General features: G+C 34.4%; 2 protein-coding genes across 13 annotated transcripts in view; both read right to left on the bottom strand.

Moving 5' to 3' along the window:
- LOC110806609 (ARM repeat superfamily protein) overlaps positions 1-9,212 on the bottom strand; it is an 11,402-nt gene extending 2,190 nt beyond the window's left edge. The window contains exons 1-8 of one of the 7 annotated variants that reach the window (XM_088206938.1): positions 9,087-9,212; positions 8,471-8,677; positions 7,470-8,284; positions 6,534-6,728; positions 6,341-6,443; positions 4,254-4,912; positions 3,005-3,713; positions 2,394-2,555 (exon numbers count right to left, since the gene is read on the bottom strand). In XM_088206938.1, the coding sequence (XP_088063064.1) occupies positions 2,394-2,555; positions 3,005-3,713; positions 4,254-4,912; positions 6,341-6,443; positions 6,534-6,728; positions 7,470-8,120 (2,479 nt within the window). In that variant the 5' untranslated portion in view covers positions 8,121-8,284; positions 8,471-8,677; positions 9,087-9,212. The other 6 variants (XM_088206936.1, XM_088206935.1, XM_088206937.1 and 3 more) reach the window with 6 other exon arrangements.
- Positions 9,213-11,714: 2,502 nt separating this feature from the next.
- LOC110811369 (cycloartenol synthase 2) lies at positions 11,715-69,483 on the bottom strand. 6 transcript variants are annotated; one of them, XM_088206943.1, is made up of 20 exons: positions 69,343-69,483; positions 68,911-69,217; positions 68,703-68,804; positions 67,234-67,419; positions 54,473-54,562; positions 52,077-52,271; positions 51,890-51,974; positions 51,296-51,462; positions 50,361-50,549; positions 49,645-49,758; positions 44,736-44,858; positions 44,547-44,669; positions 44,368-44,466; positions 41,240-41,296; positions 41,110-41,156; positions 40,876-41,019; positions 29,438-29,615; positions 12,903-12,998; positions 12,624-12,707; positions 11,715-12,114 (listed from the first exon to the last, which is right to left on the bottom strand). In XM_088206943.1, the coding sequence occupies exons 2-20, from the start codon at positions 69,106-69,108 to the stop codon at positions 12,001-12,003; spliced, it is 2,391 nt and encodes a 796-aa protein (XP_088063069.1). In that variant the 5' UTR covers positions 69,109-69,217; positions 69,343-69,483; the 3' UTR covers positions 11,715-12,000. The 6 variants fall into 6 exon arrangements, with proteins under 6 accessions (XP_088063069.1, XP_088063068.1, XP_088063070.1 ...); XM_088206942.1 differs by lacking the exon at positions 69,343-69,483 and having other exon boundaries at positions 68,911-69,308; XM_088206944.1 differs by lacking the exon at positions 69,343-69,483 and having other exon boundaries at positions 12,903-12,983; positions 68,911-69,307.
- Positions 69,484-72,089: the final 2,606 nt, after the last annotated feature.

The raw sequence follows: 72,089 nt of genomic DNA, 5'->3' as shown, positions 1-72,089 counted from the left end.
CATTCAGAGATTAGCAGAGAAGGGAAAGGAGAGGCAATGCTTGATTACCGAGTTGTATCTGTTGGGCATTCAGAGATTGGCAAAGAAGGGAAAGGGAAGAAAGATAAGAAATATAAGAAGGCTAAGAGGTAGAGGAGAGAAAGATTAAATTCCTCATTCATGCATAACTTTCTTGACATGATCCCAAACATAACAAGTACTCAAAGTGCTGACAAAGGAGAAGCTGCAAGCAAGTCATCCTTAATTCCTGTTCCGTTTCAAGAAGGAAAGGCTACAATTGTCCAAGATGGACTTTGGCAAATCAGAATCAAATTCAATTGCCCCTAGGTCCAATTACAAGAAGCTGGACCAAGAAGTTTTAAAATATTTTCAATCTCTTAATACAAGAATGGGTGATTAACAAGATCACAATTGAAGCCCAAAAGAAGGTACCCGTTTGAAAAGACATGCAGACAACACATGTCACACATGTGACCCTCCTTTGGCACATGTGCGGGCAACCACATGAGTAGGAAGGATCACTCGCACACGCAGGATTGCTTCCCATGTGAGGCAGCGCACAGGGCGTGCGGGCAGCAGTAACCGCACGCCACAGCGATGGCACATGTGTGATGTAGCAGCTACACATGTGCCATCGCACCCAGGCAAATGCCCAGGCGACTGCGCACGCGAGGAGGAAGCTTCCGCACGCCAAGCGCAAGCTATCCTGCACGCCACCAGCACGGTTAGGCTGGCAGGCACATGGTAAGTCCTATTTGGGGTTCTTTTCTCCATTTTTTCCTAATTTTCCTACAATTTTAAGTTGCAAGGACTTTTATAAATTATCCTATGTGTTTAAAGTGCAAAATTGAAGATGAAATTTGTAATGAATACAAATATAGAAAGTGCAGCAAGCATAAAAAATTGACGTTCAATTAAATATATAATTTTAATTAGTATTAAATTTCTAAATAGTTGAAATTCTAATTAATATTAAATTCCTAAATAATATATATATTTTTCATTAGTATTTAATTCTTAAATAGTGTAAAATTCTCAATATTTTAATAGAGTATTTCTAATTAAATTTACATTCTTAAATAAAAATTGTAATCTCTATATAAAGGAGAGTGCTTACTATTAATGAAAAAAGTTAGAATATTATTTTAAAGTACGAGATTGGAACTCTCTCTAATGAAATCCAAGGTAGCACCTCTTTTTGATGAATTGTAATTTATCTTCACAAAATAATCCGCTCAAGAAATCGCAACAAAGAGAAGAAGCAGATTATGGAACCAGAAATTTCAGATAAGCACACAGTGACAAGATCTTGGTATCGGAAACATAACAAAATTCCACTCAAATTGGAAGTTCAAGGAAGATAAAGCTACATGGAGATTTGGATAAGGAGATGAGAATATTTTAAGTATTATTTTAATTATTTTTTATTATTTTAATTAAGTTTAGATAAAACTTAATTATTTTAATGTTTTTGTTTAAGTATTTTAGTTAAATTATGTTTAAGAGTTCAAGTAAGAATATATAATCTTATTCCGAATAGAATTAGTAAAATACAACTTATAAAAAGGCTTGTAATTACAACTTGAGTTCAATAAAATTTTAAAAATTTTGCGTTGTTTCTAAATTAGTTTTGACTAATTTTTGAGAGTGTTCTTCAAGTTTTTTAAGATAGGGAGCTTCGAAAGACTTGTTGAGTCAGAAAATCTAAATCGACTTATTAGGTAACCTGTGACTTTTTTCTTATTATTTTTATTTTTTCAATTATCTTGAATTTGTATTCATACTGTTGGGTGTATTTCAAGTAGGGGGAGGAGGAGAGAGGGGAAGGAGGTAAATTAGGTGGTTAAATTTTTTGATGTCACGTTGAGTGAGGTTCCAGGAGTTAAAACGATCCATTCCCGTTCCCCACCTATGTCACTTCTTTGCATCTCTTTTTCCATTTATACATCTTTCTAACGAATCTAATACCTTATCATGATATCAGTTATAATCGTTTAACAGCTTCTTAACTAACTAATTTCAGTCTAGCACTTCAAACTTTTACTTGTATCAATGCTTCTTGCTATGTAAGCCTATCATTAATAATATTTAGAAGTATATTTACTATGAGAAAAAGAAAAAATTCTAGAAAGAAACTATGCAATTTCTTAAATTTTTTAGTTATATAAAACTTTCAATTGAAACTAGTGCTTTTTTATATTATATTTTTCCTACCGTTATCTTGCTTTGGAAGTAAGAAGGGAACAAACAGATTTTGCCTTTAACTGTAATTTTCAAGTTTAATTTTTTCCTTTTAGTAGGACAAGTTATACGCACATAAACCAGATTGATAACTAGTACTTTCATATCATATAGGCATTAAGAAACTGCATAATTGGAAGATGTTTCCTTACCCCATACTTGACGCAATTTCATGGCAAGTTGAGCGACTGATCTTCTCTCCACTGGATTAGAAAACTCCATGTTCAAAGCCTCCTGAACTGCAGACAAGAACTCATGCCTTGCTTTTGCAGAGGGAACAAGTAGATTTGGTCCATTGATTGTGCTCAACTCCACTACCTAAAATTAAGAATTTCATCTAGTGAGTTTTGTCCAAAATATTTTTACGAAAATGCTGCTAGCATAGAACATGCCTTATATACTAAATAAATAATTAAACAAATTATCACCTCTGCCTCAGCTAACATGACCGATCAGCTTTACAACCTAAGCAAGTTAAACTTTTAGCTAAAACTATCCAACTTGTGGTACAAACTATCTCAGTAGAATAAGATACAAGACCCAATTTAGAAGAGATACATATATGGAAATATATATGTACTTTCAGTTTTCCATCCTAGGTAAGCACCATATAGCAATTTGCTTGCTTCACAACTAGTATTGTTAAGTTCAACCATCCAAAAAGCCCACTGTATATATCCAGCATTACCATCAAAAACTGAGTGAAACCAGGGCATACAGATGTCAATTACTTAAGTTTAATTAAAATAATGAGCATAGTAACTTGCCTGATGCAACCATGGGATGATGGAGTTGATGAATCGTTGTTCTAGGAGGAATGACGCCAAAGTACCAACTATCTCGCTTACAGTTTCTTGGGATAAACTTTCCAATACTGGACCTGTTCTATCCAGAAGCTCAACCAAAATCAGGTCATCTCCTGATGAGAGAGCTTCAATATATGCAGAGTCAAGATCCCCTTCACAAAGAAAACTTTTCACACGTTGCCATAGGCCATTATTTCCGTTTGTATTGTTTTGTCTGATATTCTGACCCAAAGCTGAACCAAAGATATTATCAGTTTTTCTCATCTGGCCTATGGTTTGCGTTCCTGGTCCTGTGCTCTTCTGCATGTCCTTCCTTATGGGATTTCTAATAGCCTTTACGGTATGATTGGTCCACATCTCTGCTTTCTGTTTAGCAACATTGCTCTTTCTTCTTGTCTCAAGCACATTTTCCTCCCAAATCTCAGAGTTCTTGGCAGGCAACAATGAAGATTGTCGATTACGAATGTCTATAGAAGGCCTTGGAGTGCATGTAGAGAAGCAGGGTGAAGCAACATTTTGATTCGGCTTAATAATCTTAGAGCCAGATAAATCAGAATACCTGCCACCCTGCACAAGGTCTTGAGCTATTCGATCCACTACATACTCTAAATTTAACACCTTAGACTGTAACATGGATAAGCTATCCATCGTGCCAGATGAAAACACCTGAAAAAACAATTTAGGATTTTTTAGATGGATCAGAAAGCTTCCAGGTATTTTGAGATGCATCAGCAAACATTTATACTTTCAAAAAAAAAAAACTTTGAACTTCAAGATTGTAGACTGAAAGAATAAAAAAATCTCCAGTGATGGATTACGTATGAGAACTAAAGCAAGCAAATTCTACCATTCTATAGTGGAGTGGCATTTACATCAAGGCCAAATTAGCCAGAATCAAGAAATCAAAGTAGATAATTGTAAGTATAGGCAACAAAAAACCATAATCATGGTTTACTGGATAAGAAAAAATCAATGAAGCAAACCAGGACATTTTACTATTGGTTGCGACAAAAGCCATGCTGGGCTGTTCATCTCTGCCCCAAGTCGCGAAGCTAACCAAAATGGAACTTAAAACTAGGTGCTTGGTTAGTGTCTTAAGATCATTCAGACCTACATATGCAACAACAGAGAGTAATGCAGAGGAGTTTACACCATAGATTATCTAGTCCTTTTGAACTGATATCTAAGAAATACTAAGGTACTTACCCGTAGATGATCCATTAAGCTTAACTGTCTTGCTTCTATTTCCAGAAGTTGTTTACGAATGGAAACCATTTCATTGGCCATATGTGAACAGCATCCACGAGTAATTTCGGAACCAGAGTCTGTTACAGTAGAGTCAAGGCTTCTACTATCCCTCATCTTTCCCAAGTACAACTGGTCCTCACTACTAATCTCTGCAGATTTAAACTGTTGACTTCTTCCCATTTGCTTCAGTAAGCCAGCCTCCTGAAGACAATCATGAGAAATTGTAACTGATTTTGTCTCGTAGTTTTCACTAACAAGGTTGGACACAGAAGAACACTCTTGTTTATCATCCATTGGTATATATTCATATGGAATATCTTGCATACATGAAACGTCAGCTGTTATTCTTTCTAGTGTTTTTGTGACACAACTACCCTCAGATTCTTCATTGTGAAGGTCTGGCAAAGAAACATTATGGCTTTTTGGAACAGCAATCTCAATATGCCACTCATCTGTCTTGGAATGTTGAGGGTCTTGTACATAATGTTGAGATGTTTTCTTAACAGAGAGAGGAATTCTTTTAGCCGAGTCCACAGCAGCTTTCTTGAGACTAACACCCTTCTGTCCAGAGTCACTGGTACTGATGAGATCATTACAGTCACCTCCGTAGAAATTTTCTGTAGAAAGGAAGCCAACAAGTAAATGGCAAGAAATGTATCTTCTCAAACATGAAACGTAAGATCTGCTCAGTAGTATATACTAGCTCTTCCTAGTTCTCTGTCAATACAGTTTCATTAAAATATTTCACTTCTGTTAATACAATTTTATTAAAATTTTTCAACATTCTATCATTACCACAATCAAGAATTCTGAGAATATTGACCAGGTCCAACTGGTACGAACAATGAAGTACTCAACGGTCAAGTGAACTTTTCAAGTAGCCCAAACACTTGACAAGGAGATACTATAGGTAACATGGGCAACCATCACCCTATGATCAGCTTAATAACTAAACAGGATATTTTACAATCACATTCAACTCAGTTTATTCAGTTCTCTAGACTTCAACAAGTTGAGACAGAACGTGATGTTCCACAAAGATGTTATAATATAATTTCTGATACTTTTTAGACGCTTGCAAACGTTTTGCCAACAAGTCTGAGTTGAAAAGTTAGCAAAACAAGCAATAAAGCATCCTGACCATTAAGGGCATCAAGACTCAAAGAAACATAAACCCACATGTGCATTTGTTTGGCCATTGACAAAATCCTGCAGTAAGTAATTCCTTACAGAAATAAAATAAATCAGAAAGAAAATTTGTTTCTTATGAGTATTTTTCTCAAAACAAACATTGAAGGCGGAAGAATTCGGACTTCGCCGTGCATGATATAAAATTGGGATCCATTGGTGGTGCACCTTGAGTTGCTTCTCAAAGTGTAATCTTACTTTTGGAGAATTAGTATTTGATGATGTGCGTCTTAATTGGCTTTTCTAAAATATCTAACTAGAAAAGGAAAATATTGGCTGCTTTGGGAAGGCATCCACATGGCTGTTTTCTGAAGCAACAAAAGTTGCTTCCAGTCCCGGAGGAAGCAAATTAATTGTCAAATATAGATACAATCTTTTAAAAGAGATTAGAGTTTAATATATTTAAATGTAGTTGATCCTATGTAAAAGGAAACTTTTCTTATATAAAGTACAATCATATCAATTGTCTTCTCGTAATATCTTTAAATCCAGTATTACCAAACACAGATACAAAATACAAGATCCTAAACAATTTTTTTGCAAGCCAATTTACAAAATGCTTTACTTGCTTTTACTAATATTAAGCCTTAATGACAGCAACTAAAAACAAAGTCTTTTAAAAAGAAACTCTTTCCTGCAGCACCACCAATCTGAGCCATTCTAATGAGATATGAAGAGAATCATTAGCTGCAAATGGTAAACATTTTTTTTTCGAGTTCCAGCAATCAAATGCCAAAACAGGGGTAATTTTATTTTCCTTCTCTTATCTTTACGAACAACATCAGGCCCCAAACATAATCCTATACATTATAAAAATATAACTGTTCTGTCACATGAGAATCAACAGCAAATAAAACCTTTTATAGATGATCCAGCTTCTGAAGGTTCAGGCGTATCAGGTCCAGGAAGGCTTCTCCAGTATTGTAAGGAATGCAGCACTGAGTCCCTAACTGGTTTCACCTATAAGAAAGCAAAGAATATCCTAACTAATCCAGTATAATTACAGTAAGATGATGAAATTCACAAGAACAGATCTTAAAGAACACCAACCTTGTCAAAGCGACAAGACTCGAGAGAACGGATACAGGAAGCTCTGAGAGTTCCCAAAAAGGAGCCACCAGCTGAAGCAATTTCACCCAGTGCTATGGAAGCAGCTTTACGTGTTGTCCAGTCACTGTTTTTGAGAGCCTCTTGGATGCTAGCAATTGCTGTTGACAGTATACTTTTTGTGGCAGCCCCTCCAGCCTGCATTGGAAGTTAAGATAGCATCAGTTTGATCGTGCACTCATATTCTGAAATATTTACTAAACCAATTATAAAATTAACCAAGCTTACAAATATGCAGTGCACTCAAACATAATCTATTATCAAAAACGCCAAATTACTAATGACAATATCTTCTTGTACTATTAGAATTCAAAATAGCACCTACTCATATTTAGAAGACGTGCTAAAATGTTGTCTTACGAAATACACAATTCCATGAAAAAACATTCAGATAATTGAACAAAATTCCTTCAAACAAAAGGTGTCCAGTTTCATGAATTAATGCATTAAGAATTAAAGAGCTAAACCTCAGATTCAGATGTTGCTCAGAATGTACAAAGTATGTGTCAAAACCTATCCTATAGACTTCAAAATGTTCACCTTCCCCAGTAAATGATAGACAGTTTTTTCTCTTAACCAAATGCTAAATAATCTTAACGAGGATCAAAACTTTTTTATTTTAACAAAAAAGGAAAAAGAAAGGTGACAATAAATTATACAAAGAACAACTATAATATGAGCAAAACTAGCTAACATATACAGAGCCCAATTATCGTACCTATTTAGAACAATTAGAACCACTTTAATGTAATACAAGCATAGGTGTATGGTATCATATGTGTAGCAGAAAAAGAACAACAGAATTTGGCAACATCAATGTCAGGGAACATCCATAATAATGGCGCAGCTGAAGTTATGCACATACGGTTTGAAAATAACCTGAATGATGCTTCTATTCAACTCGATTACTGCTGGTTTTGCCATAAAATGTGGGTTATTCAGCAACTTTGTAGTTCGAGTTAACATTCGCTGCAGAATTGAAATGGGAGGATCACGGGTGCTATCAATAACTTTTGCCAAGCACAGTGCTGAACCCGACTGCATCTGCTTACTTTGTTCACCCAAGGCTTCAAAAAGTGGTTTCACCAACACAACAAAAACCCCATCATTCTGATCTTCATAACTACTCAATTTAGAAGCCAACATTCCCATTGTTTCCACACAAGCATCCCTCACAACAGAGTCTGGATCCTTGAGCCGCTTAACAATACTAGTAACCATCTTAGCAAGATGTGGACCAACAAGACCCTTGTGAATCCTTGCTAATGTACCCATCAATCTGATACATTCCTTTCGTACCGCACTCTTTTGCTCTGAGTCAGTATCTAATATACAAGATAGAAATGTGGAAACCTTATCTGGGGTCAAATTTTCAACTGTCTTTTCAAGCTCCTCAACCCCAATTTGATAGGTGTCTCTATCCGCTAGTTTGTTCAGTGCAAGAAGAACCTTATGCTTGAGCTCAAAAATCACCTGCTGGGAGTTGACCTTAGCAGGTCCCCTCACTTTCATCTGCGAATGTGCCTTCATTTAGCTATCAGATACTAATCATGCCAAGACTTTTATCTCCAAAGTAGGCATTGTTCGAGGGCTACAAGAATAATGAAAAAACTCCTGAAATAGCCATCAATTTTCACAGCCTAAATTGTATCTGCAAAGTGATGCCAAATGTTGGTTATTCACTGTACCGGACCCTGCAAAGTCATCCTGACAAGAGTTATAAAAAGCAAATAAAGCTTTACATTTGACGGATCAAAGGAGGGAAAATAACACTTGCTTAGGCAAAAGAGCCTTTTATCTAAACGCTTCATTAATTTTCTCAAGATGGCAATAGAGGACAAGAAAAAAAAACAGCCAAAGAGAAAAATAATAAAGCTTACGCTTTTAGACTTAGCGAGAGTCAAGACGCAAAGACACTACATAGCTCCCTTAGGACCAAGAAACCAGAGTAAACACAGATGTTATCCGTCTTCTTTTCTACTATTTCTCCCAAATGTCTCAGAAAACAAGCAAGAAACTCGTCGACACCATCCAATATGATCACTCAAAGGAAACCCAGGAAAAGCAAACACTGGATTTCAGTAATACTAGACAAAAAGCCAGAAGAGAATCAATAATAGAAGACAATAACCAATTTAAAGAGAAAAACTCAACTGTTTATCTTCAAAAAAAAAAAAAAAACTCAAAACTTTAAAATGGCAAACATATAACGAAGATAGCGGCAGCACTTACAGTTTATTACCACAAGAACAGATTTGTGAACTAACAAAAAAAATCAAATTCAAAAACAAGACAGCAAAAAACTAACTTCTTACAGTCGATTAGCAGTAGCAGAAGAAGAGAAACCAAAAATGTATGGAAAATCGTTCAAGTATACTAATTAATAGCTTTGAGATCAGCGAACTGGAAATCCATAAAGAGGAGACTTGAAAGAAACAAAGGTAGATATTCAAATGAAATAAATTTGAACTTAGATTGATTGGTTTTTTTGAAAACCTGGTGGCAAACTTCGAGGAAGAGAGAGAGAGAGAGAGAGAGAGAGAGAAGTTCTTCCAAGTTCCAAGTCCCCGCGCTCAGTCTCGCGTTTCGAATTTTGGGGAGCGTCGCGATGGGGGTTGTGGGTCCCAGTAGTTATCCAGCATGTATGAATGCATTTGTTTGTGTTATACGATTCCGATTCTCATCTCACGTGACAAAATTTAGTCACAATTTAAAATTTAAAATTACAAAGTAATGACAAATAATTTATATTTTGGTTAGATAATCAGTTTGTTTTTTCAAATTACAATACATATATATATATGACCAACATATGTTAAGCAGTAAAAAAAACATAACAAGAAAACAACAAATAAATATTAAAATTGAAGGGGGAAAAAGTATGTCTTCTTTTATATTTATTAGTTTAAACAGTTTTTAAAAAAAATGATAATTAAAAAATTTTTTATTCTTAATAAACGTCACTATAAATTCATACTAAAATATATAAATTATACCATATATAATATAAAATTATACGAAAATTTTAATTTTATGCTATCACATATATTATAAAAATTATTACAAGTATTTATAGCTTATTATCTTATATTTTACAAACATTAGTAAGTGAATATATATTATCATTTACATGTCACAAAAAGTTTACATTTTATTACGAAAAATACCATTGCATATTTAAATTTTACTATATTTTTTATAGTGTATCATGCATTTAAAAGTCATGTTACGTGACTAAATTGTATGAATAATATTTTGTATATTTTCAAAGTATATAAAATAAATAATGCCTAAAGATTTATGAACCGATTATAAGTGGATTAAATATTAGTGTATGACGGAGCAGATTGATAATAATTAAGAGTGTCAATTATTTGTAATTGGAAGTCAATTGATTTTGTGGATTTCATAGCATATACATGGTAATGAAACAACGCAATGCAATGTTATCAAGTTATATTGTTTATTATCAGATGTGTTATGATGAAGTGTTATTATTTATTTATTTTTAATTATTACAAGTACTATATAATAGTATCAAGTGTTTATTATTAGCTACCACATATTTTAATGAATTATTATAAAATATATGTAATATAAATATTATGTAATGTAATAAGAAGCTATTGTTGTTACCTTTATTAAATACTTATAAGAAACTAGATTTTACTAAAATATATATGATATATTTCAACTAGAATTTATGTTTTCTTACCATATATACTATAAGATTGTAAGTTTTGTTGTTAAGTAAAATAATAATATTACAGATAGTATATATTTTCTTATCATGTATATTTTACTAAAGTGTTAGCAATCATCAAAATATTATTGCAAGCATTGTTGTTTAAAAATCATACTTTTCTCTATTCATATTACGCGTTTAATTTTGGTTCCTAACAAAATGATATGAATTTTTAATGAGAAACTGAATTAGATAGAAAAAGACTTGAATGGGGTCTAAATTAGACCCAACTTTTGACTCCAATTTTTTTTACTTCATTTTTCATTTTTTTTTTCAAAAAAAGTGAAAATCAATTATTTTTTTGTTCCTTCCTCAAAGATAATATGTAAATCTACTTACACTAATTAACACTACCTTTCAAATTTCCAAAAAGTAAAGCAAAAAGTTTTTTTTAAAAAAGAAATCTCTCAAAGTACTATCAAACTAATATTCTTACAGTTGTATAAATTTTGAAGTATTAGTATGGAAATTTGAAATGGTAATATATTTTAAAAAGTTCCAAAGTTTTATTTTAAATATTTTGTGTTTACATAATGTTTATGCTTATAACATTCAAATTTAACTTGCTGACTTATGTATCAGACCTTACTAATCTTTTTGATTATCATACTACTGTCATTTTGGTTAACGATTCTCAACTCAAAAGATTAGAATTCATTTGACATCTCAATTCAACAACTACAGAGAAAAAGTCTTTGTTTTGTTACCATATGATGAATTCTGTTGATATATTCTTATTAATGCAAAATATGCGTTTTGCTAATGTCTTTGTGTTTTATTTATAAGATATTAAGTGTTGGATTAAAATGTTTATGAATTAAAGAACTAACGAAATGACCAAAAAGGACATATGATAAAATTTTAATATTAGTAAAAATACTTCATTTAGCGAAGTAGAAAGGAAAAAGCAACTTAACTTAATTGTATAGCTTACAAATAAGAGAAGTAAATTTAGAAAACTTTTTATTTTGAACATGTAACCAAAAAGGTTAGTTTATAGTCCAGACTTATAAGCTTCTAACTTATAATGAGTAAACTCAGCTTATGAACTAATTTCATATAAGAATAATCAACCTAAACCAAACAAATTATGTACATTTATTTTTTAATAGACTCAATATATAAGCTGATTTAATACAAAATAAACTACACTAAACACCCTTTTATTTTCACCTCCAAAATTCCAGTAGCTCACTTGTCAGGTCATTGCTTCTACATGAAAAGACTTATAAAATTGTTTTTTGTTATTTCTGATTTCTCTACCAAGGGGATTATAAAATTGATCATGTTTATTCAGTTTTGACAATTTGAAAATGGGTCAGTATAGTCCTTATTGACTGATTTGAGCTTTTTTCTTTTTGAAAAAAACTGATTCGAGGTTTTAGAATATTTTATGTTCTTACTTAACAGTATTATCTGCCACTCCAGTTCACCTTCATAACATCTATATAGGTAAAGATAAAAACAATACCAGACAAATTACAAATTGCTTTATACCTTTCATTCTGGATTGTTCCAAATAATCTCTCAACTCGCACCTGATTCTAAATAAGCTCATTGCACAAGGTGGAACTTAATTTCCAAGATCTGCCATGTATTTTGCCGAAAAGCCTTTCTGGGTAAGAAAATTCGAGAGGAGTTCAAGAAGACGGTAAGAATATTTTGCTAAGAAGCTTTCAACACCCGACATCGGTATTCTCCCAAGGCCCATGTAGGGAAAATGTTTCGGTATGCGGAGTAACTGATCATACAATTTTTATTGAACACTCCCATAATTTCCTGTAGCAAGAGAATGTCAAACTGATTCACCATATGCATTTGGCATGACAAGATGTGCAGTAGGAATCTGACTAATTTTCTTTTTCCACATAAATCACCCACACACAAAAAAGAGTTTGAGACTAATAATAACTAAAAAGACCATAAAACACTACGAGTGTGTGTGTGTACGTGTGTATAAGGAATTGACACTAAAAAAGCATGCCTAAACATATGAAGCATCACTATGAAGATCGAAGACTCCAAAACACCAGTTTCAGAATATGCAAGTAGTTATTCTTTTTCTAAAAAGTTGTAAAAAAACTTTTTGTTTATCACTATATTATAATTTATTTTTATCAAGATATTTTATTACTTAAAGTTACTAATGGGTGAATAAAGATATTTTAATATTTTATTCTTCTAGATACCCAAAAAACTGTACTCAACTGCTATGCAGAAGGATGGATGATGCAAGTTAAAATGCATGATATTGGAGAACTTTCAACATGCAGATTTTTCAGACTTACCTCCTGTGGGAAATCCCCATTTTCCATTTGGGAATTTATCAAAAAATTTGCTGCACGGTGCAATGGAGTTGGATCTCTCTTAGTCTGCTCCAAAAACGTGGAAGAAAATTTGAATATTATTGCATGTTTTGGAGGTTGATTATGTCATAAAATTTCAATAAAAAATGCTAGACGGAAGAACACAGTAATGAAATAGGCAAGGAAACAAATCCCTCTTTTTCTTTGTTTAAAAAAGAGCATTAGGAAAGATATTATGCAGTACAGTAAAAACTAGCTTACCTGCTCAACATCAATAAGAGCCAGCATAGCCCAGGCAGTATTAACAACATGAGATCTATTGCCTTTGAGGCTTGTATAAACCTGTGCACAAAACAACTATTAAACAAAAATGGGACGTAAATTATGTTGACTTGAAATAGGACAACAGAACTTTGTCTTTTTCATTTATTTAGTGCACTGTATATTGAGAACCAATTTGTCAAGAAAACAAGAAGAAATCAAAATCCATAAATTTGATATATTTGTTAACAGATGTTAAAAGTCGATCCTTGTATCTTCTTTACGTATCTATTTTACGAATTTTAATTTCTTTTTTTCAGAAGTTTATTTATTTGATTATCTACTTATTTTTCCAGGTTCTTTTTTGGGGATGGGAAGAGGAACCATTAGGGGTTCAGTAGAACACAGTTTGTCTAAGACAGGTCTAAAGATACATTCTGTCTTCTATTCTGACTAAGTTGAGAGTCAGATTTTAAGCGAAGTGGATATCATAAATAAAGCCCCTTATGTAAAACAAAGTAACAAAATGAAGTCTTGGTTGTTCAGCCATTTTCACCTGCAATTGCCAATCGTTATATGAAAAAGAGACATAAGCAAAATGCAAGAACAATTCTTTTCAGGGCGAGCAATCAGCGTGCCATTAATGTAGGGTTTTCTCTGTATAGAAATCAAAGATACTTCTAGGGATCGCCTTTTTTTATCGTACTTCTCGGGATCACTTGCTTAGATGGAAGGTGTGCTGTCACTTGAGAAAGGATGCAGGAATTGGTGAGACTTTAGTTTCAAAAAGTAAAAGAAAACTTCTAATTGCTAAGCTGTATGGCGCTTTTTCTCTGGAACCTTCTTTTGTATGACTGAAGGTGTCGAGTAGCAAGTTTGGGCTGTACCAAAATGGTTACGATACCAAAGCCCAGTTGATCATGGTTCACGTAAGTCCTCGGGAATTCATTGCTTAGGTATATGTATCTTTTTTCATCTTAAATCGACGGTAGGGATGGTTCGTGTTTTACTTACACAGACAATTGGTTGGGAAGATCACTTTCCTCTCATTTCCTGGGCTCTACAGACTCTCCTCTTAGCATAGTGCCCCTCTCTTCATGAATCAATTACTGTGGTGCTTAGCTTCAATTCGGTATTAGTTATAACTAATAAAGAAAAAAATCAAAATAATTAAAGAGGAAATAAGAAATTTCTCTAACTTAAAATCAAAATCTAACTGAAAAGCCTAAGTTTCTAATAAAGACCAAAAGTTTCATACAATACCTCATATGTATGAGGTAAATTACCCGTACTTTGTTGGATTACATGCTGCTTTGAACATGATTGTAAGGTATAGATTAAACCAAACTGACCTTAAAAATGGGTAGAATATGTGGAAAACCTTAAGATCAGTCTGAATCCCTAAAGAACCATTCTGAATTGGTTAACAAGTTGTCTGGAGGGAGTTGAACTGGAATTGTCAAACTAGATTGGTCAAAAAGTGTGTATTGGTCAAAACAGAATGATAATGCCTGGTTGATTCAACATGTGGGAGCATTCAAGCACCAGTCTCCAGTCACTAGTGAGAGTCGGTCTTCAGGATCATTGGTTGTCTCAGCGGATGGGAAGGCAGAGATCTAGCAAGATAGTAGTCATCCAGTCTCTATATGATGAGGGTTGCGTCTTTTGATGGATCTTATGGCTGTTGGTAAGCAGGTCAGAGTCCCAGTGGAGGGAAACGATGAATATAGTGAATACGTGTGACTCTTTGGGATTTGTTTTATTTTTCTTTTCTGATTCTGGCATTTTTCCCAGAAAAGGATTTTTTTCTCAGAGAGATTTTTTTTAAAGGCAGGATGTAGTAACCTAGATTTTCTTCTTGGGGGTATAATAGTAAATTTACGGTAGAAGGTGTATATGGCAGCTAATCACGATACCAATTAAAGCAGGATAAGTCGAATAAAAAAATCTGATGCAGAACAAGAAGATTCTAAATTAGACATATTCAGTAATAAAAGATGTAATGCAAATCAATAATGAAAAGCAAATGTGTTGAGAAATTTTACACTAAAAGAAATTAAAAGATTTAAGTTCCTTTTCTAGTAGAAGTAAAAGTTTTGGAAAGTTTTACAATAAAGATGAACAAGAACATTTAATTTCCTTTTCTAAGTATTTTCATACTTCTATCTATTTAGCTTATTATCTCATTTAATAGATAAATATATCAAGTAACCATTCAGGACCATGGTTCTCTCAAGTATACTCTAAGGAAGAATTTGGATCCTGCATCGAAGCAAATTCAAGCATATATATCGAGTTCTGGAAACAAGGTTAGAGAGACCGACTTTGTTCATAAGCACTTAGACTTAGGAGAGTTACAGTTTTACTGGTTTATGTTGATGATATTATTGTGACAGATGAGATAAAAATGAGAGGTTGGTGCCAAAACAATATTTTGCTAAAGAATTTGGGATTAAGGAAATGGGGAAACTAAACTATTTCCTTAGAATTTCAAGCTGTTTCAGGGCTGAATATTAACTTGCACAAATCTGAAATAGTGAAGTTGGGAAGCAGGGGTGATAGTGACAGATTGGCTAGGCCCTTGGGTGCAAGTCAGTCAATTGCCTATTAAGTATTTGGGGCTACCTTTAGGTACTACATATAAAGATGTCAGATTTTGAGATCTAGTGACCGAACTATTTGAGAGGAGACTTGTGGGATGGAAAAGGAACTTTCCTTCAAAAGGGGAAATATTAACTCTTATCCAAAGTATTCTTATTAATCTCCCTATTTAATTTTTATCAATTTTAACTATTTCTGTGAAAATTGCCAAGAAATTGGAGAGTATTCAATGTCGATTTTTTTAGAGAGATGATGATAAGAGCAGAATATATTATTTGATTAAGTGGAAGTGAAGCAGCCAAGGTGTAGTGGTGGTTTGGGACTCCAGTCTTTAGTAGATTTTAATAGGACTTTACAAGAGAAGTGGTTGTGGAGATTCTTATCTGAGGGAAGGTTATGGGGTCGAGTCATTGGGTCAAGGTGGGACAGTAGGGAGATGGCAAGGCCTCATGGTGTGGGCCTATGGAGGAGGATCAGCATGCCGAGGTCTCCGTTCCTTGAATGCATTTAATGGAAACTTGGGAGGGGTAATATCATTAGCTTTTGGGAGAATGAATGGATTGGAAGGGGTAAACTTAGGGACCAATTCCCAAGAATATGCGCTTTAGCCATTAGGAAGAATGTGGTAGTGGAGGTATTAAGAGGGGTGGATGAGAAGAGTGGTTGGGTTATGAATCTGGTTAGAAATCTTAACGATTGAGAGATTGAAGAGTTTACTAGGCTTGTTTCGGTACTGCCTGATGTGCAGCTGGAAGCTTACAAAGATAAGGCTGTGGAAATTAAAAAAAGATGGTATCTTTACAGTCAAATCCTTCTATGATTATTTCATCAGTAGAGAGTGTGAATGATATAAACAAGACTAAAAACACTCAAGATACTCAAAGAGTATCAAAAGGTGACCTGGAGCAAATTTCAAATGACGTAAACACAAATAGAGTTCTAAACCTGAAAAGTTTCAGCAGACCAGTAACAAGATCAAAGGCAAAGAAGTTTAAAGAGTTACTCCAAGTTTTCACTTAAAAACATGTGGATGATAGGCTGGCTAAGTATAGAAAGTTCAAATATGAGTTTTTTGAACAGCTCAAATTCCTAACTTTAATTAGGTTTATATAATTTGTGATAATTTAGACTTGTTTGAGTCTTATTAGTAATGGGTGAATAAGTCTTGTATATGAGCTGTATTAGTTGATTTGTTTTAAATATTTTGGATTATTTTATTTTATTTCGAGTTAATTAATCCCATATAGTCAAATCTAACTCATTTGGGCTTAAATATTATTTTAGTGTTATTACAAGAATGAGTCCATAACTATATGGTGCCACAAACAATCAGTGGTGTTGGTTAAGAATATTAGAGTTACAAGAAGTTACATAACAATTACATGCCTATAATTAGCTTATTTATTGTTGGAGTTACAATTATAATTATCACATAATTAACCTAATTATTGTAGGAGTTACAATTGTATTTATTATGTTGTAACTTATCATTGATTTCTTTAACTATAAATACCAAATGAACTCTTCTTTGTGGATATCAAGAGTGGTCATCAAATATTTCAGAATTGAGTTAAAAATGTTTTGTCTTTCTTTTCACTTTATGTATAAGGTGTTGATTTGGAATATAATTGTTATCACTTGTATTCAATTTTGATTCTTTATTTCAATTGTTCTTGGTGCTTGTTTGGATTGAGTTCAAGGGATATCATTTATTTTTCTTAGGTTCTATTTAACTTCTACCATTTGGGTGATTGAACAAATTTGCTTATTTTTTACTTGTTATTTAAATTCTGTTATAAACCGATTGAATAGTTCTAAGATTCAAGCAATGGTCTTGGGGTTACGCATCATTTGGTATCAGAGCCAGGTTTACCAAGTAAATTAGTCTATCCTTATTTTGTTGTCTTTATTTTCATTATTTCTTTCTAAAAAAAAAAAGACAAATTTGCATTCAAAAAAAAAAAAAAAAAATCAGATTAGCCTAATTTGCTTAATTGTGCAAAACACACTTCAACCAATTCTACCTTATGTAATTGAAACACCTGATGCTATTTCCCTTTTATTTATCTCATATAACATTCAAATATATTTAAAATTTTAAAAAAAAAAATTCGTTTCAAGGCTATTTGTTTAGTTGAGATTATTTGTGTAATTTTTGGGGCTGTTTGGAACAATTCACCTCAATTGAGTTTGTTTTCATCCAAAACTGTTTGTTTCACTTAATTTTAGTATTTTTGGTGATAATTTGTGGTTCGATTAAAGAATTTTTGTGCATTAAATTTCAGATTCATCATTTTTTTTTACATCTTTAGTTTTCATTTAATATTTCTGTCAATTTACTTCTTATTACATCTTGAGATAATGATATTGATTCGTTGTTGCCCAATTAACATAAAAATCATCATACACTTATTTCTATATCAAGTGTGTGCTCTTCATTATTTAGAACGTTTTAGTTTGTTTATAGAGTTGAATTCGTGTATCTTATTTCTTTAGGAATTCTTTATTATCTCTAATTAAAATTGAGTACATAGTGATAATTAATTGTTGTTTGAATTGACCATTTTGTATAAAGTTATAAAAGATTACTTGAGTGGTAAAAAGCAAGAGAGTATGAGCTCAAAAGAGGATAAAACCCAAAATTGAGTGAAACACGAGTACCCATACTACGAGAGTAAACACGTGAGAGAGTGATTTGTGAGGTTGCAATCTATTTTGTTTGTCATTAAAATTTCAAATTTGAAGATGGAGCCACAAAAGAGTGAAAGAACATCAAAAAATCAAAAATTCATCCTCAAAGAAATGCAACAACAATTTGAGAAGATTCAACTAGCTATTGGCAACATGAATGAAAAACTAGAGAAACAACAACGTGAGTTAAATTCCATGAGAGGGGAAGCTTCCCAAACCAATCCAAGGGCAAGAAGACTTCCAACACCACCTTTTGATGAGGAAGTGGAGGAAGAATTTGATAACCGAGCTACTTTGATCAATGAATGTCGAAATTGTGGTAGGGGTCGAAATGATCTTGATAAAAACATTGGGAGTATCAAAATGAAAATCCCATCGTTTCTAAGCAAGAATGATCTGAATGCTTATCTTGATGGGAGCGCAAGGTGGAGCTTATTTTTGAGTGCCACAATTATTCGGAGGAGAAAAAGATAAAACTTTCGGCCGTGGAGTTTGGAGAGTATGTCATTGTGTGGTGGAATCAACTCATCACAAGTAAAAGGAGAAATAGAGAGAGACCTATTTCCACTTGGGCCGAAGTGAAGACTATCATGAGAAGGCACTTTGTTCCTACTTACTATTATAGAGACTTACATCAAAAATTGCAAGGCCTTATTCAAGGGAACAAGAATGTAGAAGACTACTACAAAGAGATGAAGATAGCCATGATAAGAGCTAATATTGAAGAGGATAGAGAAGCTACTATGGCAAGGTTCTTAAATAGTCTTAACAAAGACATAGTCAACATTTTAGAGTTTCAACATTATGTGAAAATTGATAATATGGTGCACATGGCTATAAAGATTGAAAGACAATTAAAGCGAAAGGGGAACACAAGGCAAGCCAACACTTATTTGGCCCAAAATTCCAATTGGAGGCCGAATTGGAGAGGAGATAACAAGGCTGTCCAATTCAAAAGAGATGACAAAACCAAGCCAAAAGATGCTAATAATAATAAAAACAAAGATATTTCTAACTCCTAAACTCCTAGAAATAGAGATATCAAGTGTTTTAGATGCTTGGATTTTGGTCATATTGCATCTCAATGCCCAAATAAAAGGGTAATGGTGATGCGTGATGATGGTGTTGAAACGGATGATGAGAGTGATGTGGAGGATGAAATGCTTCATTTGGAGGATTGTAGTGATGGAGAAACGCCTAAGGAAGGTAGATTGTTGGTTTCTAGCCATGCTTTGAATACGCAAGTAAGGAATGATGATGAGGGAGTTAAGTTGCAAAGAGAAAACATTTTTCATTGTAGATGTCTAGTGAATGGAAAATTGTGTAGCATGATTATTGATGGGGGTAGTTGTGTAAATGTGGTTAGTACTTTGTTTGTTGATAAACTGGGTTTGGAAACTACAAAACATCCTAAACCTTATGAACTACAATGGCTTAACAATAGTGGGGACGTGAGAGTTATTAAGCAAGTGAGGGTGCCTTTTACTACTGGGAAGTATAATTATAAGGTGACATGTGATGTAGTTCCTATGCAAGCTAGTCATATTTTGTTAGATAGACCATGGCAATGGGATAGGAGAGTGATGCATGATTGGTATCTTAGTAGGTACATGGTAGAAAAAGAGGGCAAAAAGTATACTCTTCTTCCTTTAACCTCCCAAACAAGTTTTTAAGAATCAAATGCAACTTGAAAAATCCCATGATGAATTCGCAGAAAGAGAGGTCGAGAGAAAAAGAAAAAGAGAAAAGAAAAAGAGAAAAGAAAAGAGAGTGAGAGAGAATTAGAGTGGAAAAATGAAGATCAAAAGGAAAAAGAAAGAGAGGTGCATTCGACCATAGAAAAGAATGAAGGAAAGAAAATAAGCTTTTATGCTAAAATGAGAGATATGAGAAAACTTTATTTTCTAACAAGCCAATGATTGTACTCATGTACAAGAAAGCTTGTTTCTCAACTAACGAACTTGACCATTCTTTATCAAGTGTTGTGGTTGAAGTTTTGGAGGAATTTAACAATATCTTTCCCGATGATCTATCTCGAGGTTTACCACATTTGAAAGGGATTGAGCATCAAATTGACTTCATTCACGGGGTTGCCATACCAAATAGACCAGCCTATAGGAACAATCCCAAGGAGACCAAAAAGCTACAAAGGCAAGTGGAAGAGCTCTTACAAAAGGCGCACATTCGAGAAAGTTCAAGCCCATGCGCAGTGGCCCGTCTTATTAGTACCCAAAAAAGATGGTAGTTGGCGTATGTGTGTTGATTGTAGAGCTGTCAACAAAATAACGGTAAAATATCGACACCCAATACCTCAACTTGATGATATGTTAGATGAGTTGCATGGTGCTGGTGTATTTTCTAAAATTAATATTAAAAGTGGTTATCACCAAATAAGAATTAAACCAGGAGATGAATGGAAAACTATTTTTAAAACAAAACAAGAGTTATATGAGTGGTTGGTTATGACATTCGGCTTAACTAATGCGCCAAGTACTTTCATGCGTTTAATGAACTATGTTTTACGTGAATTTATTGGAAAGTTTGTGGTTGTCAAATTCGATGACATTCTTGTGTATACCAAATCTATTGATGAGCATGTCATGCATTTGAGGCAAGTGTTTGACACATTGCGCAAATTTCAATTATATGCTAACATGAAAAAATGTAAATTTTACATTGATCGCATTATTTTCTTAGGATATGTCGTGAGTGCAAAAGGAATCGAGATAGATAGTGAAAAGATAAAAACTATTCAAGAGTGGCCGACACCTCAAAGTGTAAGTGAGGTGCGTAATTTTCATGGTTTGAAAAGTTTCCATAGGAGATTTGTAAAAGATTTTAATACTGTTGCTGCCCCTTTAACTGAAATCATAAAAAAACATAAGGGGTTTGTATGGGGAAAAGAACAAGAACATGCATTTTCCTTATTGAAAGAAAAGTTATATAATGCGCCTTTATTAAGATTGTCTAATTTTGATTCAACTTTTGAAATTGAATGTGATGCCTCTGGACTTGGGATAAGTGCAGTTCTTATGCATGATAAAAAACTCATTGCTTACTTCAGTGAGAAGCTTAATGGTGCATAATTGAATTATTCCACCTATGACAAAGAGTTTTATACTTTGGTAAGAGCATTAAAGACATGACAGCATTATTTGTTACCAAAAGAATTTGTGATTCACACCGATCATGAATCTTTGAGGCATTTAAAAGGGCAAGACAAGCTTAATAAACGACATGCAAAATGGGTGAAATTCATAAAATCCTTCCCATATGTGATCCAATATAAGCAAGGAAAAGAAAATGTGGTAGCTGATACGCTTTCAAGAAGGTACAGTCTTATCTCTACTCTTTCTACAAAGTTGTTGGGATTTGAGTATTTCAAAGAATTATATGTGCATGATAGTGATTTTTCAAATGTTTATGTGGCTTGTGAACATGCGACATTTCAAGACTTTTATAGGTATGATGGTTTTCTATTTAAAAAGGGAAAATTATGTGTGCTTAATAGTTCTATTAGGGAGTTGCTTGTTCGTGAAGCACATAGTGGTGGTTTAATGAGATATTTTGGAATTGATAAAACTGTGAGCATTTTACATGAACATTTCTTTTAGCTTAATATGCGCAAATATGTTGAGAAAATTTGTGCGCAGTGCATCTCATGTAGACAAGCTAAGTATAGAATTCAACCACATGGATTATATATGCCATTACCCATTCCTACACATCCTTGTATTGATATTTCTATGCACTTTTTGTTGAGTTTGCCTAGAATTAGAAAAGGTCGAGACTCAATATTTGTTGTTGTTGATCGTTTTTCCAAAATGGCACACTTTATACCATGTCGCAAAACAGATGATGCCATACACAGCGGATTTGTTTTTCCGTGAAATTGTTAGAATGCATGACATTCCTAAAACCATTGTGTCCGATAGGGATGTTAAGTTTTTAAACCACTTTTGGTGAGTTTTGTAGTCCAAACTTTTATTTTCTACTACTTCATATCCACAAACGGATGGTCAAACTGAAGTAAAAAATAGAACACTCGGTACATTATTACGTTCTTTAATTGGAAGGAATGTTTAAACTTGGGAATATATGTTACCATTTGTTGAATTTGATCGGAGTATAAATTCTTCTACTGAGTTTTCTCCTTTTGAAATTGTGTATGTTTTTAATCCCTTAACTCCACTTGATTTGTTGCCTATTCCTATAAGTGACATTTCTAATTTGGATGGACATAAGAAAGCAAAATGGTTAAAGCAATTCATGAAAAAGCAAGGCAGAACATTGAAAAGAAAAATGAACAAGTAGCATCCCATGTCAATAAAAGAAGGCGCAAGATTTTATTTGAACCCGGAGATTAAGTGTTGGTTCATTTGCGCAAGGAATGATTTCCATCAAAACAGAAATCTAAGTTGGATGCTCGAGGGGATGGTCCATTTCAAATCATAGCCAAAATCAATGAAAATGCCTACAAAGTGGACCTACCAGGTGAGTATAGTATTTCAGCTACATTTAACATATATGATTTATCCCCTTTTGAAATTGATGTAGGAATTGATTCGAGAACGAATCCTTTTGAGGGAAGGGAGAATGATACAAATAAGACTAAAAACACTCAAAATACTCAAAGAGCATCAAAAGATGACTTGGAGCAAATTTCAAATGACGTAAACACAAATAGATTTCTAAACTTGGAAAGTTTCAGCAGACCAGTAACAAAATCAAAAGCAAAGAAACTGAAAGAGTTGCTTCAAGTTTTCACTCAAAAATATGTGGCTGATGGGTTGGCCAAATGTGGAAAGTTCAAATATGAGCTTTTTGAACAACCCAAATTCCTAACTTTAATTGGGTTTAAATGATTTGAGATAATTTAGACTTGTTTGAGTCTTATTGGTAATGGGTGAATTAGTCTTATGTATGAACTGGATTAGTTAAGTTGTTTTATATATTTTGAATTGTTTTATTTTAGTTTGAGTTAATTAAACCCATGTTATCAAGTGTAACTCATTTGGACTTAAGTATTGTTTTAGTGTTATTACAAGAATGAGCCCATAATTATATGGTGCCACAAAAAATTAGTGGTGTTGGTTAAAAAAATTGGAGTTACATAACAATTACATGCCTATGATTAGCCTAGTTATTGTTGCAGTTACAATTGTAATTATCACATAATTACCCTAATTATTGTGGGAGTTACAATTGTAGTTATTGTGTTGTAACTTATCATTGATTTCTTTGGCTATAGATACCAAAGAAACTTTTCTTTGTGGACATCAAGAGTGGTAATTAAATATTTCAGAATTGAGTTAAAAACGTTTTGACTTTCTTTTCATTTTATGCACAAGGTGTTGATTTTCAATACAAAAGTTATTACTTATATTCAATTTTAATTTCTTATTTCAATTGTTCTTAATGCTTGTTTGGATTGGGTTCAAGGGATATCATTTATCTTTTTTGGATTTTATTTAACTTCTACCATTTGAGTTATCGAACAAATTTGCTTCTTTTTTACTTGTGATCTAAATTCTGTTCTAAACCGATTGAAGAGCTCTAAGATTCAAACAAGAGTCTTAGGGTTCCGCATCAGTGAAGGTGTGAGATTTCAGGATTTGAAGATATGGAAAGTGAAGACGCCACCGAGAATTGGTTTTTTTCCTGAAAAGCAGATCAAGAATTCATCCTCACAATTGAAAGTTGATGAGAAGAAGACACATTATGGTTAATGGTTATTATTTATGCAAGGAGGTGGCTAAATCATGCAATTATCTCTTTCTTTAGTGTCCAGTGACTTATAATTTATGAAATATGCTTTATAGTTTACTGGGTCTCAATTGGCTGATTGAGGGCATGGTGAAAAATGAACTTTGGGCTTGGGATGGGTAAGAAATCGAATATTGTAATATTCATTTCCCTTTAATTATTTTCTGGTGGTGTAAAAAGAGAGGAACAAAAGAGTGTTTGATAAATGTGTGAGGGATTTGGGAAGAATTTAAGATAGGTGAATACATACTTTTGGGCATGATGAATATGGGTGAGATGATTTTTGGAAGGTTTTTGATGTTTTAATTGATATATAAATATTCTATAGAGGGACGACACTCCATTGGTGCCTTATACTTAATACACTTATTTTTTATCTAAAAAAAGATTCATAGTGTCACATTCTTTTGTTTAACAACCATTGTTTTTAGTAACTACCAAGCTTATTGTTTCTTTTTTATTTACTTTAACAAAAATATAAAATTTCCTTATGTTGTAATTGATTATAGAAAAAAAATTATTCAAAAACTAAATGACTGAAATTTTACTATAATTAAAAGTAATGCAACTTAAGGAGATGGTGTTGAATAGGATATTTTATTATTTTATTAATTTATTAGTTAAAAGCATGTGATTATAATTCTAATAGAAAATTAATCTTATGTAATTAAAATTTCAGTAAAATAGTAATTTTTTTATCTGTAACTTAAGAATTTTATAAATATTTTAAGTTTAAAAACGTAAAAGATGAGAAATAAAATTTAAAATTTTTCTCAAAAATTAACATATTATTAGAGTCAAAATAAAAATATTTTAGAGTTCTAATTTCAAGTTTTTTTTTCCAAATCCTAAAATAATAAAATAGGTTGATTTGAGATTCATTTATCAAGATCTAATATCACCACCATCCTAAACGGAGTCACAACCTCACCGCTAGCCTACCTCCAAACTCAGATTACCTTTATCTGCAAGCGCTGCCGCATGCTAGACCACTAGCTGCCACATTCCGCCGCATTTTCACTAGGAATCACCATAGAAACTACTGGCAGATTAAAATTTGGCACATATTTGGTCAAAATCACGCCTGAACCCCTCGGATCCTCCCTTTTGCGCAATTCTGCCACCGTGATCTTCTTCTTCGCCCATGCGCGGCTCTTCTTCCGGCCTTCTGGTTTTGCACACAAGGTCTAGCTTCACAGATTGCCGCATGACTCCATTCAGCTTCTTTTAGGCAACTGCCAAGCGTACAGATCTTCTTCTCCGGCCGGTTCTGGTCTCAAATTGTGTCGCCCAGCAGATCTCCTTACGACGCACTATCTATCATGATCGGACTTCTGTTCTCCTTGCGATGCGCATCCACAAATACAGCTTTCTCAGTTTCGGGACAGATTTTGTGAACCAATCTGACCAGCTTTTCCGGTCATTTTTCTGGCTCTTCAGCGCGTCTGCCTAAGGTTTCGCGATATCGGCACTTATTTGATTTTTTGTGCGTGAGGTGTTCTGACCAATCTTTTATAGTTTTTTTTCTGCCTCCTCTATGTGTGTCCGCCTCTTGTTTCGCAAATCGGCACTTATCTGGTTTTTTCGCGTGTGAGCCACCGTGACCGACCTTCTCTGGTCTTCTTTCCTGCTCTTTCGCGCATATCTGCTTTTGGTTTTGCGATCCGGCACTGATCCAGCTTCTCCACTCGTGAGCCGCTCTAACTAGCATTTTCTGGTCTTTTTTCCGACTCTTCTGTGAGTGTCTGCCGTTAGTTTGTAATTTGATCTATAAGTTGGGCATATGATATATCGCTATTTTATTATTAAATTAATTAAAATCATGTAATTAGAATCATATTAAAATAATAATTTTATGTAATTAGAACTCTAGTACAATAGTAATTTCTTTATTTATAAGTTAAAAATTTTATAAATATATCAAATGTAACAATTTAAAGGATGAGAAATAAAATTTATATTTTTTCTCTAAAATCAATAGAGAGAAAATATATTTTATGAAGAAATCTTATAGTAGGTACAAACATTATTTTCATGTGTCCCAAAAAAAATTCAAAAATACTTAAAATTAAGTTTTAAAGAAAATGAGATCTAATTACATTTTCGTTCAAACAATTGTTGTTCTATCGAGTTGTCTTAAAAATATTATTCTCCTATTTAGTGGTTGACTAAATCTTATTCGAAAACAATAATTTCATTAAATTGTACAATATCAATATCTTAGGAAAAGTAAAATTTATAGTAATTAAATTATACAAAAGAAAGGAGGCCCGCCTTTATCCATACCAAGATAAAACATAAAGTTTTTTGCTTGTGCTTCAGTCATTTATATCTTAATCTATTTTTTTAATAAATATTTCAATTTATTGACAGTACAAATAAAACTTGCAAGAAAACCTGGAAACATATTAATATATGTATATCTTCATTTCTATTTTCTATTTTGTAGAATTTGGAGAAAAAAAAAAATTATTTTTCACCTTTTAGGGTATTACTTTTATTGTATTTATAGAACTCTAAAACTACTAATAAGAAAATTACCTATTTTTATAGAATTCCTATTATAATAAAATACTTATTCTACTAAATAATAATAAAGTATCTTATTCAACACTCCCTTTCAAATTGGTGTAGGGATATCATACATGTCCAACTTGCAAACTAAGTTCTGAAGTGTCATCCTACAGTTTACCAGTGCCAATCATCATTTTTTTTTAAATTTATGATTTACTAAATTTGTTGCACTTATAGATGATGAAAAATTAAATTGAGGTAGAATATACTTCAAGATTTGAATCTCTTCATTTGAAAAGGCTTCAACTATTGATGTGTCAGGTGTTTTACTTGGCTCAACCAAATTGTCTTGAGCTCTCGTAAGTCCATCATTTCTTGTCTCACGACCTCTAATTGGTTTTTCATGTAACTTTAAGCAAGTTTCTTTAGTGTGTTTTGACTTGTTACAATAGTCACACTTCCGTAGATCTCTGAATTGGTCAGACTGAGCAATTAATTCAATTTTCTCAACTGGTGCTATGTATAGTAAGACATTGCTTATACTTTTTTCTTATTGGTCATAAATATAACTTTGTTCTAATGAAGGAAGAGAATCCTTACCGAGTATCTGAACCCGTATTTGATCATATTCGGTATTCAAACTAGTTAAAAAGTCATAAATCCGTTTTTTTTATCAATTTCTAAAATTTGACTGCATTTGCAGGACAATCTGCCTGAAAGTCTTGATAATAATTTAATTTCTGCCATAATCCACTAAGTTCAGAAAATATTATGAAAAAATCATCTCTCATTACTTTGTATTATGAACTTTATTGCGGAGTTTATAAATTTGGGCATTATTACCCACTTATGAATATGTAAAAGATGCTGCATTTTATATTTTTGATGCAGTATCAAGTAACAAATATGTTCGTACAATATAAGATTGCATAGAATTAATGAGGAAAGATATTACCAAAGACTTTTCAGACTCTCATCTGTTATATTCAAGATTATCTATATCTGATTTCTTCATATCACATGTAATGTACCCTTACAATACTCTAACTTTAATAAATAATAAACAAGATCTTGACCAAACAAGATAATTAGTACAATCAAATTTTACGGAACTAATTTGCAATGAGAGTTTATCTGAATAAGAAACCATCACCTTTTTTATTTTTGTCATTTTAGAGTACTAAAGGCAAGAAGAAAATGCCCAATAATGAAAAATAAACCTCTTAATCTGCACCAAATTAGTCAAAAAAGGACAAATAAATACTAAATTCAGATATGTCTGGTTGTTCGGCTCGAATTGGATTGGTTCGGCTTAAAAATGGCTCAGCTCAGACTAAGAACGGCTCGGCTTTGTATAGTGGCTCGGGCTCGGGCTCGTGCTGAAATCTGCTCGGCTCAACGGTTTCCTCGGGTCGGACAGATATGCAGTACACAGTGGCTAGAAAAAAAAGCATATCTCAGCCAAAAAAGCTTCCGTGTGCGGCTCTGTGCGTGGTGGAAGTGAAACTGGATCGTGCAGCTCTTCGCGCAGCTCTACGAGTAGCGGAAGAAGAAGCTAGGACGATCGGATCATCACGCATCTCTATTCGCGGAGGAAGAAAGAACCAGAGGTGGTTGTGTAGCTGAAGAAGAAGGAAACGGGGAGCTTCTTTGTGTCTCTGCGTGCGGTGGAAGAAAGATTTAGGTCGTGCGTCCCTGCTCATGGCTAGAGAAGAAGGAAATTGAGAGCTTCTTCGCGTCTCTGTGCATGGTGGAAGAAGGAATTGGGTCGTGCGGCTCTGCGTGCAGTGGAGGAAGCCGCCTGCTCTTTGTGCGGCTCTACGTGTGGTGGAGGAAGGAACCAACTGCTTTCTTCTTTCCTCTGATCTTTCCTCTCTTCCCTTGAGCTGACTCTCTTTTTACACAGTTTTTTTTTGTTGTTCTAAGGTTTAAAAGAAATCCTAAAAGTAAAATCCCATAATACCTTTATTCTGTTCTAATATAATGAAAAAATTGGAGAAAAAAAATAATTTCTATTTCTCACATTTTAAAGTATTACAGTTAGTGTATTTATAAAAATCCTAAACTATTAATAAGGAAATTACCTATTTTGATAGAATTCCTATTACATAAAATTTTTATTATAGTAAAATGTTAATTCTAGTAAATAATAATAAAGTATCTTATTCAATATTTTCTTAATATATTTTTCTAAATAAAATATTATATATGCTAAACAAACTCATTCTCAAATTAGCGTTACAGAATTAACTTAAGAATTTTATGGAGATTTCATATCATGAGAAGAATGGAAAAATAAATTATTGAGGCCAATTTGGTAATAAATTTTTGTGTATTTTTTTACGTTATATATTAGTATAGTAGACAATATAAATGGGAGAATCACACCCTTTTACAATAACTAAAGAGTATTTTTATTTTTAAAATAATTAATGTATTGGTAAAAAGTCAACTAATAAATATTTCACAGTTAACTAGCTTATTTGGACTAATATGGGCATAAGCATATTTTTAAACTATGTATCTTTCTAAAACACTGATGGTAATAGGATGCAAATGTAATTTACCCTAAAAAGTTGTCCTTTCAATGGCTTCGTTGGCCAATTTTTTTATCAGTTTCTAAAGGGACCTTGTTTAAGCCTTGTATCAGCTTTATAGTGACTTTAATGTTTTCTTGCCTTAGTGCTTCTTTCTGTTTGTTCCATGTCCTCCACATCATAATTTCATCTCAAAAAAATAACGGGGCTAAAAAGGTTGGCAAGTGGAAAGAAAAAAGTAAAAGATCAGAAACTTAACCTAGTTTTATTTTTTCAAATTGTGCACTCAGTCGGGCTAGTCATGTAAAATTATGATTAGAAAAAAAATTCGATGCAGCAACCTTCACAAAATTTGACCCTTGCAGATTTAGAATCAAGCATGTCCTCTGGATAAGCAAATTATATTTTGTTATTAACAAATCTAACCTGATTTTGACATGAAAGATAACTTTCACCCCAGCCACCAGATGAGAGCTGTTTGGACAACAGAAAATCAGAAGCTTTACGGATGCTAGAACAGTTATCATAGTTATTTCCAGCAGCCACCAGGCCCTTCACCCCAAACCAGATACCATAGGTGAAGCAAACAGCCCATGATCCATTCCTATCACAATCATAGATAAAAAAGACACAAGACAACAACAGTAAGAAATTTAGTAAAAGCAAGAGAAAGACAATATTGTAGCATTTGTTCACATGTATATAACTGGACTAAATAATACACAATCATGTTCTTGGTGTGTATAAATCTGGAGGAAAAAAATACATTTTTAATTACTTAAATGCCCTTATGATATTAAATATTGAAGTCTAATGTATTAAAGATTAATTTGTCATGTACCATTCACCATTGCAATTATAAATTTGATCTTAGTTAATAGTTTATTTTACAAAAAAAGATGATGGATGAAAATAAAATGTTAAATTTAAATCTGTTTAAAGAAATAATCCAAATCAACTAAACTGATAAATAAATTATTGATAACTTAAAAATGGAGTATTAGAATTCTTACAATGTATAAATTAAAATTTAATAAAAAATAAGACCACCAAAAAAAATTAAATTAAAAAATAATGTTAGAAGAAAATATCATGAAAATTTAAAAACTTTTGACCTATCCAACCCCTTAACTAGAATTAGGAGCAACTTTTCGGTGAAGCTGAATTCTTTTTATGCAAAATTTCAGTGCAAATTTTTAAATACGTGGCAAGAAGAGCTAGGGTTGAGTTCCCAGATTACGCTTTACTCCATATGATAGATGGTGTAAAGGTTGAGTTTGATACCAATGAAGAGCACTCCTTGCTTGCAGATTTATCAGTCTTATTGATATAGCCGCGACTATTTGTTGATGAGCTTAACATGAAAGTTTACTTTTGTTGAAATAAAAAAATTGCCGCAAAAATTTTGTTGTCATTTTAAGTAATGAAAGTTAGATCACCTATGATGCAGAAAAAAGAACAAGATTGACAAATATTTTTTAATGCCATTGTTAAAGAGAGCACATTGAATGTAAATTACGTTAAAAGATATTAGACTAAAATATATTATATGAAATTAATTTTTTATTTCCTTTTCCTATTCTAGAAAACATGTATATATAGAGTTATGATATTCAATAAAATACACATTCAACCATTCTTAACATGGTATCAGAGTTATATGAAGCCTCCCTAACAAATCCTAATTGGCCTTATTGTCAAAATAAAACACAAAACCTAAAAGGTCAGCCACTATTGCAGGTCACCACCATCCAACCGCTAGCTCCAAGATCAATCTTGATTGCCAATGTTAGAATCCTCTAGCCATGCCTCCAGCCATGCTCATCTCTATCCAGGCGCGCATCCAGCATCTTTCCACGCGCTATCCAGGCGGCTTTCCCGCTGCTTCTAGCTACTGCACCACCCACCAGCATCTACCCGTGTGCAGGTCAGACCTCCACTGCGTCTCCTCCATGCAACCAGACTTGCATCGAGCATAAACAACCACGACAAATCCCTGCAAAACATGCCACCAGCTGTTGCCGCGACAGTTGCAGACACCAACTGTGCCACCAATGGCACATCTACCTCTCTATGCAACAACCGCCACACTTGCTGGGAAGTAGCCAGTTGTCACTGTGTAGCTGTAGTTTGTTATGCCAGCCCCAATCAGAGTATCCAGCCACGCATTTGACGTCTCTATTCACGCCTCTGCTCAGCAACATGATCAATTTAGCTGCACATCTACCCTTCTGAGTAGCCAACAGCCATGCAGCCTCCGTAAGTTGCATCTACCTGCTGCAGACAACCCACAAGCACAACCAATCCATCACAAATTTGGCCCTCTGCTGCGGACAACTTGAAAATTCCATTCCAGCCCAGTAATTCCTAAATTTTGCTCTATTTAATCATCCTTAATTACCTCGCAATGTTTAGGCGATATTAAAGGTTTCATCTCAAGTTATTTGTGCAAGATCCACCATGACTAACCCATTACTGCTAATGGGTCATTAAATATCATTGCAGGAACTTGCAACATTAAGCTTAGTCCTATCCTATTTATAAAGAATGTGTTACATGTTCCTAAACTTTGTACAAATCTTCTGTCAGTCACTAAATTATCAAATGATTTAAACTGTAAAGTAATATTCTTTCCTTCTCACTATGACTTTCAAGACCAAAACTTGGGGTAGATATCTGGACCAAAATTTGTATACTAGAATGCCAAAACCATAGACCATAAGCTGTGTGCAACAGGACACGAGAGTAGTATATGGTCGCATGTCTCCTCCGCTCTTTTACATAAACAAAACTAGTTAACCATGACCTTTCGTCTTCTCATTAGCTTATCAATGATCAAAAGGCTCTTACAAACTGCTTCCCAAGCAAAAAAAGATATCCTTAAGGGTGCATTTACTCTCCATATTTGTCTAAACAAGAAATTAACCGGGTTCTTTCTTGGTCAAATAGTTGTAGAAAGCCCCACAGTGAAACTTCCAGTTGCAGTAAGAGTTGATACTGTTTGGTCAGGATCCTCACTAAACAAGATCGAAGTCAAAGAGCTTAACAAAGATTTCTATTTACAGTCATTGATGTTCTACACTACCTCCGCATGTCACTCCCTATGCCCCTCACCTTTGACGAACGCCTCTTTAACAGAAATATCCTTATACTGCGCAATAATAAAAATCTATGGAAACCTAACTCTCATAGCTCCTTCATCAAGCCAAAGGTTGGACCAGAAACTAATGCTCTCCCTATCTCCAATTCTCCACTTAATACACTCCTGAAATTTTTCCTGTTTTGTACAAATCCTCTTCCACATCCCTTTTTCACATGGTCTCGTCGACACCTTGGAATACCACCCTCTATCTACCGTACCAAACTTCGACTGTATCTATGCGTAACAAATTTGTTGAACAAAATTCATATTTCACCAAACTTTATCTTTAGGGAACCCATATTGGAAGAAAAAGGTGCAAATTTTTTGACTGACTTTACCTCACCGCCCCTGGCACATACTCAAATACCACCAACATTATCACCACTATAAAATCTACAAAACCCACTAGAGACTTGTCCACTCAAAAAACTATACTTGACCCCATATTTACTCAGGTGTATATAGAAAGGGATAACCAGAGTTCTGAATCTAAGCGGGTTCAAGCATCCAATCTTGATTTTATAATTGAGATAAATTCTTATTGATTTTTGGAGAAAAAATAATAATTTTATTTCTCATCATTTAAATTGTTACATTTAGGGTATTTATAAAATCTCTAACCTACTAATAAGTAAATTTTTATTCTATTAGAATTTTAGTAATATGTTATTGCCATAAAATTCTAATTACATAATATTAAATAATTAAATATGGTATTCAACACCTCCCACAAGTTAGTATAAGAATATCGCACATACCCAACTTGAAAATTAAGCCTGAAGAATCATCATGCAATCTTCTAGAGGTGTACGCGCGCTCAACTCGGCTCAAACGACTCGACTCGGCTCAGAACGGCTCGGCCAGACTCAAAATGACTTGGTTCGACTCAAAATGGTTCGACCTGGCTCAAGACAGTTCGGCTCAACTCAAAATAGCTCCGCTCTAAAACAGCTCACACTTGGCTCTAAAACGGCTCAAAGTTGGCTCAAAGAACAGCTCGAAGTCAGTTTAGCTCGTCTTCTCTAGACATATCTCAGAATGTGCACAGAAAAACGGAATCACGCGGCTTTTTTTTACCGATATCAGTAGATGTGCAGCTGTAACTTTTACCAGTGCCTGCAATGTGTTGTTCTTTTTATCGGCGACTATAGATGTGCGTTTGCACATATTTACTAGCGCCCGATTGCATTTTTCACCCGCACTTGTTGATGTGCGGCTGCACTTTTTTACCGGCGCCTCCACTACAGCTGAAAATCACCGTAAATACCACAGAACATATCGGCGAGTTCAAATCCGTTTTGGGTGGTGATGAGAGTAGATCTGGATAAAAGGTACCAACCCACCATATCGTATTGTTTTAGAGTTTAGAAAGAATTCTAAAATTAGAACCCTAAAATAATTTTATTTTGCTCTGATACCATATTGATTTTTGGAGAAAAAATAATAATTTTATTTCTCACCCTTTAAGTTGTTACATTTAAGGTATATATAAAATCCTTAATCTACTAATAAGAAAATTCTTTTCTACTAGAATTATAATAATATGAGATTATTATTCTCATAAAATTCTAATTACATAATATTAAATAATTAAATAGTTAACTAATAAAATATGCTATTCAACAATTCTAAAGAGCATACGCAGTTTAATATACCTATTGCATTTTGTAAAAATACCAGAGAATACACTAAATATCTTATTTATTTTATCTTACAGTTTGTATCATTTATTAAGTATTCAAAGTCCCATAAAGTTTTATTACAAGTTTGAATACTAAATCTACCTCTAATACTGTATCAAAAGTATTATCCTATGAGAAATAAGAAAATGCTACGAATACAAGAATACATGCACTAGAAAAGAACCAAACATGGAAAGTGGTAGACCTACTCAAAGAAAAAAAAACTTGAAAAATGCAAGTAGGAATTCATAATTAAGTGCAAGACATATTGGACAATCGGGGGGTATAAAGCAATAGCCAAGACAAATATAGTGTGAATCTTATTATCTTTAACTTCCCATGTAAAAAATGCCTTCCAGCATGAAGATCTAGAAGAAGAAATCTAAACGAGGATCCCACCAAATTTTGCCAAAAAGTAAGACCAAAAAAATTTGTAAATTGAAAAAGGCACTCTATAAACTCAAGCAATTGCCTAGAGCATGATTTGACAAATTTGCAAGGATGAAGATAAGCTTGAGATATAAGCAATCTCAGGGAATCCACACTCTAATTATGAAGTATATAGACAGGAAGATTTATAGCATTCCTAGTATATATTGATGCATTATTATAACAGGAGATTGTGGAAAAGAAAAATTGATGCTAAAACAATGGTTGGTAAGAGAATTTGAAACCAAGGAGTTAAGTAAACTGAAGTATTTATTTGAAATTGAAGTCGCTCGCTCAAAATCCGAGATATTCTTATCTCAACAGAAATACCTTCATAATTTGTTAAGAGATACTGACAAGTTAGTAAGCAAACCAGTTAGTACTCCTATTGATCATAATCATAAATTGGAAGTGATAGAAAAAGATATACCAAAAGATAAGAAGATGAATTAAAGATTGATTGTGAGACTAATATATTTATCTTATAGAATAGGGGATATCATCTATGTAGTGAGTGTTATGAGTCAACTCATGCACATTCTTAAAAAAGTGCACTTACAAACAAAGTATAGAATATTAAATTACTAAAAAAGTCACCTGGGAAAGAGATCTTATTCAGAATGAGTGGTAGGTTGCTCTTTGAAACCTATAAGGATGCACATTACGCATTGCTAGTGATGGACAGAAAATCTAACATACGTTATTGTACCTTCCTTGGTGGTAATCTAGTTATCTGAAGAAATAAGAAGTAAAATCTACCTACAAGATCAAGTGCAGAATCGAAGTTTCGAGTAATGTCCTAAAGGATATTTGAATTATTATGGTTAAAGAGCATTGTCCTTCTATACTATAATAATAAATCTACCCTAAACATTACACCAATTCAGTATAAAATAAATAGACCAAACATATTCAGATCGATAGACACTTTATTGAAGAGGGACTCGACAACACTCTAATATGTACTTCATACATGCCTACTAGTTTACAACTAACAGATGTGTTGACCAGACGCTTGAGCAGTGCAATATTCCAAACTATCATTGGCAAGCTGAAAATGGACAATATGCATTCCCCAACTTGAGAGTAAGGAAAAAATTCTCTTTTCTTCTCACCCTCTACTCTTTATATTCATTGATAATCAACAACATTTTATAGATAAAAGAAGGAAGAAAAAGACAAAAGCTAACAAATTTTCCTAGTAGAAGGAAAAAAGCATAACCTGGCGGTAACCATTTTGTTATATTGTCAGGTTGTAAAAGACAGAAAAATGAAAAATACAGAAAAATAATTCCACACTCCCCCTCAATGTAGGTTACATAAATATTTAGCAAGCCTATATTGGATATTAATTCGTTGAAGAGTCCTTTGAAAAGTGCTTTTGTTAAAATATCTACAGTTTGCTGATTAGTAGGAACGTGGAGTATTTTAATGGTGTGATCTTCAATTTTCTCCCTGATGAAGTGCCTATCTATTTTCACGTGTTTAATTCGATTATGATATATCAGATTTTTAGCTATGCTGATTGTTGCTTTATTGTCGCACCATGCTTTCATTGGAATAGTAACCAAGAATTTCATTTCCATTAGAACTCTTTTTAACCAAATTCCCTCACATATTCCACAAGCAAGTGACCAAAATTCAGCTTCTGCTCTACTTCGTGACACAACAAATTGTTTCTTATTTCGCCAAGTGACTAAGTTTCCCCAAACGTAAATACAGTACCCAGATGTAGATCTTCTATCAGTTATATAACCCGCCCAATCAGCATCTGTGTAGATTTTAATATTTCTGTTCATTATTTTTTGGAAAAATAGTTCTTGTCCTGAAGTTTTCTTAAGGTATCTGAAGATCCGATATACCATATTCATATAAATATCAGTAGATTGGTTCATGAATTGACTTGCAGTACTTACAACAAAACTAATGTCAGGTCTAGTATGAGATAGATATATAAGTTTGCCTACAAGTCTCTGATATCTTTCTTTATCAACCGGTTTGCCCCTTTTAAATCCAACTTTTGTAGTTGTTTCCATGGGAGTTTGTGCTGGTTTACACCCGAGCATCCCTGTTTCTTTTAGCAGGTCAAGAACATATTTTCTTTGTGATACAGATATCCCCTTTTTAGAACGAGCAAATTGCATTCCCAGAAAATACTTGAGTGCTCCAAAATCTTTTATCTCAAACTCCGTGACAAGAAAACTTTTGAGTTTTTTAATTTCCTCTATGTTATCACCTATTAAAATAATATCATCAACATAGACAATTAGGATAGCTTTCTTACCAGAGGCACTGTTCTTGACAAACAAAGTATGATCAGACGGACATTGCTCATAGCCCATATGTTTAACTGCTTTGGTAAATCTTTCAAACTAAGCTCTCGAAGATTGTTTTAGACCATATAGTGCCTTATTGAGTTTGTATACCTTGTGAGTTTTATATGTGGTCTCAAGGTCTGGAGGAACTTCCATATATACCAATTCTTCTAAATCTCCATTAAGAAATGCATTTTTTACATCAAGTTGACTCAAGATTAGAGGCAAGAGAGAATAATATCCGGATAGTGTTGTGCTTAGCCACTGGGGTGAATCTCCCCTGATAATCTATCTCGCAGGACTGAGTGAAGCCTTTAACTACTAGACGAACTTTGTATCGATTCACACTTCCATCAGGATTGTGTTTTACAGTAAATACCCATTTGCACCCAACTTTATGTTTTCCCGGTGGAAGTTCTGTCAGTTCCCAAGTCTTGTTCTTTTCAAGAACCCTAATCTCTTCTTGAATTTGAATAGCACCTCTCCACATTGGCAATGCAAGGGCTTCATGAATAGTTTTAGGTTCAGTGGAGCTACCATCAAGTTTGCTTATATATGCATGATACTTTGAGGACAAATTACCGAACGAAATGTAATCCTGTATAGAGTGTTTAATACAAGATCGAGTTCCTTTCCGCAAAACAATAGGTAACTCAGTGTCATGATCAGTAGTGGTAACAGTATCAGAAATTGTGCCTGAAAACTCATTACGTGATGTGTTCTTACTGCTTGGAACTGGAATAGACTCATGGCAATGTGTAGTTGGTTCCGAATCTTTATTAACGAGAATTTTGTTTCTCCTAGTATAGACACGTAACTTTTTGTTGATAGTAGGAATGGGTTTAGTTTCAAACTCTTTGATACTGGTTTTAGGAAAATTTGATGAGGACTCAGGAATAGTGAGGGGAGAAAAAATGAGAGGTGGTGTAGTGAGAGGTGGTGTACTTACATCCCATACTTGATATTCTTGATTAGGATTCTCTCCCTAAATATCAGTAGCGGGATAGAAGGACCGCTTTTCCAAAAAAGTGACATCCATAGTGTTATAGAAACGATAGGTTTTGGGACAAAAACATTTGTATCCTTTTTGACTTGGTGAGTATCCAACAAAAAACACATTTAACGGCTCGTGGGTCAAGTTTACTCCTAAAGTGAGTATAAAAATGAACATAGGCGGAACAACCAAAAACTTTATAGAGAAGGGTATGAAGAATATGAGATTGCGGAAATGCCCTAATGAGGATATCATAGGGTGTTCGAAATGAGAGAGTTCGAGAGGGCATACAGTTTATCAAGTATACAGCGGTGAGAATAGCCTCTCCCCAAAGAAATTTTGGAATGTGGGTAGTGAACGTGATTGATCGGGCTACTTCAAGAATACGTCTATTTTTCCGTTCAGCTATGCCATTTTGTTGTAGAGTATTAACACTGGAACTTTGATGGATAATGCCATGGTTAGAAAAATATTAGCTCAAAGTGGTTTCAAATGATTCACACCCATTGTCTGACCTTACTACTTGGATATTGGTGTGAAATTAATTTTGAATCATAATGTGAAATTTTTTAAAAATCAGGCAAACTTCATATTTTTCTTTCTGAAAAATATCAAGATAATTCTAGTGTGATCATCAATAAAAGATACAAACCATTTTGTTTCGTTAATATTAGTGACCCGAGAGGGACTCCATACATCACTATGAATTAATAAAAAAGGTTTTGTAGATTTGTAAACAGAACTGGAAAATGAATTTCGAATATGTTTGGACAGCTGACATACTTCGCATTGAAAGGAAGTTGGATTTCATTTCGAAACAAAGTAGGAAATAGTTTTTTCAAGTACACGAAATTAGGATGTCCTAAACGGTAATGTCATAACATGATAGGGCATTCCATATTTAAGTTGTTTACAGATTCAGAATTAGTACATACTGCATGATGAGTTTGTCTATTAAGAAAAGAGTTGTCAACTTGCAGTAGATACTTTACCTGAATCCATACTAGCATTGCCAATTGTCTTCCCCGAGTCCAAGTCCTAAAATTCACACAGTTCAGAGTTAAATGTAGCTACACAATTCAAGTCCAGTGATAATTTACTTACTGACAGGAGATTTCAATTCAAATTTGGAACATATAGCACAGAGTACAAAATTAACTTGGGTGCCAGTACAATTATTCTTGTTCCTTCAACCTGGGAGCTAGAGCCATCAACAATTTTAACTGAGAATTTATTTCTGCACTTACTATATTCCTTGAATAATGAGATATCCCCAATCATATGATCGGAAGCACCTGAGTCAATATCTCATATTCCCCTTTTTGTGGAATAAGTTGAGAAACCAGAAAAATTACCTTTGTGAGTTGTAGAAGCATTACTAAGAACCATATTGGGTGAAAACAATTTTTGGAGGAGGTTGATTTGTTCAGAACTAAATAAGGGGCTTCCAGTAGAAACGGCTGCAGTGGATCCCTCCTCTGTTGAGATAAAATTACCCCGATGAATTTCCTCCATTTCCTGCTTTCGTGTTTTCTTCTTCTCAGCCGATTCCTTCTCAGCGGGTTTCCCGTGAGTTACCAGCATCTTCCACGAACGTGTCCCGGCTTTTTACAGTATTCACACCATGGCCGTCCCTTTCACTCAGTCACTTGACTTGTGAGAACAATATCAGTCTCGGGTGAAAGAGATATGCTTTCAGCAGGGTTAGGGTTGAGTTGCGAGTCACCCATCATCACTTTCTTCCTGCTTTCTTCGGGTCACACCTCCAAGAACACCTTTCTGATGTTTGGGAGAGGTTTGGTTCCAAGGATGCGTCTTCTTATCTCGTCGAGGTTTTTGTTCAGTCCGAAAAAAAACTTGAAGATTCGTCTCTATTCCACGATGCTTCGGAATCTCCTGGCATCCTCTAGGCAGCTCCAAGCATGTTCCTAAAAAATATCAAGTTGCTGCCACTTTCGAGTAAGAAAATTGTAATATTGAGTTACTGTCTTTTCTTCTTGGTGCAGGTCGTGAAGGTTTGCTTCGATTTTGAAGATAGCGGAAGTGTTGTCACAAGTGGAGTAGAACTCACGAGCTGCGACCCAGATATCGTGCACAGTCTCATAAAGGAGGAAATTTTCGCCAATCTCAGTGGTCATTGAGTTCACCAACCAAGACATAACAAGATTATTCTCAACTTTCCATATCCGAGCATTTAGATCGTTCGTGGGAGGAGGTGAGAGATCTCCAGTGAGATATTCATCTCGGCCTTTCCCTCGGATGAACATCAATACCGAGGACGACCACTGAAAATAGTTATTGCCATTTAGTCGATGGCCAGTAACGAAAGATGGAGCCTGATCAGCCAGAGCATGCGGGTCAGGCATCGGAAGGTGAGAGCCCAAAAGAACTTTGGGCAGAGAAGGGCTCTGTTCATCCATTGCCTATTGAATGCAAGAGGGATGCTGAAGAATTTGGATCAAGCTTGCTTTGATACCATGAAGAACTTGAGAATAAGGAAAAACTTCTCTTTTCTTCCCACCCTCTACTTTTTATATTCATCGATAATCAATAACATTTTATAGATAAAGGAAGGAAGAAAAAGACAAAAGCTAACAAACATTCCTAGTGGAAGGAAAAAAAGCATAACCTGGCAGTAACTATTTTGTTATATTGCTAGGTTGTAAAAGACAGAAAAAGGAAAAATACAGAAAAATAATTCTACAAATATATTGTATGTAAATTAGGTTAAATGGCATTTGGGTAAAGTACACCCCACCCAATTAATTGTTTATTCTTTTTCCTACTTTATAAAACCTATAACTGCTGTTATATTTAATAAAATACACATTCAATCATTCTTAACATCCATTCAACATTAAATAGCTAATGGCTAAAGACAAATAGTAATAAAAAAATAATTTTTCAAATCTTGCTGCTCGTGCCCTAATGCTAGGAGAAAAAAAAAAAAAGGAATTTAGTGTTTGGAAGTGGAGAAAGACCAATATTTAGAAACTTTAAAAAATTAAGTTGGTGTCTTTTTTATGGAAAGCAAATTATTTCCACCACGTTCAGGGAACAAATTTGATACCTGCTTTGACAATTTTTAAATTGTCCAGATCTCTCCTTGCCATCAAACACAGGATAGGATTCTTTTGTTGGGTCTAGTACTATAATTTGCTGAATCCAAAACAACTATCTATGTTGAAAAGCAATCTCAAGTTCTAAAATGCATTTAGAGAAAGAAAGAAAGAAAAAGCAGCAAGATTGTGGAGCAAACAATTATCTTCTAAAGAGCAAATTTTTTAGAACACGAGGCAAACCATGAGCCATCTGATTCTTGTATCTTTTCAATGAAGCTAGCAGCCTTCTTGATGCATTTATCTATTTCCTCTTGCCTATGTCCGGGGTATAACTGTTTAAATGATGACAAACCTTGAATAGCAGCTGAAGTACACTCCACATAACTACAGAACAACCATAGTAAGAGCTAAAGGTCATTCAACAAATGAACAAAAGTTTGTAGCAGAGTTTAGCTCAAGGTGCTGATATCTTACGGGTAATCAATAACGATATCACCAAAAGTTTCAGCAGGGTTGATCATCTGATAATCAAAACAATAAAAGATTGTAGTTGGAAATGAGCATATTTGCAAGTATTTTGCATGTATAAAAGCATAAACATTACCTCCAACCATGCATACGATCTTGTTAGCTCATATGTCGCGAAGCCACCCTCAGCATTCTGCAAAAATACCAAGAAAATGAGAAAAAGTCCAACATGAATAAAAAATCACGTCTTGATGACAATCTTTTGAGAACATAATATTGAAGGCAATCTAGAGAAATCCATAATGTGCAGTGGCTAGATTTGTTAGTGAATTTTAAGCTTGTGATGGGAAGGACGGGCATGAGGGAGGTTATGCGGTAGGTGAGCCCTCCAATACCTGTCACCTTTAAGTTTTATCCTTGTTGATAGGCAACAACCCAGAAGGTAGGTATATGGCAGCAAGTCTATCCCCAACCCAGGATGGATGCTTTCAACCATCACTCACCACACCACACATCCAATAACTCATTGTAACTTTGGAACCTATTTACCCAACCATTTACCCACAAGAATAAAGAGAATGTACAATTACTAATTTAATATCCAGTAGCCCTACTAAAAAAATCTAGATCAATATTCAAAATAAAATATTGTTCAATATACTGAATATTAATGAATGTAATAAGTAGGTAATTTAGTATAAAATAAAAATACAAAATAATTTTTTTTTAATATACTATTTTAGTCGGTTGAGACAGATTTTTTAATCCACATCTGTCCCATATCCATTAAAAACTCAAGATGGATGAAGCAAATTACTGGTAACAATTCTAGTTCCTAGTTGGATAATGGTATTGCACATGAATATTCTAAGAAGATCTAAGGACTGGTAACAATTCTAATTCCTAGTTGGATAATGACATTGCACATGAATATCCTAAGAAAATCTAAGACACGCACACACAAACACAAATGAAAACGCAAAAAATTTTAATCCACAATCTCAAGGGTTGACAATTCTCAATCATTGGAATTGAGAAACAACCAAAATCCTTGAACTGTTGCATTAAGTTTGATTTGAATTCCAACCCAAACAAGAATATAATACAAATAGAAAAAAAATTTAAATAAAATTAGCACTTTAGCTCAAATTAGGGAATACAAAGTTCATAATTGTGAAATTGAATATATAAGTAAAATTAATTTAATTATACATCAAATGTATTAATTATAATTAATCTTTATGTACCGAATAACTAAGATCTAAGAAAAGAAAAGGTCTGAACCAAATGCAACACTAAGGTATTCAATCAATAAGAGGATGGAATCTAAAACAGAACTACAATATCGAGATTGTTAAGGTACTCAATCAGTAAGAGAATATCTATGTTTGGTACTCTAACATTCTATCATTGTGAAGTGCCATGGAAATTACAGGTCAGACTCTTTGACACTTTTAGCCTAGTATGGGCTTCGGGTTGTTTCATCAATATTAGTATTTGTGGTTTGTGGCATAAGGTAAAGGCTAAACCATTATGCCAGGGAGCGTTTTTTGCTGGTCCTTGGACTATTTGGATAAAAAGAAATCAAGGGATATTTGAAAAACCATCCTTTGCTGGACAAACTCATCTGGGAGAAGATGACCTTTCTGGTTTCCCTTTGCACCAAGGCTCATGAGAAATACTCTGACATCTCCCTTACTGTCCTTAAGAAGAGCTAGGATGCTATAGGCATGTGATTTGTCTTCTTTTTGGTGCTTTCTTTTTTTAATTTTGTTTTAATTTCCCTTTTTTTTTCAGCTGGATAACTTATCTACTGTTCTCTTTATATGCTTCCGTTTTTACCCCAATAAATTTTTTTTTTCTACTAAAAAATTATTCTCTCTCTCTCCCCTTCCTCTTTCTTCGATTGGCCTCCTTGGCTAGCCCAAGCTGGCTGGCCTGGTTATGCCTCTAAAACCCCCTGACTGATTACAGAACAGAAATAATTTGATGACTCTAGAAGGAGAGCTGTATTGTTTCAGGGATCACTGAGAATTGTTTTCCTAACAGATTCTCAGTTCTCTTATTTAACGTTGAGATAATTATTTTTCAAGGTCATGTGTCACAACTCATGGAGCACTAAACCTAAAACAATCGGACATTTGATTTGCTGTCGGGACAAAATTTCAAGGGAAGGTTCTAGAACTTACAGTGCTTAGAACTATTTCACAAAAAAAAAAGAACTTAAGGAGCTTGAAGCACAAGGTACAGTTATGGTGGTCTTTGAAGTTATGAAGGCATTTGGATGGTGGAGAATATGCATAATGGTAAAAACTGTGTGCAGGCTAAGCTTGATCAAATCAATATACGAGAAAGAACTTATAACAGTCCTGTATGCCGTAGGTCAATGACGGCACTACTTGGAAAGGACCCCTTATATCATCAGAATCAACCAACGAAGCTTGATTTTGTTTTCCGCGAGCATCAGCTACACGCACTGCCACATAGAAGACGTGTGAGCCGCACCCACCATCAGATCCACTGTGATCCGACCCAAATTGCGTTGCACCGCCACCAGACACCCAGATCCGGTCTTTTTTCGACTTGTCGCACGCGATCCGGCTTGAATCGCACCTCCCGGCTCCTGCTTTCATGCGACTGCTGCGAATTCAGCCAATCCGCCGGTCTAAGCATTCCGTCGTGCAGTCCAGGCACTTCCGCGCACGAAGATGACCCGCGACACCTCTCTATGAAGAAGATGAAGAGGAAGAGGAAGTGGAAGATTCATGGCACTGAGAGGACAATGGCAGTGGGGTGGCTTGAAGAAGATGAAGATCCAGGGACACAGATGTGGTCAAGCAATGGCAGCTGCTAGGATGAAGAAGGAAGAAGACGCTGAGCCGCAAGTGTTAGAACTCAGGTTGCGTAATGTAGTGGATTAAATTTGAAGTTTTGCTATATTTTTATTTTTAGTTCAAATTCTGCTCATTCGTATACTGTGATTGATGCCTCATTAGTACATTGTCATTGATGCCTGGGTGTAGGCGCAATACTATCAATACCAGAAAATAACGATAAAACATTCTAAGTTATGAATCATTTGAAGATATGTCCGATGAAGGTTGACAAAATACCTTAAGCCAATCAAAATAATGCCAGAATAAATCATGGAAAAAGAGAGCAAATATATAAAATTCATGCCCAAGTGATAAGCAACACGAGAAAAATTGAAAAACAAAAGTATTCATTTCCCACAAAATGAGCTTGTCTAGTTCGAGAAGTTACCTGCAGCGAAAGAATCACATTTACGGCATCATATAACCGCTTGGCATCTACTGGTTCTCCAACAACCTCTAAGGGTATTTTTGATAACAAGAGTGCAGCCTGAGAAAGAAAGATGAGAAAGCCTTTTTAAGAGTAATGTTATAACCAAGAGGAGTACTTTGAATTTGATGAATCATTACTTTCAATCCTTCTGCTGTGCAGTCTGAAATTGGCCATCCGTGATCTGCAGTTGAGAAAGGCCAAGCACCCTTGGAAATGTGGCGATACCAAGAATCAAGATTGCCAGGACAATTCTCTAAGACCTACAATCCAGAGAAACAATCAGACAATAAGTTTGAGAGACTGAATCAGGATATAGAAGTTCAGACCTGCGAGCTTTTTATGTATGAATGTGCTTTTCTCAAAGTTGGACCATATTCTTCAAAAATATTGGTTGCAATAATTGCTTGGACAGCGAAGGCAGTGTCCCACAGTTGACTTCCATTATAGCCCTGTCATAGAACCATCTAATGGGATAGTTGCTTAAATTTGAGTATGCAGTGTGCAAAAATAATTATGAATGGTATTGTCACCATAGCATGAAGATATTACAAATGAAGCATTTGTGTTATGTCCCAGGCTGTTTCCAGTTACTAACATGTGCCAGGAATTGAGCTTCATTAATGCATCTGGTGGCCATGGTAACCAAAAAAAAACCATAAATTCAATATGTGTTATATACCTATAATTATTATTAGAAAATTAATAGGTCTCATCTGTTGACTCCCCAACTAATTGATAAAGTACCTCTAAATTCAATATATATTATATACCTAAAATTATTATTAGAACAATTAATAGGTTTCGTTTGTTGACTCCCCAACTAATTGATAAAGTAAAGTAATATTGCTATTCACAAAATGAGGATATGGTTTTATTAATTTTCACTTTGACATTAACTCAAGAAAGTCATAAACTTGTTCTTACAAGCGATAAACATGTGACATAAAGTAAAGTTCTAAAACTTCTATCATAAGTTAATTGTTGCTATAGGAAACAAGAAAGAGAGACCTCTCTAAGCCACTGCTTAGTAAAATTTTTATCTAATTTTCCCTCAAAAAAAATAAGAATATTTTTTCAACTCTAACACATAATGATACTCTATTTGACATTAATTCCTTTTAATTGTTAACTGTTGGAATTTTGAAATAAAACTAACCTTCGTCTAAAAGACAGGAACTAAGTAGTAACATTTGAATCATTTTTGTCTCCAAAAATGAACTGAGCTTTGTAGTTTTTTTTTTCTTAGTATGCCAAAGCGAGTACAACGAGGTGGGATCAAAGCAGCATTTTAGGACCCTGCTGAGGGAATATATACAGCTTGAGCCAATAGTGATGAAGAATGGGCAAGCAATATCCATAATAAATTAGAAATTGTAATTATATTAAAGATAAAACTCACTGTTATATTAATTAGGAGTATTATTATAATTTTAGTTTTATTCTTACTAGTATATTTACAAATTTTATTAGGATTACTGTTTCTAATATTATTGGTACTAATTTCTTATTAGAATTAGTATCCCTAATTCTACTAGTTTACTATTTGTTCGTTTAATTCTATTTATGAAAGTTAATTAGAAATCATTATAAATAACTATATAATTACAGGCATATTTAAGTATTCAATAATATATTTCGAGAGTTTCGCAATTTTCTAATTTTTTTTTAAATAATAATTTTCTGGTTGTGTGATGCAATTAAACCTTTAAGTTTAATGCTTAAGACTTCCTAGGTGTAATGTCTAGATTTTCATTGCCAAATTCCTAATTGGACAAATCAACTATATTTGTCCTACACCAAGTAGTTTGGAATTTTCTTAGATTAAGAAAAAAAAAGATAAACAGGCACAAAAGATGTGTCACCTATGCACAAAAGGGCTAGAATTTTACATGTTAATGAAAATGTTAATAAGGTCCCTTAGATCCTCAACAAAAACACGGGGATTGCCTTCACTCAAGGTTTAGAACCATAAATCAGCCTTATTATTCCTCTCCTTCCGGACAACCCACAAGGTAACCAAGGGGATCATAGATACCTTCCCAAGCCCAAAACTAATCGGCAACAACCCCATCATCCAACTCAGACCTAAGGAATCAATGCCAATGTAGAATAGTCAATAGGAAATCAGACAATACAACAGAAGATGATCAAGGAATTTTTTCTCCCTCTTAAATAAACAGCAACCATTGAGCAATATCTTGCCCCTCTTCTTACAGTTATAAATACGAAGCATTCTATTCCTAATTGCCTCCCAAGCAAAAAAGACAATCCCGAGGTGACATCAGTTTTACTTTCCCTAGGAAAGTAGAGGTGCCCAAACAAAGACCTCAGTAAGAGAGATATTTGTAGAAAGGTATTTTTTTAGATTCAGAAAACTATATTACAAGGTACCAAGAGGATGCCGCTCATTCATAAAAGGATAGGATTACAAATTGTATCAATAAAATATAGGAAAAAGAGGATCACTCTTCAAAATATTAAAGGTTTGAAACCATAATCCTATCAAAAGAAAATGAGACATCAATAAAGCCTATTTGTACAGTAACTGTGAGTCTTAGGCCATCGGTAGGCCAAAAGGAAAGAATCAGTCTCTGAAAATCCTATAATTCTGCTCCAACAGTAGCACCCACAATCCCCCAAAACAAGTCTCATCTCCAAAGGATTTTAGCTTCCTTCATACCCCTTTCCCATACACATTCAAAATCATGAAACACTATCAAATATCTGTATCAAACAGTCCAATTCACAACTTCTAAGTACTTCATAGTGATGGAAGAAGTGATCATGAGTTACCCCCTTCCTGAAACACATCACACAATTATCTGGTATAAGAGCACGATTAAACTTGGAAACTCGTAACAGCTCGTTAATACTAAGCTTGCTGAGAACAACCACCCAAACAAAAACCTTTTCTTTTATACAGAAAAAGAAGTATTATTGAGAGAAGAGGCGAGTAATATAAAAAGTACAGTGGATAAGTTATCCAACTGAGAGAAGATGTAAAAGAAAACAAAATAAAAACAAAATGTAACAAAACAATGGGCATAACTGACAAATATCACGTGATCAAAGCATCCAAACTCCTATCTAAAACCAACAAAGAGATGTCCGAATAATTCCCATGAGCCTTAGCCCAAAGGGAGGCCAAGAAAGTCATCTTCTCTCAAATCATCGAGTCCAGTAAAGAACGACTATCAAATATTTGATGATCTTTTCCCAACCAAATTGTCCATAAACCTGCAAAAAATGCTCCTTCTTCACAACAGTCTAGCCTTCGCCCTACCCCAAGACCTTTAATGCTTAAACTAAGAAAACAATCCAATGAAGGAGGGGTAACCCAAGAAAGGTTGAAAAAGCCGAATAGCCTACTCCGTAAACTCCACGCCATCTTACAATGTAGGAAAAGATGGTTGTGTGTGTCCCTGACACTACAGTCACATCACACAAGTGTCAAGAGACCAAATGCAGTCAGGCCTACGAATTCACACAAAAAGTTAATATTACAAGCAACTCTCACTTTCCAAAATGCATTTGTAAAAGAAGTATTATAGCAGTAGGGTTATGGCTCATATAGTCAAAAAAAGATTGACACATGTAAGTTCTTGAAAAGTCTAAGGTCCACACCTTGCTATCTAGTTGGTTGCATAGTAGTTCTCTAATACGCTAATTAAGGCTAAAACGTCAATGATATCCGGACTCTAAGATTTCTAAAAATATGCAAATCCGAAAATATATTCCCTTCCAGATGATTAATGAAACTAGGAATAGGCACATTATGATATGAAGAGATGATATCAAGACAAGAAAATTAATGAGCTAAAGGACTACCTCCAATCCAGAGATTCTCTCACTTTGAGACTAGTAGAAAGGGAAAAGATGGCTTTCCAGGAGCTTTTTTGAGTAGTGGAATTTCGATCAACTAAACCCCTCCCATTCCAATGCATATTGTGAATGCCCTTCATCAGTTTGTGCCACAAAGTAAATAGAAGTTTCTACAGGAAACTCCAAGATCATTTAACCGATAGAGAGAAATTCTTTGAAACCAGATATTCAATGCCCAAGCCACCAATATTTTTAGAAAGACACTACACTTCCCACCTCATCAAATGATCTCTCAGACCTCCCATGTCCAAACAACAAAAACTTCCACATGATCCTCTCCAAACTCTCAGTGACTCCCAAAGGGATTCTAAGCAGGGAAAGATTGTAAAGATGGATACTAGGAACACAAACCTGGATTAAAGTGATTCTACCACCCAAAAGAACAACCAACCTTATAGCACTCAGGCCTTTTAGATACTCCATTAACAACCTCATCCCAAAACGATAATGACCTAAGATTAGCCCCAAATAGAACACCTAAATAGTTAATCAGCCAATAAAACTTAGTATACTCGATAGCTTCAGCCAAATCCCGGACAGTATTATACTCCACATTGCTCCGCACCATAGTTGACATTTATGTAAAGCCCTGAAATACTGTCAAAATTTTGAACAAGGATGAGTGTGGTGGAGACCAACCTATCATTGTACGAAAGAAACAATATGGTATCATCTAGAAACTGAAGTTAAGAGACTTCCATCTAGTGACCCCCTAGAACAAGACCTAACCAGTCCTCCCTCTAACCCCCCACATCAGCATGCGATCAAAGTTCAAAAGAAACAAAAAGAGGGATCATCCTACCTATTAGCTTTGCATCTTGAAAACCAATATTGAGGTAACATTAACAACTGCTGCAATACTTAATAGAATACACATCAAATGGTACTTAACAAATGTATTATCCTTTTTCTTTTCAAAAAAAAAAAATTGACAACAGCAAAACATGTAGATTTAGAAGAAAGGAACCTAAAGGGAAAGAACACGGAATAAAATCCAAGAAATAATTCTTCATTCTAGATTTCTGACCTAGTGGATAGTCTAGGTTCGTAGCCCATATACAAACATTCATTAAGTCAAATAAGAAAAATATCAAAGTATTAAAGAAAATAACAAAATTTCTAAACCTTAACTAAATTTAAAATAGTGCAAACCTAATTTCTGGCCTTAATAGCTAAATTATTTAAGATACTCAAATTTTAAAATAATTACCAAAATATTTCCTATCACTCAACTCTTCCATTTTAGCCTCTTCCTATTCTGGGTCATGGTTACTTCTCGTCTGTCCTCATTAAGATTAGGAGTCAAAAGATTGTTCTAATAATTATATGAGATAAGACGAAAATATAAAAGACCTGCATTTTCATGCCATCCTCTGCTATCCAAAGGTAGTCATAGACTCTTGGGAGATGCAACTTGAAAGCCTCTGAATTTGGATCTTCCAGCCAGCAGCAAAGCATATTTAACACCTGTAAATGCCATAGGAAAAAAAAGAACATAAGAAATAAGATGAAAATAATAGAATGTTAGCTAGACTTAAAACTATAACTTCAGAGATTGGTGAATGGAGAATGAGAGGGAAACAGGAGCATAGCAAGAGAAATGGCTAGGCTGCCTGCTAATTATAGGTTAATTATATAACACAAATTGGGTTCATGAATGATATACAGGAAAAAGATCCTAAAAATACATAGTACTGGCTAGCTTAGTTAGAAAACTTCCTTTCAGAGCACAAGGACCTATAATGGAATATTGGTACAATTAGAATTTGGAAGATTATAGTACATTTTGAACATAATTATATTGTGTAAGCTATAGCACGATAGGCCTCAAAGTAGAAAAGAAGCAAATCCCAAATGTATACTTCAAAGTTCACCACAACTTGGCAACTAGGCATCTAAATACAGTTAAGAATTTAGCAAGAAAAAACTAATGTTAAGTTCTTCTTAAAAGGTTATTTGTTTTCCATAGATACAACGTACAACTCCTGCTCTTTAAGAAAGATTTCTGCCCTCCAGAGAAGGAAGTTTCACAGAAATAAATAAAATATTAGAATTCTTTGAATTCACACCTTGTTCACAGGTCCAATGCATAAATAACGAGTATTTTCATCTTCATAGTGTATGTGCTCCATTACAGTCCGAAGTGCCTTTTCTCTCAATCTTTTTCCAGGCCAATACATTAGAATGGGCTCAACAACCTTGTGAAGTGCTGCCCAAAGCATATCTTGCACCAATGGATGTGGGTAGTACAAGTCTTCCTGCGATACAAAAGAAAAATAACACTTTTTTCAGTAAGAATGCTGGACCCTACAAGTCTTCCTGCAATACAAAAGAAAAATAATACTTTTTTTTCAGTATGAATCCTGGATCCACCCAGAACCAGTTTATTCAAGAGTGACTACAAAGTGTAGAACATCTTTCATTACACATCTTATAAGCCTAGGCCCTAAAGACTTTTCAGAATGCCAATTGGAACAAGAACAGAGGATAACATAAATCAAAAAGAGAGATTGATACAAGTGTATATTTGATTCAACATCTATCCCAGAACATGTATTTCAAAATCTCAATCTTTAATCGTCGGACATTTGTTTAAACAAGACCTTACATATTCTTTTTCAGATCATGATCAAGGTAGATGAGCAAATATAGGATATTCACCCTACCAACTGTTCTTTCTTTATTTTTTCCAAATGGAAGTTAACAGAAACTAGTTACTTGGTCTCCTTAGGGAACATTCTCATTTTTTGACTGAATGTATTTCAGAAATATTTTGTACACAGGTGACACCCGTTTGGTGCTTTGAATTGCATTTCTTTTCTATTAAAACATGCATGGGAATTAGTTAGGTCAGCAAATTATCTCATTATATTCATATATTTAAAACCTCCACTACTTATACATGCAGATGCACAGAGGATGAAGCAATTCATGGGGAAAAAGAAAAAAGATATACAATTTAAAATGACAGGCTTTTACAGGACTAAACAACAATGTTACTGACCTTTGCACAAAGGTTTCGAGCTTGATTCCAATCTATTTCGTGATATGGGACAGTGTAAAGCTCCTTTCTCAATGACAGGACTGTTGAAGATATTGGACCAACAAACCTCCTTCCATATAAATAAGACATAGGTAGATAGACCATCCGGCAGTGACACCACATTCTTCCTGCAAGATAGGACACAATTAATTCCTTCTTCCTTCCAATTACTTAGACACAAATAATATAATCTTGAGGAAGTGAGTACCAGAAATTCGATAAACTAAAAAATTTCGGCAGAAATAAACAATGTCAAACAAGTAACTTTAATATTTAGTTGTATGTTTTAGTGAACCATGGGCAAAAATACTTAGAATGGAAGTTCCTCTTATAAAATACATATACTACTTGCTTCTCATTAAGTTAGTTAGATGCATTCTGATCGAACTTGATTAGCTTCTCCATGAAGAAATAATGGCTTATGTTCTTTAAGTGATGTTTAGAAACTACTAACCTTAAAGAGCTGTTCAGGATTCAGTATGCAACCCTATACTAATATATAAATCAAACAAACTGGATTCTTTAATCTAGAAGGTTCTACCAATTGGCAAGCACCTGGATGGACAGGTAGAATATAAGGAAGAAGCCATATCTCAGGTGGTAGGGGATTATTCCCAGACCATTCAAATGCTCCAAGCACCTGAAATCTCAGGCAATAACAAAAGTCATAAAAATGCACCACGGAAGATGCAAGTATCAAAACTGCCATTATAACTAACAAGTTGGTGGATCAATCCTTAACTGAAAGCCACATTTTCCCCCATGATGTTATCGAAGTAGCACCACCATGGCTCAGAATCCAATCCCGTCCTCTCTCCATTGCCCCTTGCCCATCATTAGCTCCTTCACCAAGCAACCTTAATGTAACATAGCTCAAGACAGAACCAAACATTGTGCTAGGGCCCTCAATGTGCAAACCCCACCCACCATCTTCATTCTGTAGTTACATGTTGCCATCTTTTAGTGAGCTTTTAGCATACATGTACGAGCTACCATAAACAAGAAGAGAGCTCTTCCAAGTACTTTGAGTTCTCTATTTTGTTAAACAAGGTATACACGCTTGCAATGCATGGTTTATTCAAAATGAATTATAAATTTTGCTTAATACATGAATTATACTTCAAATTTTTAACGCAGGATATATTTAATATATTGTTCAAAAAGACATTTGACTTCAATATATAAAATTAAATTTTATCTATATAAATAAAAAATTTAACCATTATAATAATATATATAACATGTCATAAAATGAAGATATATATATATCACTGACTAAATTGGATTGAAAACATTTCTAATAGATCTTCCTCTAATTAATCATCTCATCCAAAAAAAAAGCTTATGATTGTTGTAAGACATGAATATCTAACAGCATTTAAAAGTTTACAATATAATGTATCATTCATTTTTGAAAATATTTGCACATATATAGATATACATACATCTATAAATAATTCAGTAAGGTGATAATTTCCTTAATATTATCTCCATAACAATATGAAATGTTATTTTTTATTAAGATATGTGATAGTTATAATATAAAATAGCCATTTACTGTTCTGAATGTACATCTTAATATAGATAAATACATAATGCATCTTAGTAAGTCTTTAACATCGTTTCATCAAATGAATATAAAGAGTCACTTAATGTTAAAAATATAGCAGTCACAACATAAAAACTATTTTCTAGTAATGAAGAGTGTTTGTATATATATATAATTTGTCACATTTAATATAGCAAATGCAACATAATTATGTAGCTTCATGAGAAACTTACCCCACAAACATATTATTTTATAGCAAAAAATCATACTTCAATAATGAGAAAAATGTAGTATAAAATTTTAATAGAAATGCAACACAATATAATATCTAAATATTATATTAATTTTAATGAATTTTACGACCAATATAAAATTCTATAGTGATTTGAAATACTTTTTAGATTTAATTTATTTAAATTAAAACATAATAGAAAAATAATAATATGGCTCACAACATGCAAAGACAAAAAAAAAAAGAATTTTTCACCTTAAATAATTAACACATTTTTAAATTACTACTATAGATAATAAATTTTAAGTTTATTAATATAATAAAATTTTAACCTAATGATTCAAAGCAATCATAAAGGATACTGGAACAAGGAAATGTACAAATTACACTATCATTCATATATACAAAAGTTAATGGATTGACTAAGTAACTGATTTGATTGATAATGTAATTAAAAAAATAAATACCATTCTAATTCTTGAACTTTACTTCATTTTGTCCAAATTTTCTTTCCTTATAATTTAGTGTAAACTTATAAAACCGGTTTAGTTCATGTTTTCTTTAAGAAACTACGAAAATTCTTTCAGAAAATGACAGAAAATTTTTATACTTTCCAATATTTTATTTTTGAAAAAATTTGAAATTATAACAACTAAAAACTAACCTTAACAAATTGAATTAAAATAATTTATTTATTTCTTCCTTCCATTTAAAAATCATGTTTTGAACAATTTTTCTAAGTTTAAAAATTAAATTATAATGGAAAACAATTTTCCATTAGATTACAAAATAGTCTATACTTCAAGAACTAAATTGGTAAGCTTTTCAGGGGAAAAAAAATGATTGAATGATTTAGCTTTATAAAGCCAACATATAATTTTATATATATACATCTATTACACTTTTACAATTTGATTGGTTGACTAATTACTCAAAACTTTCATTTTTAATATGTCATTTATATGTAATTATAAATCATTCCAAAAGCTTAAATAGATATCAAAAGACTTAACCATCTATGTTTTAATATGTCATTTATATTCAAGTGGGATGACATTGAACTTACCACATGGACACAAATCCAAATGGAAGCACAAGATAAGATTAACTGATTGAGTTCGCATAAAGCCCCAACTATGGGCAACAAATGGATTAATAATAGTAGGTCCAGCTTCTAAGGACCTTAACCTCTGAATATCATGTTAAATAATTAGTTGGCTAAGCAATTATTCCAAATTCAAACCGGTCAAAAGTATTCAACTTTAATTTTTATAATTATCATTTTTAAATGACAGAGTAGGTTTAAAAATTCACAAGTTGACCTGTACGACTCAAAATTTGGAGCAAACACCCTTGCCTGATGATTGTAGAGATAACGGCACATCTCCCGTTTATGTTCTTCAGATAAAACCGCATTCAATGCTCCAGTTATTGATAGGCTGATTACCTGATGCATCCATGAAAATAAAAAGTTACCAGGATTCTTATTATTTTTTGGATTTCCAAGGCATAAAGTGTTAAGAATTCTTAACTGTATATTAAGTAGGGTAAAAGATATAATACTACTATACCCCTTTTGTAGTAATTAATTGTATTTCCTTTTATTGCTTATGAAAACCTATATATAAAGGTTCCTCGTATTCAGTAAAATACACACCTTCATATCCACATAGTATCAAAGCTCTGTAAAAAGACTTTAGGCTTTTTTTTCTGCAAACCTAACTCGACCTTCATTGTCAAAATAAGAAAATAAAAAAAAAAAAGCCTTAAGAGGATACTGGCCTCCAGTCTCCACTTGCCGGCCACCACAAGACCGGCCATCAGCCTAAAAACTGGCCTTCATAGCCAACTCCAGCCTACAAACCGCACAGTGAAAAGCAGCCCGGATCAGCCGCTGCTCTCTGCAGCCGCACGCCTCCCTATGAGCGCCCCTCTATCTGGCCAGATGCAACTGCTGCGCCTCGTAAGCCCCCACACTTCAGCTGCACGCCATCCTGTAGTCACCACTGTTCCAGCCGCCAGCCGCCAGCCGCCAGCTCCAACCGCTGCACAGCTCTTGCCACCTGTCAAGCAGCCTCCAATCATGCTGTCTAGCCCACAATCTCCTTCCGATAATTTTGTTGTTGGCTTTAATTACTATAAAAAATCGCAAATTGTGTTGGAGGTAATATCTCAAATTACTAGTAGAAACACTCACATGAGAAATTCTGCACAAAACACTGGAGAATTTCACCCATGCTAGGCTGCTTATAGCTTCATTGTCAAAGACTATATAAGTTAGTCGCAATTGATTCAGATCACTCTCAAGGGAAAACGGAAGCTTAGTCACCTTCTTGGCATGAGACCAAAACCAAGAGATCAACATTTGGTGCTTGTGATGAAGAAGATTTAATGATTATGGTCTGCCACTGGAATGCTATATCGTCATAAATAAATAAAACATTCATGTTCCTGTCTAGAGCAAAAGAAGTTTGGGACTAAACCAGGAAAACTTATTCCAAGGAAAAGGATGCAGCCCAGATCCACGACCTTATTGTCAAAACTTGGGCAACCAAGCAGGGAAATAAATCAGTTACAGAATATGCCACTCTTTGGTAGCAAGAACTCGATTAGTATCGCAATCTCACTATGGAGTGCAACAAAGATGCAGTAACTTTAAAGAAACGGTTGAAAAATATTGAGCAAATCAATTCATGGCTGGACTAAAGGAAGAGTATGATCTGGTAAGAGTTTAGATTTATTGCTTTCTTTGTTTTCATTATCTTAGAAAAAGAAATGATCAGGTAAGAGTTTAGATCCTGAAAAAAGAAATGTCATTCCTGAATAAAGTAATAGTTCTTATTAGTGCAGAAGAAAGTATAAGAGTTACACTTAAATGGGAGTGCATTGCTCTAAGTATCAGAATTATATATATAATATTTCAAGTAAGGCACCATCTCTCTCTAAATGCTCCCCAAAATTTCTGTCCCCCACGGCCTCTGGCCAGCCAACCAGGCCAACCAAGTGGGGGTTTTTCATGAGTACATTTGGGAGAAGGTTTCTTGCTATCAAAAGCAAATCTTTCGATTTGTTCTGTGATGGTCAAAAAGCAGAGTGCTTGAGAATCAGTGAGAATGATCGAGGTTTTTGAAGATAGATCTTCCTTGACTGAGATGAGTTTAGGTAGTTTTTGGATGCGCTCGATGAGTTCTGGTGGAGAAGGAAACTAGGGCTTTGGGCTAAACACTTCGTGAAGAGGAACTATGAGTTCTGGCTTGCTTTAGGAATGAAGAAGGGGAGAGTACTTAGTGCTAACGGTACAAAGTGAGCACCAGGTGAAGCGGATCCTTTTTCCGGGCGGAGATCAGGGAAAAGGTAGGTGGAAATTGGTGGTGGCGGCTATCAAACTTGCTAATAGACCAGTCAATAAACCTAGGAGTTGTATCAAAAGTTTAAGGACATTTTCTTCTGCCCCCAGTTCAAAAGTGAGTCTTCCAAAGAAGCCGTGGAAAGTCTCTATCAAGTGTCCTCATGTGAAGTGTTGATCCAGCTCACAGTTGACGTGGGAAGCATCCAGACTTACACGGCGGCTCTGCAAGTTGACGAGGAAGGAAAGAAGCGGGTAGGGCAAAACAAACCCATTAGAAATATGGATAGGGTCGACCCAACGGAGAAGATCCTGAAAGAAGAGGGGCACAGTGGTATTTTAAAGTCCCAAAGGTGAATAATAAATTTGGGCTGAAAGGGAATGGAAGCTTTCTTGCTTTAGGCCGCGATAAACACAGAAGGAATGGATCGGTCGCCAAGAAAAGAAAATACACCTAGAAGGAAAAAGAAAAATGGGTTGCGAATCCCAGGTCTGGTGGAGCTTTAACCCAAGGACCCGAGCCTAAGAAAAATGGAGGAATTGGGTTGATTTAACCTGACCTGTGGCGAACCATCAAAGGGATAAAAGAAAAGGGAGATATTTTCCCCAAGGGTTTTGAGACAAAAGACAAAAGACAAAAGAGGAGAAGAGGTGAGAATCGAGCGGATGGAGAAGGTTTTCTATGCAGATAAAGTTGAGAGTGATATTCAAATTGATCGGATGAGCACGATTGATCATGAAGATGAGAATTTTTGCACAATGCTTTCATCAAAGGAGGAATTTGAGCTTGAGAGAAAGCTTTAAATCGAAGAGGACTGTGGAGAGGAGCATGCAAAGAAGCTTGAGGTGGTGACAGTTGACGAGGATGTTCAAGCTCTTACTCCGGTGTCCAACCCATAAATAGAAGAGATTTTGCAACTGACTGTAGAAGGCATCAAGGTGGTGGACGGAGAGGTGGTTGGGGGCTCCTTTTGGATCATGCAGAACATTCAAAAATTCAGCAAGGTGATGGATATCTCGCTTGAAGATATGGAAGATATTCCTATCTTTTTTTTTTCTGAAATTGAAAAAAAGAAAAATATTGAAGAAAAAGAAAGGGGGTTTCTATACTAAAGAGAAGAAAAAACAGTGGTGGTATACCGAGAGAGTTGAAAAGGCTTGAAAATACTATTAATCATGACGTTAGAAGGAAGGAAGATAAGGCTTTAAGGGGGATGAAATTGTTGTGTCAATGACTGAAAAATTAGTTTCTTCAAATATTAGGGTTATTATTAACCAATGCAAAAGACTCATCATTCGAGGCTGTCTCCGAAAATGGAAACTTGTTGTGGTGTGTATGCAAGAAACATAGCTGGATAACTGCTCTGAGAAGTTGTTTAAAAGTTTGTGGGGTATAAAGAATACGGCGTGGCATCCCATTCCTGCCAATGGCATAGCTGAAGGACTGATCATTTTATGGAGAGAAGATTGTGGGGTTTGTGAGGAGTGCACTCTGTCCTGTCTCTTCAACAATAGTAGGGGGGCTTGTATGGGCTTTGTCGGGTGTCTATTGCAGGGTAAGTAGAGAGGAGAAAGACTTACTTTAATATAAACTGGAAGATTACAGGTTCAAATGGGGGCACAACTGAAGGGGGGAGGGGTGATTTCAATATGGTTTTGAGGAGGGGGGAGTGGAGTGGCAGTGCCTTTTCGGCTGTAGAAGTGAAAGTTGGATGTGGTCGATCTTCCACTCATTGATAGACTATGGACTTGGTCCAACCATAAGAGCCAATCATGGAATCACTTCCCAATCTGCCTTGTGACTAAAGGCATTGGGGCTTTATCCCCTTTAGATTGGACAAGTGGCTAGATTATGAGAATTTCGGGATTTTAGTGGAAGATAAATGGAACTGTGTCAATTACGGAATTGCTTACAAGCTGAAGGAGTTAAAGAAGGAAATTAAGATTTGGACCAAGGTGGAGAGAGAGAAGGAAAAAAACTATGTCTGACTCTATTATGGCCGAGATCAATTACCTGAATTCTAGAGAGGAAATCAATGGGCATAACGGTGAGGAGCATGATTGGAGGGCATCCCTAAAGTTACAGTTGGCTTCATTCTTGAAGGCAGAAGAAATCACATGCAGACATAAATTAAGGAAATGTGGCTTGCTGAGGGTGACCGTAATACCAAATACTTTCATATATTAGCCACCCATAAGAGATCATGCAATTTCATTGATGAAATTTGGTGTGAGGATAAGAAGATCACGGTTAGTAATGAACTAAGGGAGGCAACTAGAAACACTCTTCCAAACTATATGAAGAAGAGGCCTATCATCGACCTAATCTGGATGGCTTGTAGTTTAAAAATTTATCTGATGGCCGTAATCAGCTATTAGTAGTTTTTTCTAAGGATGAAGTGGTGGGTTGTTTGAAATCATGTAATGGCAATAAGGCCCCCAGCCCCGATGGATTCAATATGAAATTTCTTCAAACTTTTTGGTACATTTTGAAAGATGATGTGCTGGACCCCTTTAAGGAATTGCATAATTCGGGTAAATTTATTAGATCTCTCTATTCTACTTTTATAGTTCTCATTCTTAAAAAGATGAGCCCTAGAGAGTTCAAAGAATTTAGACCTATTAGTTTGATGGACTGCATATATAAGCTTATACCTAAAGCATTGGTTATGAGGTTTTCTAGAGTGTTTAGGGAGGTTATTAGAGAATATCAACATACTTTTGCAGAAGGTAGACAGATCCTAAATGTTGTGATGGCTGCAAACAAAACTATTGATGACCTGACAGTTAGGGGAAATGATGGCTTGTTATGTAAATTGGATATGGAGAAAGTTTATGACCATATTGGCTGGAATTTTGTTGAATATACGTTAAAAAAATGGGTTTTGGGCAAAAATAGCAAGACTGGATGAAATTGTGCATGTCTACCTCCTCTTTTGTGTTCCTTGTAAATGGAGAATTGTCTAAGTTTTCTAATGCTACCAGGGTCTAAGATAGGAGGATCCTTTGTCTCCCTTGCTGTTTATTATCATTATGGAAGCCTTAAACGATCTATTATGCAAGGAAATTGATCTCCAACTTGTGAAAAGGGTCTTAGTGGGTAGGAAGAATCATTGTACTGAGGTTTCTTATATGTTTTTTGCTTATGACAAGTTAATATAGCCTAATGTGAGTAATTTATTGAACCTGAGATGTGTATTGCTATCCTTCCAAGTCGTCTCTGGTCTAAAAATCAATGTAGACAAATCAAAATTGATTAGAATTGGTGGTAACGGTGATGCAGGTATGTTTGCAAGTGTATTGGGGTGTAAAGCAATTAACCTCCCTATCAAATACCTTGGGATTCCCTTGGGTGCGAAATATAAAGATCTTGTATCTTGGGAGTCAGTTCTCAAGTTGTTTGAAAAAAAGCTAGCGGGTTGGAAGCACAATTTCCTTTCTAAGGGTGGCAGGTTCACTTCAATTAAGAGCATTATGGTCAACCTCCCCATTTACTACCTTTCAACGCTTACAATCCCTGTGAAAATAGCCAAGAAATTGGAAAAAATTTAATGTCGATTTCTTTAGGGGATGATGATAGGAAACATAAGTATCATTTGGTGAACTGAGAGGATATTAAAACACCCTTCATGCTTGATGGTCTTGGCATTAGATCCATGACGAAGATGAATGAAGTTTTCCAAGAAAAGTGGCTTTGAAAGTACACAACTGAGGAGAATAGATTGTGGAAGATGATTGTGGAATCTTGGTGGGGTGATCCTAATCTAGTCCATGGGGGTTTTAGGCCTTCTAACTCGTATGAGTGTGGCTTGTGAAGGAAGATCTTGACGCAATGGCCTCATTTCAAACTTTGTACTCGTTGGAAACTCGGTAGAGGTAATAAGATTAGATTTTGACTCGCTTATTGGCTTGATAAGGACTGTCTTAAGAGTAGATTTTCGAAAAATTTTGGCATTACTTAATTTAGAAATTTGCTGATTGAAGATGATTACCGGGTAATCGATGAGAATATTGAATGGTCCATCAATGTGATCAGAAAATCAAATGATTGGGAAATCAGTGAATATGAAGACATGCTAAAGATTTTAGCTTCACAACAGGTTAAGCTTACGTCTGATCAGTTTGCTTGGAATTTGGGGAAGAAAGAGGTTTTCACAGTTAGTTCTTATTACAGATTTTTGGTTGATGACACTGCAGAAGGCTATTAGAATTTTCCTTATACGCAAATCTAGAAAACCAAGGACCTTCCGCGGGTTGCTTTTTCTGCTTGGGAGGCATGTTGGGAGAAAAGACTTGTCATTGATAAACTTAGAAACAGATGCCAGATTCTTGTTAACGGTTGATATCTCTGTTTGAAGGCTAAGGAATCCTATAATCACCTGCTGCTTTGGTGCCCTACTGCATATAGCTTATGAAGCACGGTTTATGGCCTACTAGGTGTCAATTGGGTAATGGCGGGTTCAGTTCGTGGGAAAATTTGGTCTTGGGAAGGATTAAGTACAACAAGAAACATTACAAATTTAATTCCATTAACTATTTTTTGAGTTCTTTGGAAAGAGACGAATGTCAAACCTTTTGAGGGTAAAGATTGTGGGTTGTATAGCTTAAAGAATAGATGGATGCATTATTTTGGAACCATTTTGTTAACTCATGACATTATTAGAAATTCGGATTTTGAGAATGTCGTTGATACACTAACTATTTTGTAATCTTTTGTATATGAACGGTACCCTGTTTTTGGTACCTTGTTAATATATATACATCATCCTTTTTATTTAAAAATAAATAAATAAGAGTTATACTTAAACCTCGTACCACTCTTAACTATGCAATGGCAAGTAAAGGCTCTAAACTAGGTATATAGGGAAATGAGCCAAATAACTATGAGAACTTAGTTCGTGGTAGAGAAAACAGAGACAATATTTGGTGTATCTTCTACAAGAAGCCTAGGTACACCAAAGAGAAGTATTGAAAATTGTATGGCAACCTCACTACCTCTAATAAAGACTCGAGGTATAATAAGAATCAGGGAAAAACACATGCGGCCCATCCATTCATAAGAAGATTGTAAAACTTAATGATCTCAATGCAGAAATAGAGCGCCTAAAGTCCCTACTCAAACATCTTGAAAAGTCTAAATGTATAGGTCTCTTAATACATTCAAGTATACTTCTTGCTTTCTACAATTTAAATGTCTCATATAAGTCTTTTGCACTATGATGGATTGTGAACTCAAGAGCTACCAAACACATAACCAACTCTTCTAAATTTTTTAACTCCTATATTTTACATTCGAGTAATAGGAAAATTGTACTATTGATGGTTCACTAACCATAGTGGCAGGAATTGAAAACAGAAAATTTAATCCTTATTTTACTTTTATTGATATACTCCATGTCCCAAACTATGTACCAATCTCATACTAGTAACTGAATTTTCTCATGACCTTAATTAAAAAGTGAAATTTTCGTCCTCTCTTTGTTAATTTCAAGAATAAATTAAGGGAGAATGATTGGACGTGTTGAGACTCGGGAAGATCGTACTTCCTGAATATACCTAAAGTACCATGAGCCGCTATTTCCACTAGCATATTAGATAAGTTATGGTTGTATCACAAAAAATAGGATACTCATCGTTCTCCACTCTTAAGGTTATGCTTTCCTCTTTATTTCAATTGTAAAATGAAAATTTACATTGTAATGTATTTGAACTAGCATACACAAATTTATACTTTTTTTTCCATAATAACAAAAGAAACAGTTTTTCTTTTTAAGTAATCAAAAATGATATTTGGAATCTCTCAAATGTTTCTAATGTTTTTAGGTCTTGTGATTTATTCTTTTTCACGATGATTGTACTCGGGTCACTTAGCTTTTCTTATTAAAATCCAAAACTATACTTAATCATATTATTTCTCACTTCAACATTATGATCAAAACATAGTTTGAGGTAATAATTATATATTTTCACACTGATAATATTCGTGACTATTTTAACCAAATATTATTTTCCTTCTTTCAAAAGGAAGGAATTGATTATGAGTCCTTTAGTGTCTATACTCTAAAATAAAATAGAATAGTATAAAGAAAAAATAGTCATTTTCTCACCACTACACATGCCATTTGTTTCAAAACCATGCACTCAAACATTACTAGGAGAAACTATGTTAACTACTCACCTATCTTATCAACTAATTACCATCAAGAGAACTATACTTTCGTAGTCTTATAGAAGTTTTATCTATATTATTTTCTGTTATCCAAGCCACCAATAAACTCATTTTTTGAGTCTTTGGATGTCTTGCGTACATTCCTATATATCAGTCTCAAAGAAGAAAACTTGACCTTAGCACCATCAAGTGTGTTTTTATGAGTTATTTGCCAACACGCAAAGGATATAAATGTTACCATCAAAATATCCAAAAGTTTTATGTCCCCACTAATGTTACCTTTATTGAGATCAAGTCCTCTTCTCATTACCCTTATCTTTAAGAGAAGACTATATTAAAAGATAAAAATTATTCATTCTATGATATTTCTCCCTTACCCTTAAACACAATGTCCTCTAAAACAATCATTCTACCAGAAAACCAAAACTCACAAAATGACCTTGAACCTCAACCAATGCAAGACCCATGTTTTTCTCAAATCTATTTAGGAAGGAAAAATTTGGACTCTAATTTGGATCAAGTTCAAGGATCCGAAACGAAAGCTGGAAATGAGGCAAGCACTATGAATCAACTTCTTTATGGTACTAAAATGGTTGTTATACTTAGAAAGGAATAAGAAAATGCACTAAGCACTCACTCTATCCAAAGTCAAATTGTCTCATGGGTTTAAATGCAGTATCTATCTCTAAAACATTTTCTAAAACTTTAAATTGTGAGAAATAGAAAGATGCTATGAGTATCTAAATGTAGGTACTTGAAAAGAATTAAATTTAGGACGTGGTAAACTGTCAGAAGCCTTTGACATGGCTCTGATATGAAGAAAGAAATGTGAGGAAAAAAAAGAGAAAACGAAGAAAAAGAATAGGGGACTAAAGTCGAAGAAGAGAATGGATAGGTAAATTTTTATTGATTCTTGATAATAATTACAACAATAGAAGGAGGGCCTTTTATATGCCAAAATACAATAAAAAAGCGACATTAATGGCTGGAATCGGTGGTCGTCACTAGTTGCAATGGTGATCGCATGAGTTGATGGCGATGACTCGAGCGGCAGCTGCAGGATCCTGATGAGTTGGTTAGGGTTTGTCAACGCTAACCCTAACTGACTATATGAGTTTACTAGTTTGCTCTTTGGTGTACGCATTACCTATTTTACCCCACTTGTTATACTAAACCCTAAATGGATTCCTGACAATACCCTCCCCTTCCACATCAACTTTGTCCTCAAGTTGATTTGTGGAAACCTTTTCTTCGAGAGTCCCTTCTTTAACAATTTTCTCCATGGGCATTATTGTTTTATTTGCACAACGGTGTCCTGGGAAGTACCGTTCTCCACACTTGTAACAAGTAACCGTTACTCTTCTAGGTTTCGTTTCCCTTCGGGTCGATGGATCATAATTTCTAGTTTCAGATAATTCAACTTTATCCGTAAGATATGAACCTCAGGACAACTCTATCACATATTGTTCCTAAAATAAGATTTGTTTAAATGCTTGATTGAGCGTTTGTGCCTTGAGGAGTCCTAGCATGGGTTATAACTGTGGCCTGAGGCTACTGATAAAGATAGATATGAAATCTTTCTGAAAGTGTTAGGTTTTCTGCATGCATGAGAAAATGTAAATGTTTAAATTGCTCTAAATAATCAAGAATAACTATTTGGGATAGTTTGGCGAACTCCTCCATGAAGATCCCCTCAAATTGTCGGCAAAATTCTTCCACAAAATATTCCTAGTCCAAGGTATCGACTTTGGCTAGCCACCCGTGGTACTATATATCGGCTAGTTTTCCCAAATATAGTGATGCAATCTCCACCTTTTACTCATCAGAAGTATTGTGGATCATAAAATATTTTTCACACCTTCAAACCCACCCACGAGAGTTTATCCCTTCAAAAAGTAGAATTTCCACCTTGAGAAGTTAAAAAGGTTGGGCGCAGCCAGTTCAATGCTTAGGGTTCATTGGGCAAATTCGGTTTTGGGCTGGTTCGGATCGGTTTGGTTTGGTTCAAACCAAGTTGGGTCAAGTTGGCCTAGTCCAGATCGATTCGAGTCGAACCGATTCAGTCCACCTCCTCCAGTAGTCCAAGTTGGTCCGATGAACCAAACCTACATAAGGTTGAAAACCTTACATAGCGCATGTCACTAGAGGGGGAAGTAGACCCCTTTCCTCGTTCGATTTGGTTGGCGGCTTCAGCTGTTCGTCTACCGAGGTTTGAGATTTGGACCCATTCGCCCGCTTAGCAAGGGAAGCAGATTCCCACCTCTCGCGCATCTGCTAATGGCTTCAGTTGATCTTCAGAGGGCAGCCCACCCATCCAATCCATGATGGTGTTCAACTGTTGGTTGAATTCCTTCCTCATTTCATTTACCTCTTTCATGAAGGAGGTAAGTTTCTTATCGACATCCTTCATGGTAAGTTCGGGTGTCCCGAGAATCTCTGATTCGACGGCCATCGCTACCTTCGCTTTTGACCGAGTGCGGGCTGCAACTCTACTGAAGGATTAGGCCAGTTCCTGCTCTGATACTAACTTATCAGAAGCCTTTGACATGACTTTGATCTGAAGAAAGAAAAGTGAGAAGAAAAAGAAGAGGGGACCAAAGTCAAAGAAGAGAATAAATAATTAAATTTTTATTGATTCTCTATGATGATTACAATAATGGAAGAAGGGCCTTTTATAGGCCAAAATACAATAAAAACGACGACATTAGTGGCTAGAATCGGTGGTCGTTAATAGTTGCAGTGATGATTGCAGGAGTTGATGATGATGACTCGAGCAGCAGCTACGAGATCCTAATTAGCTGGTTAGGGTTTGTCAACCCTAACCCTAAATGACTACTATGAGTTTACCAGTTTGCCCTTTGGTGTGTGCATTACTAACCCTCTTGTTATACAAAATCCTAAATGGACTCTTTACCTAAACCTACCAAGGGAAAGAAGACCAGTTAGATGCAAGTGGGCCTTCACTATCAAGTACAAACCCGATGGAACCACAGGGAGGCACATGACAAGATTAGTGGTCAAATCGTATATCTAAACATATGCAATTGACCATCAAGAAACATTTGCACCATTGAAACGATGATTATGGTACGTATCCTACTACCTACAGTTGCTAGCTTCAAGACAATTGCAATTTGATTAAAGAACGTCTTCTTATATAGAAATTTACATGAAAATTCCATCTAGGTTTCCTAAGGAAGTAGGAGCAAACAAGTATGCAAATTAAAAAAATCACTATATAGTTTAAGCAATCACCACATGTATGGTTTTGGGAGATTTGTAAAGGTAATGCTATTTATAGGGTACAGATAGAGTCAAGAAGACCACACATCATTTATTAAGTATTCAGAATCAAGAAGAGTCATAGTCCTCCTAGTATATGTAGATGAAATAATTTGCACAGGAATGACGGAGAAAGGTAGCTCTCAAGCAATACCTGGCTAAGAATGTGAGGTTAAAGAATTAGGGAAATTAAAATATTTCTTCATAATAGAAGTGGCCTACTCAAAGTTTAGAATATCCATCTCACAACAAAATTATGTCACAAACCTTTTGAAGGAAAGTGGCAAGCTAGTATGCAAACCTACTATCACACCAAATGATCCCAAGGATTAGCATAAGAAGACTCATATATCGACAAGGAAATATACAAGAAATTAGTGAAAAATTGATATACTTATTACATACTAGGTCAGACATCACATATAGAGTTAGTATAGTGAGCTACTTTATGCACAAGTTCAAGGAAGTACATTTGTAATCTGTCAATAGGATACTCCAGTACTTGAAAAGTACTCATGGGAAGAGAATCATGTTTAAAAGAAATAATGGGCTACTTCATAAAGCATATACTGATACTGACCATATAGGATCACTAATTGATATAAAATTCACTATTGAATATTGCACCTTTCTAGGAAATCTAATTTGGAGAAATAAGGAGCAGAATATGGTAGTCCAATCTAGTGCAAAATCAAAGTTCAGGGTGATGACTCAAGGCGTGTACGAATTTCTATAGTTAAAAATAATCTTAGAAGACTTAAAAAATTTAGTGGGATAGATCTATGAGACTCTATTGCGACAATAAGTTAGTAATTAATATTACTCCCAGTTCGATATAACTGACATAACTAAACACATTGACGTAGATAAACATTTCATCAAGAAAAAATCGGATTGTGAATTGATATGCACTCCATATATGTCTACCGTGCAACTGGCAAATGTATTGACAAATAATTGAATAGTTCTGAATTTCGGGCTATTATTGTCAAATTGAGAATGGCTAATATCTATTCACCAATTTGAGGGGAAATGTTAAGAAGTGTAAAATATATATTAAGTAGGGTAAATGATATATTAGTAATATACCCCTCTTGTTGTTTAATTGATTTGTTTTTATTGCTCATGTAAACCTATACATATAGGTCTCTCGTATTCAAGAAAATACACACATTCATTCTCCACATAAATAAATATTCAAAAAATAATAATAATAAGTGTCTAAAGTTGTAAAAGAAAATTATGCAATACCCTACAATAGATGACAAGAAAAAAAATATCTTGCTCAAAGTAAGAAACCACATGAAAAATAAGCACTTACCAAGCCAGGCAAAAGAAACATAGGACCTCCATAATCCCCAGGCCAATGACCATCATGTGCCTGGAGAGTTGAATGGAAACTTATAGCCCTCCTTAATGTGTTTGTAACTATCTCCTCAGTAGCAACTTCTGAATCTTTTAGTTTGTCATGAGGTAGAACTTTTTCGAGTGGGTTCTCTTTAGCAAACTAGTTGATGGAAAAAGGCAAAAGAGATAAATCAGAAAACGAAACTCATAAGAAAAGACTTTACTAAATTTATAGCTTCCAAGATTATTTGTGCAAAAAGCAAGAGGAGGCTGCACTGGAATAGTTTTAGTATTAAGAAAGATAATTACTTTTGTTATTTAATATCCTCAACCTATTTAACTTATTTAGGTAGATTTTAAGTAATTAACAAACTAGGCTGTTTAGTTAGAATTTTTTGATAGAATAAGAAATATTATTAGAAAACAGAGCAAGAACTTACAAAGACAGGGGATAAAACAGCCTCCAAAAAACAGAGGACAAACATCATAAGCAGAAACAAAAAACAGTATATTTAACAAAGATAAAGATATGTCCCAAAAACACCCATTAGCCTTAGTCAATAAAGAGGCCAAGAAAATCATTATTTTGGAAATAATCTAGGAAGGGAGTAGCAATCTTCAAATATTCTGTTATTACACCCCAGCCACAGAACCCACAAACCTTAACAATTAATTCTAGCCTTCACCTCGTGCCCAGAAAGAAATGGATTCAGAAAACAATCAAAAGGAGCTATTCACACCAAACCAAGAGTACCAAACAACCTAGTCTAACAAGTTCCAATACACAGCACAGTGAAGAAAATGGTGACCATGAGACTCCTCCTTCCTCAACAGCATAACACAAATTTCTGGGGTGAGAGCACGATTAGGCCTCCATAGTTTGAATTTTAATTCATAAAAATTTTGGTTCCTCTTTTGTTCTTTTAATATTTTCTTTATTAGTTACAACTAATGTTTATATAAAGTCCAATGGTTATCAACAACAAAGAATAGAACAATGATAGATTAAGAAGCTTGTGCTAGGCTTTTATTCCCTTTATCTCTCGGTGTTTCAATGTTTTGGTTTTTTTCGTTTAAAATATCTGGTCCAATCTACTTCCCCCTACATTCCTTTCCCTTAATTAGTATTAATAGGCACAAAGGGTGTGTAAGAATTTTCAAACAAGATTGAACTAATCAACATTAATGCTAATAGAATTAGGATAATACTACTTATTCAAAATACAAATAGGAAAACTAAATACTAACAAGAATAAGATGCTCAATTTACATAGGCAATCCAGAATTATCCATTCTACATCATAAAGTGTAACATAGAGCAGTATAATGTGTTTAGGGAGGAGTATAGTCACCGCATCTTGATTTCTCAATCTTACGATGTCAAACAATTAAAATATCATCAGCAAATACGCAAAAACGAGTAAATGATTAATAAATTAATACCTCAAAATTGCTAAGTTTGAAACAAAAGAAGAAAAAAAAAAACATTGTTATCCATGCGGTTTCCACCCAAAGAAAATACTTCTGGAGCACGCAGCGGTCTCCCTAAGCAAGCAAACAAAACACACAGCTAAACCATTACAGATATTCATAGCTATACAAGTGCGAACGCTAAGAAAGCAAAAGAATAAAGTAAGTAAATGGAGCAAACCTGCATACGCATGAGTAGATCTGAACTGTGTTTCTTCTCGAACCGATGCTTGGAGAAGTTTTCTCGAACATTCTCGATTTCCCTAAGCTCCTCTGGAGATCCAAGATTTGGATGGAACTCCCACACTTGTCTCCCTACGTGATTGTTCGTCGTTCTCAGCCATGGACTCCCTCCCTCTGCGATCTTCAGCTTCCACATTTCCTCGAGCACTCTCCACACGCAGAAATCAACAAGATAATGCAAAATGCGAGGCACTCGAGGTACTTATATGACAATTTAGATCGATCTTTTTCTCATCTCCCGTTCACTTACTCGAGAAACAAACAGAAAATAAGAGATGGGGAAAATCCGTAGGATCCAAAAAAAGCGAGAGAGAAAGGGAGAGTAATTAAAAAGGTTAGGATAAAAGCGGAAAAAGAACTTAATGCTTACCTAATCAGAAAAGGGAATCACACAGTGGGACAGGGACGACGGACGAGCGTGTGGCCACAGAGCGACGTGAGTGTTTCGTACGTCATGTTTGCTCTCTCATTTTTCTTTTTGAACTATCAAAGCTTTTCAAAATCGACTGGACTAAAACATTGCAGTTATATATTTTTTTTCTCAGTAAAATAAAAAATAAAAACACCTGAAAGCGTGCACGTGTTTGGTCACGTGGCGTAGGACAAACCAACACAAAAACAAAAATGACAAGGAATTTTTCACGTTTTTAAATTTTCAAATTCAAAGTATCTTGCGTCTGAAATACTTTGTTCGGTGCACTAGACCCCCACGCTGTTGAGTAAATAAGATTAGAATAGATTAGTGTTTTTTAAAGTGTACTAAAATAAGGATGGGAACACGTGGGCTTGTTTTAAGTTCGAAATGAATTTATATTTTTTAATTAATTTTTGAATGTAGAATATAATTTTTTTAATAATTATATAAATATTTTTTTAATTAAATAATAATTTTATTTTAGAATATCTATTTGATAAAGAATGTATGAGAAACAAATAAGAAATCAGGTGTTTATATAATTATAATTTTTGAATTTACAGTTAGGTAAAAAAAATTTAAATAGATGATTATTACATAAATATTTATAGTTAATTAAAAACTAAAATTTATTTTTATATTTAAAATATTTTAAAAAATAAATATTATAGATAATTATTATATATTCAAATTGTAATATATGATTAATGGTAATCAGTTAAAATTTCTAAATTAAAATACAATAAAATTCTTATTAAAATTAAATTATATAAACGATTTAGATTTTTTATAATTAATTAAAATAAAATTTTATTTTAGAAAATAATATTATTATATTAGTTTTACTTTGAAAAAAAAATGTTTTTTAAACAAGAAAATGTCATATGATACATTCTAGTGTTTTATATACTATCTCAACAAAATAAAGAAATGTTGTATCACAAAGTTTCAATTTTCTTTTCACATGTAGAACATAATTTGACACATTCTAGTGCAAAGATTATACAAATTATAAAACATATTACAAAATTAGTTGTTATTGATTATATTAAAAACAAGATCGAACACTAAAGAATTTATTACACATGTTGATTTGTAAAGATTTCATGTTCAATATGATGCGAAGCAGGAATGTGTAAGACATTCATCTCATCATGTAGTTAATCTATGATGACAAAGAACCAAAATAAATTGATCTAAAATTAATACATAAAAAAAAGCATCCTTATCTACTTGAATGAATTTATGATGAGTGAAAATTAAGTAAAATTCAGCAAATAAATAATATAAAATCTACCTCAAAACATTTAAAAATAATCACACAAATATATTAAAATTTTTAACGTGAAAAATCCCTTTAATGTGAATAGCAAAAATCACGGCCCCAGAAATTTTAAATGAAACATGTGTATTAAAAAGGTCAAATGCGGAAGCGTAATAAAAATTTTGATTTAACATCCCTTACACTAAAACCAAAAACGTGCTCAAAGTATAAAAGAACAAACTGACTAAAAGAGAAACTCGAAAATAAAAGCTATAAATATGACTATGGAGTCTTCAGGCGTCCCCTTCGCCGTCTTCCTGCGGAACGGGCTCGGCAACAATGTCTTCCTAATCTGAAATGATTAAATAAGGAATGAGCTACACCAGTCCAGTAAAGACATCACACTATCTCACCGTCACGGAGGTAAAGGTGGGTAGAAAACACAAAAGGACCAATGGAGCATAGTTTACAACAAAACTCGTTTATTAACATAAAAACCTTTACTATCCACTTATCTCGGTGAAATTCACAAAAACAATATACGAAAACAGTAACATTATCATTATCATGAAATCATATGAGCTGTATAACATAACACTTATCACACCTTTGCAATTCAATCATTACACAACATATTCTTCCTCATTTACCACCCTACTAGCATCCATGGGGATCCATAGGGGTCCCACTACCCGTGAACCGTTAACACTTGTAATCAGATTCCAGGGTAAAACGTGTCCCCATACCCCGTCCGGTATGAGGGTAAAACGGGCCGTCCCCATACCCCGTCCGGTCTGGGCGCCAAAACACATAAGGTCTCCATACCCTGTCCGGTATGAGAGACCACAATCCCGGTAGGGTTCCCTACGGACCTGGTCCGTCCACCATCTCCCAGAAAATCTAGTCAGGCTGATCACATTATACAATTATCAATTTACATAACCTTTCATTCCCCTTTTCCTCAGTCAGCATCATCAATTCACACACGAACAAGCAAAACAGTAATTTATGCCAAACAAGACAACATACAGCATCGGTTTCTCAGTCATTCAACCCATAATCAATAAAACAGTAAAATATGCACACGAAACTATGAAATGAAAACATCAGACTTCATACTGCATTTAAAACTGTAAAATAGACCAAATAACAGTTAACCGACAAACACACTAGACTCGGGCTGCATTAGCGACCTTAAGCAATTTCACACATTCGTTGATTCAAGAAATACCATTTTATCATTATTGAACTTTAATACCGTGATAGGAAATAGGGTGAGGGGTCCTTACTCGTTTCGGAGTCCGAACACAGCTCCACAGTGCGCCTACAGGCTGTCCCTAATTTTTTCTAAATTTTTTCTGGGGAACTGAAACGCACTACTGGTACCTGCACGTGTTCCAAAAAATTCCAAATTAGACCCAGGGCCCCTTTCGGCCAA

Source organism: Carica papaya, chromosome 7 (assembly GCF_054855325.1).
Source record: "Carica papaya isolate Zhongbai chromosome 7, ASM5485532v1, whole genome shotgun sequence".
Classification (NCBI taxonomy): Eukaryota; Viridiplantae; Streptophyta; class Magnoliopsida; order Brassicales; family Caricaceae; genus Carica; species Carica papaya.
This window is presented reverse-complemented; position numbering and strand designations above follow the sequence as displayed.

Coding starts and splice junctions, on each gene's coding strand:
- LOC110811369 (XM_088206943.1), bottom strand. CDS start 69,108: ATGTGGAAGCTGAAGATCGCAGAGGGAGGGAGTCCATGGCTGAGAACG. Junction 51,975..52,076: donor GGGGGAAAATGTGGCTTTCA/GTTAAGGATTGA, acceptor CTGAGATTTCAG/GTGCTTGGAGCATTTGAATG. Junction 12,999..29,437: donor ATCTTTCATGTCAAAATCAG/GTTAGATTTGTT, acceptor TTTGTTTAATAG/TTGTTTTGTGCACAGGTTTA.